Genomic DNA, 72,089 nt, shown 5'->3' on the forward strand with positions numbered 1-72,089 from the left:
CAATTTGTTCGATCAACTTCAGGGCGTTAGCTATTTCTCAAAAATTGATTTAAGATCTGGCTATCATCAGTTGAAAGTTCACGAGCAAGATGTACCGAAGACTGCTTTTCGTACTCGATATGGGCATTATGAATTCCTTGTTATGTCGTTTGGTTTAACAAACGCTCCAACTGTATTCATGGATATGATGAATCGGGTATGCCGCCCAATGCTCGATAAATCAGTCATCGTATTCATTGATGATATTTTAATGTATTCCAAGTCTGAAGCTGATCATGCCATTCATATTCGTGCGGTATTAGAACTTCTTCGAAAGGAGAAAGTATATGCTAAATTCTCGAAATGTGAATTTTGGCTTCGCCAAGTTCAATTTCTCGGCCATGTTATTTCTAGTGATGGTGTATCCGTAGATCATATCAAAATCAAAGCCATTCAAAATTGGGAAGTGCCCTGTAATGCTTCCGAAATTCGTAGTTTCTTAGGTCTCGCGGGATATTACCGAAGATTCATTAAAGACTTTTCTCGTATAGCCGTACCTCTCACGAGTCTTACACAGAAAGAAGTGAAGTTCGAATGGGGTGAAACCCAAGAAAGAGCTTTCTCAACTCTAAAAGATCTTTTGACTCATGCTCCAATCTTATCACTCCCAGAAGGTGATGATGACTTCTCCGTATATAGCGATGCTTCAAGATTGGGACTCGGTTGTGTGTTGATGCAACGTGGCAAAGTGATAGACTATGCCTCAATACAACTGAAAGATTATGAAAAGAATTATCCCACTCATGATCTCGAACTCGCTGCAGTGGTATTTGCCCTAAAACTTTGGAGGCATTATCTTTTTGGTACAAAGTGCCCATTATTTACCGACCATAAAAGTCTCAAGTACATATTCAGTCAGCAAACTTTGAATATGAGACAACAACGAGCCATGGAGCTGATCAAAGATTATGATTGTGAAATCTTATATCATCCTGGAAAAGCTAACGTGGTTGCTGATGCACTTAGCAGAAAAGTTTATCGCAATAGTATGTGTTATACCATTACTCATACTACAGTAAAATTCACTATTTTAGATGAATTAGAGAAATGGAAAGAAGAGGCCCTAAAGCCAGAAAATGTGAAGAAAGAAGGGATGATACATTATAATGATGCTCTACTTGATGATCCGCGAAGATTAAAAGTATTCAATAATCGGCTGTGGATTCCAAAGATCGGTGGATTGAGACAGAAGATTTTAGATGAAGCCCATAAATCTAAACTGTCAATCCATCATGGTACAAGTAAAATGTACTATGATGTAAGAGCTGATTATTGGTGGCCTGGATTAAAGAGAGACATTGGAAGATATGTACAGGAATGCTTAGTATGCTTACAAGTCAAAGTACAGCACCAAAAGCCTTATGGAACCCCAGAAAGTCTTAGTGTTCCTGTATGGAAATGGGAGGAATTGTCCATGGATTACATTACCAAATTGCTAAAGACTGCTAGACAGCATGATAGCATTTAGGTAATTGTCGACCGCCTGACTAAAAGCGCTCATTTTCTTGCCATGCGTGAAACGGCCCCAATGGAGAAATACGCACAAGTATACTTGGATGAAATTGTGGCAAGACATGGTGTGCCACTAAAGATCATTTCCGATCGTGATACTCGATTCACTTCTCACTTTTGGGCGAGTATGCAACGTGAATTAGGATCTCGAGTTGCTCTCAGCGCAGCTTATCATCCCCAGACAGATGGTCAAACGGAGAGAACAATCCAAACAGTAGAAGATATGCTTCGTGCATGTGTTTTGGAGTTCGGTGGTAACTGGGATAAATACTTACCTCTTGTCGAATTCTCGTATAATAATAGTTACCACGCTTCAATCAAAATGCCACCATATGAAGCATTATATGGTCGCAAGTGTCGTACTCCATTATGTTGGCGAGACATAGGACAGAAGATCCTTGGAGGCCCTGAAATGATTCAAGACACCACCGACAAAATTCAAATCGTACGAGAAAGAATGAAAGCGGCCCATGATCGACAGAAGTCCTATACAGAAAAGAGAAGACGAACCATAGAATTCCAAGTGGGTGATTTCGTGATGCCGAAGGTATCTCCATGGAAAGGCCTTATGAGTTTTGGGAAGAAAGGAAAGTTATGTCCTAGATTTGTTGGTCCTTTCAAAATCATCCAGAGAATTGGAAAGCAAGCATACCGCTTAGAATTACCTGAAGATTTGGCAGGTATTCATGATGTGTTTCATGTGAGCTATCTGCGCAAATGCTTGAGCATCAATGATGAGACAGTTCCATTATCCGAAGTGAAATTGGATGATAAGTTAAGATATGTAGAAGATCCGGAAGAGATCGTGAATGAAAGAACAACTAATCTATGTAATAAAGAAGTGGAGTTTGTGCTTGTCAAGTGGAAACACCATCGAGGCCCAAATTATACTTGGGAAAATAAGAATGAGATAAGAACCAAATATCCCCATTTATTTTAATCGATGTAATTTCGGGGACGAAATCCTCAAAAGGATGAGGTATTTGTAACATACACGTTTTGAAATCGTGTTTTAAGTAAATAATATTCTAAAATATTATGTGAATTTGAATGTTGAGTTCTAACAGATAACTTTACTAGAAATGAAGTAAAACTATGTTTAGAATCACTAATAAAATATTGGAAGTCTTATGAGATTCCAATTAAAAACCAAATAATGAAATATAACGAAAATATAAAATTTGGAATAAGTAAAATTTTATTATTGAAAGTTGTAGATAATCTCGTTAGAAACATTTAGGCGAAAACTTCATCGAAATCCGAGTTATAACGAAGAAGTTATGACCAAACGAAGATCCGTGATAAATCCGGAAAATACTTTGTCGCGTAAAAATTTAGTTTTCGATAAACTAATTTTTAGCCTTAGTGATGTAAATGAAAGTTGTAGAACTCGTGAAAATAATCAACTTTCATATAAAGACCGTTTGAATCTGACTTCGTATGAGGAAGTTATGATTTTTTGAAGTTTCAGCTTAGCAGTAGACAGCTAAAAACTCGAATTTTAGATCGAGTTATTTTTAGCCGACACAACCTAACCGAGAATTGAAGGTCTCGTCATTAGTAGTGCAACGGTGAAAAGTCTGACGAAAACGGACGTCGGATGAAGAAGTTATGAATTTTTAATGGATTTTCCTGTCCCGGTCTGTTAAAAATAATAATATTAAAATTAAAGTTAAAATTAGCCGACGAAGTCTAAACGAAAGTTGTAGAGCATAATTTTAGCTTCGCGTGCATATAAAGAACGTCAAAAACGGAGCTCGTATGTGAAAGTTATGGATTTTACAAGATTTGGCACATTTTTCGAGAAAATTCGCATGAATAGTAATGCCACGTCAGCCCTCGCATGCAGCCTCCACGTGTCACCTTCTGATAGGACCGAGGTTGCTATGTCACCTTCTGATTGGACCAAGTCCGAAGTCCGCTAAGCGAGGAACACCTTCGCAGGAGACACCCCCGGATCACCCTCGCACCCTCGTGCCCTCCTCCCATTGGACCGAAGTTAGGTCCAATCCGAGGCTGCCGTCAGCGAGCCTGCTGATCCGAGCCGAAGACCGAGCCGATGACGCGCCTGAAGCTTATGACTCCTCGCACCCGAAGCCTCGCGAAGCTGCCACCTGGTCCGAACCTCGCAGACGCGTGCCTTCTTCCCTTCGCTTCGGATCCGAAGCTCGGCCCTATATAAGGGGTGCGAGCCCTCTCGACTAATTTTAGAAAATTTCCACTTTCACCCCCCTTTTTCAATATTTTTACTATCCCGACATTCCCCGAAGCCCCGGTACTGATTCCCAAGCCCGAAACACGCCCTGAGACTCCCGAGAAGCCCGAAAAATTTATCTTTTCGGTTTCGAAGCTCTACCTTCGCAGAGCCCGGTTTTCAAGAAAACTCCCGGTTTTCAACGACGAAAGTCATATTTAGAGCCGAAATACTGCCCAAATTAATATTTTAGCCCCCGGTTATTTCACGGTGAGTTTAATATATAGAAATAATTCTATGTTATGTGTTATATGTGCTACGTGCTTTTCAGTGTTATTATTCCGGGTTATTTTTAATTGCTATTTTTAATAGCAAAGAAATACCTTTGACCATGTGATCAGTGAAAGGACTTAGATTCACGTTGGTACTGGTATGTAGCCTCTGGCCATGTGGAACATGTCTCCGTAAGAGAATGAATTCTATTCTATGGTAGTGGCAGAAGGTTAGACAAGGCTATAAGCCTGAAATCTACCGAAATGTTAATCCGAAGTTGTATATCTTCTGTGCCGTTTGGGCCAAAGCTTTATTGATGTATATCAAGCATGGAAATTGTTATGTCTCATTGATTGTATATCTTTAAATCAAATCAATGATTGATATGGAATGTTTGTCACATGATTCACATATGCCCTTGTTGTTTCTTGTTCCTCTTTGCTTCTGCCCTATTAAAGTATATATATTACATAACGTTATATTGTATCTATTATTGAACTCACTAAGCGTCACCGCTTACCCTCTCGATGTTTAACAAATTGCAGGAGATAAACATCCAGTATGGTTATATACTGGTAGAAGATTTTTGAATAGTTTGAAACTATTGTATCGATAGAAGCTTATGAATAGTTTGAAACTATTGTATTTTGCACTCCCATATGTATAAAACTATACAATCCTGGGAAGTTATGTAATATATAACACTTTAAAATAGTCGGTTTGTATCCAGTAGTTTGTAATCTCTTTATCAATGTAAAATATTGTTTTTATGAATATGCAAGTAGCATGTTTTGGAGTAACTATATTGTCGAGTATGAAAGTTTGGGTCTTTCATAAATACGAAAGTTAGGGTCTTTCAATCATGGTATCAAAGTAGTAGTTTGAGTGAACTAAATTCCACGGATTGGTATTTAGACTTAAACTATTGGAAGTTCAATATATGAACTAAATCATTATAAGTATAGGGATACAAACCATAGGAAATATATAAGTAAAAGTATTAGGTAATAATAAACCCTAATATTCTAAAATACAATGTTACTCCGTATTGTAGAACAATGGCTGAACAGGTTAGTAGCCATACCCCTGAGGTTGGTGGAGGTCCTCAACCCGAGGAAGTGAATACTCCAGTATCTCCTCGTGAGGAGCGACTCTTGGGTAAACTTACCGGTGTTATTTGACAGACTCTCTAAGAACACAAAAAGAATGGTGATAAGGGAAAAGAGAAAGCCACTGGAGAATCTTCAAAAGGAGAGGTGAAGCGTCCCTCGTTCAAAGATTTCAAGAGTAGTGGTGCTATAGAGTTTTCCGGTGTTCTCAATCCCATTATTGTTCTTACTTGGATCCAGAACACAGAGAAAGTGTTTCGTATTTCTCATGTGGATAATGAAGACAAGGCTAATTATGCTTCCGCAATGCTCATCGGAGAAGCCTTGGTCTGGTGGGAAGCAACATATGAAGCTCTCAACGGGTTTGACCAGGAGAATTTAGCCTGGGAAATGTTTCAAACTCGTTTGCTAGAGAAGTATTGTCCTCTAGACATGAGGAGGAGATTGGAGAAGGAATTCCTCGAGCTTAAACAAGGAGGAATGACTGTGAATGAGTATGAAACTCAGTTTAATCAAAGAGCAAGGTTTGATACAAAGTATATTCCAACTGAAGACGAGAAAATTCAGTTATTCATGGAGGGACTACGACATGAGATCCACGATTTCGTTGCCAATCGAGAAATTATGTCATTCGATAAAGCCGTTGAATATGCTCGAAAACGTGAGCATGACTTAGAAATACGTGGTGCCACTGTTACTGCTCCGAAGCATCCACATACTGAAAGAACTGTTCCTTCTTTTCTACCAGCTCAATCCGTTCGGACTGAGCCTGGTAATCAAGTTCAAACTCAAAGTGTCTCTCGTGGACGCGGTAGATCACAATCTTTTTCTATGCAATCGCCTTCATGTTGTATTTGTGGAAGTAATCACCCGGGCCAATGCAAAATAGACAAGGAATCCATTGTCTGTTATGGATGCGGAGAAAAGGGTCATATAAAGCCAGCTTGCCCAAGAAAGGATGTTACTTGCTATGCATGTGGTATTACTGGCCACAAGAAGCGTTTTTGCCCTACTCTTACTAGTCAGATGACGGGAAGTCAAGCTTCTGTTCAACAACCGGCGAGAAGCCAAGTCCCTGTTCAACAATCAAAGAGTACTCCAGCTAAAAAGGAGGAGGTGCCAAAAGCTAGGGGTCGTGCATTCCAGATTACCTCAGAGGAGGCACGCGAGGACCCGAATGTTGTGACAGGTACATTTCTTGTCAACTCTAGACCTGCTCACATCTTATTTGATTCTGGTGCCTCAGATTCTTTTGTGTCTTACGAATTTGCGCATGCCTTTCAAATTGCTTGCTTTGTACTCGCGCAACCATTTCACGTAGATACTGCGGGAAGTATATCATTACTTGCTGATAAAGTCTATAGGGATTGTGTTATAGAAATTGAAGGCTATACTTTTCTCGCTAACCTGATCCCTATCTCCTTGCCCAACTTTGATATTATTCTCGGCATGGATTGGTTATCAAAGAACCACGCAGAACTCTTGTGCTATGAAAAGATAGTACGTATTCCTATTGAAGGGGAGAATCCTATCTATGTCTACGGTGAACAAAGACTCTTAAAAATAATCTCTTTCCTTAAAGCTCGTAAATTCATATCGAAAGGGTGTTCTATCTATCTGGCCTACACAATTGATGTCTCAAAAGAGGAGAAGAAAACTGTAAATGATGTTCTCGTTGTTAACGAATATCCTGACGTTTTCCCCGACGACTTGCCTGGCCTTCCTCCTGATAGGCAAGTAGAATTCCGAATTGACCTTGTGCCTGGTGCTGCTCCAATTGCAAAGACTCCTTATCGTCTTGCGCCAGCTGAGATGAAAGAAATGATGATCCAACTGCAAGAACTACTTGACAAGGGTTTCATTCGACCGAGTACCTCTCCCTGTGGTGCTCCGGTACTATTTGTCAAGAAGAAAGATGGATCGATGCGGATGTGCATTGATTATCGTGAGTTAAATAAGGTGACTATCAAGAACAAGTACCCACTACCTCGCATCGACAATTTGTTCGATCAACTTCAGGGCGTTAGCTATTTCTCAAAAATTGATTTAAGATCTGGCTATCATCAGTTGAAAGTTCACGAGCAAGATGTACCGAAGACTGCTTTTCGTACTCGATATGGGCATTATGAATTCCTTGTTATGCCGTTTGGTTTAACAAACGCTCCGACTGTATTCATGGATATGATGAATTGGGTATGCCGCCCAATGCTCGATAAATCAGTCATCGTATTCATTGATGCTATTCTAATGTATTCCAAGTCTGAAGGTGATCATGCCATTCATATTCGTGCGGTATTAGAACTTCTTCGAAAGGAGAAACTATATGCTAAATTCTCGAAATGTGAATTTTGGCTTCGCCAAGTTCAATTTCTCGGCCATGTTATTTCTAGTGATGGTGTATCTGTAGATCATATCAAAATCAAAGCCATTCAAAATTGGGAGTTTACGATAAATTGCTTTTTAGCCTTGGGATCTAAACGAAATTCGTAGTGTTCGCTAAACTGAGAGTGTGCATAAAAAGAACTCTTAAATCTGACTTCGTATGAGGAAGTTATGATTTTTCCAGGTTTCAGATTTACAATACATAGCCCGGAGTTCGAGTAGTAGATCAGACAGTTTTTGGCCGACACAACCTAAACGAGAATCGAAGTTCTCGTTAATAGTAGACTTTTCGTGTCTCGGCCTGTTAAAAATATAACTTTAAAAATAGAGTCAAAATTAGTCGACGGAGTCTAAATGAAAGTTGTAGAGTACGGTCCCACCTACACGTGGACATAAAGAACGTCGAAAACGGAACTCATATGCAAAAGTTATGAATTTTTGAAATCGGGATGACAATTTGGGAGACTGTCCGAGGGGGTACGCCCAACGTATCCTCGGACGCCAAGCGTTCCGGAGTACGCCCTATGTACGAGAAGCGAACGCCCTGCAGTCTAACTTTTTCTACAGTTCCGAGACAACCATGTAGCTCCATCTGAATTGCGACGTGTGTCTCTACGCCCCGCGTACCCGCAAGGCCTCGCGCCTATATAAGGGTGCGAGGTGCAACCCTATTTTTCACACTTTTACACCTTTCTTTCTCTCTCTACTCTCTCTCTAGCCACCTTAAACCACCCCGAAGCCTAGGAAACCTCCATAGCACTAGAAGAAATCCTCGGAGTGCCCGAAGGCTCCGAGAAAAAGAGTTTTTCGGTTCGGAAACTCTGCCCCCGCATAGACTAGTTTTCAAGCAAACCTCCCGGTTACATCAAAGAAGATTATTTTAAGAAGCGAAGTGTTGTCCGAATCACCACCTTATCAAGTGAGTGCATAGTTACTTTCATCTTACACATAAATATGAAGTATTTTATATAATTTACGTGTTATGTGTGCATATTATCTGTTTACTTGAGATCTGTGCTAGATGGAAGATCCAAACTTTTTCTTTTCCGATATGAACATTTTCTTTTCAGATCTAAGCTTTCTTTTTTAGATCTAAACAATATATATATTTTATACTTGAGATCTATGTTGGATGAAAGATTTAAACTTTGTTTTTCAGATCTAGACCTTTTTCTGCATATCTGAACCGTATGTGTATTTTCTTTCCAGATCTGAACCGCATGTGTATTTTCTTTCCAGATCTACACTTTTTCTTCAGATCTGAACCGTATGTGTATTTTCTTTTCAGATCTAAACTTTTTCTTCAAATTTGAACTATATATGTATTTTATATCTACAAATATGTTGGGTAGAACACGGGTAGATGAAATAGTTGGTGCGTGGTGAAAAAAAATCAGTTTGAGGATGAGATGAAAAAGTAATTTAGATCATGAGATGAGGATGAGGAGTGAAAATGAGAGAAACCTTTACCCAAGTGTTGGCCTAGTCATCTAGCAGAGTATGGATGACAACCATGGACTAGTTTAGACGGTCCGTGGAGCACTAGCAGGCTCGCAACCTGTAGGTGTTTTGAACGATATGTTCACCCGGTGTACTATAAAATCCATTGACATGTATTACAGGTGGACTCCCACAAATAATATTGTTGATAAATGAGAGCTATGGACTTAGCACCCGTTGGATGAACCCTGACAACTATGGATTTAGTGTCTGTTGTATATACTCTGGTGACGATGGAATTCGTACCTATTCCTTAGGAATGAGTGATAGATGATTCTTAGAGTGATTCTTAAGAAATAAAGAAGATAACGGGGATGCGTAATTGGGTTAATTGTTTGATGATAAAACATAATAACTTTATTATTGTGGGTTGAAAACCCTATCTACTCACCAGGTTTCCCATCCTGACCCGCTCAGTTTATTTGTATCACAGATGTCGATATAAAGTTACACAACACCGAGAGATTAAAGAGATGTAGATCATTAGTGAAAATGAATGTAAGTTCTGTTTATGTTTATGTTTCTGTATTGACTATGACATCCCAAAGTTTTAAAATGAATAAAATACATTTCTTCAGAAATGCTTTGATAACATATTTATCATGTTTTCTGAAAACAAATTCCGCAACACTTTTCTTTAAAAAGTTACTCTAATTTGAAAATAAAGCATAAACAAATCGGTCTTTTCTGACCGAGAAAATGGGGATGTCACATTAATGCCCAAGGAAACCCTAGATAGCATTCTAGAATTCGTTCCCCACCTAGGGAGGTTCTAGAATTACTCAATGTTCAACTATTGAACATTGTCACCTTTAGTCCTTCTACAGGGATATGAGACTGAGTTACTGGTGGCTCTACATGAAGCAGGATATCGCCTGGTTTCTGGAGCGGTGCTTGACCTACAGGAAGGTCAAGGCCGAACATCAGCGGCCTCATGTCAAGGTTCAGCCGCTACCCATTCATATGTGGAAGTGGGGAGAGATCACCATGGATTTCATCACAAAGTTACCAAGAATAGGGAGGGGTGTGGATGCCATATGGGTCATCGTGGACAAATTGACAAAGAGTGCCCATTTTATTCCGATCTCCGAGAGTATTTATGCTAAGAAATTAGCAGATATCTATGTGCGGGAGGTGGTGGACAGGCACAGAGTGCCAGTATTAGTGGTCTCGGACCGCGATGTTCGATTTACATCCAAGTTTTGGCGGAAATTCCACGAAGAGTTGGGAACGCAGTTACACTTTAGCACTGTATACTACCCCCAGACAGACGGACAGAATGAGCGGACGATCCCACGACATTTGGTATAAGTCCTTGGAGGGTTTCCAAGGCATCCTAGTATGTTTACATGTTTAGCTCGTATGATATTTATTTGGTTAGTGAAGACCATGTGGGGGTTCCCATGGCTGGTAGTCAAGACCACATGGGGGTTCCAGTGGCAGTTAGTAAAGACCATGTGGGGGTTCCCATGGCATGTAGTCAAGACCACATGGGGGTTCCAATGACAGTTAGTAAAGACCATGTGGGGGTTCCCGTGACAGGTAGTTAAGGCCATGTGGGAGTTCCAGTGACACTAGGTATAAGACCTTGGAGGGTTTCCAAATTTAATTTTATTCATGAGTAACCAACAGGTAGAGACTATTGAGACAATTGAGATTATTGAATTTTAAAAGATGTCTACATTATCATATAATTCAAAACAAGCAATGTTTATACCAACTTATTATAAGATTTATTATATAAGAGCTAAAACAAACGTCATTGATATATTTAAAAAAAACATATATTTGTAATGATTTCAAATATATTGTTGTATTCTGTGCAACGCGTGGATATTCGCCTAGTAATATAATAATGATATCATCTGCTCTTCAACCCATTAAACCATTGAAATTTTTTTTGCCTAGTCTACTTTACAAAATACCAAATGATACGATTAATAAAAAATGATATTTTTTTAATAAAACAAAAAGATTGTTATTCTCATTAATAAAAAAACATCCTGGTATCTCCAACCCGGTAACACCCGGAATCCAGGAGGCCAAGTTAGGGAAGAAAAAAAACTAAGTCAATGAATCAACTCGTCGAGTCCAAGGAAGAACTTGACGAGTCGGAGCAAGTTCCGTGTCATGGATTAAGTGGCCGACTCGGCGAGTCGGGGGACTGACTCGGCGAGTCTGTTCTGGGTTGGGAAACCCTAATTTCGGGACTTGGTGCCCTATTTAAGCATCATATTCTCATTCCCTCAGCCTCATCTTTAGCCCCCAGACCCCAAGCCGTCACCTACGAAACCCTAGTGCATCTTGTGAGTGTTTGAGCCACCTTGGTGTGTATTGTGTGCTCTTGAAGAGGAAGAAGAAGAAGAAGGAAGTTGGAGGTTCAAGAAGGAGGAAGTAGATCCAGATGATACACTCCATTTGTTGCATTTCCTGGTAATCAAGTCTTCATCTTGGCTTTTGGTTTATTAGATCTCCTTATAGCCCCCTTTTGGAAGGTTTTTGGTCCAAGAATGGTTGTCTTTGGGTTTTGGATGTCCCCCAAGCATGATCCTTTCAGATCTGGAAGTATTTGGGGGGTGGTTAAGGCATAAAGGTGCAAGCTTTATGCCATTAGGAAGTCTCATGCAAGCTTAAAGAGATTATTATGGCCTCTTGGAGCCCTAAAGGCCATGCAAGGAAGTAAAGTCCAAGACTTTACGTGGTTATTGGATGTCTGGAGTCTAGATCTTGACTTCCCTGTCTTGGTTTGGTGTAATAAGGGTTTTTGGACCATGGGGTTATGTCTTAATGAGCTAGGGTTTTGTCTAAACCCATTAAGAAGGACTTAGGATAGGTAAAGCTGGAAACTTTACCCTTAATAAGTCATTTCCAGAGTGTTTATGAAGTTTGGAGTTCAGATTAGAAGTATAGGGGCTTAATCCTTTAAGATAGTCCAACAGAACGAGGAACTCGGCGAGTCCAAGGAGGGACTCGACGAGTTTAAGTGAGTTGTCCTGTTTTCCGGTTATGGGTGAACTCGGCGAGTCATGGGAATGACTCGGCGAGTTGAATCGGTTTGTCACGAGTCTGGTTAGCTAGGGAACTCGGCGAGTCAGGGGCTGACTCGATGAGTTGGTTCGCGATTGCAGGATTCTAAGCTTTTGAACTCGGCGAGTTGATGAAGCAACTCCGCGAGTCAAGTCAACCTGGAAGTGTTGACTTTGACCATAGATTATTGAATTTGACTTTGACCAAAGTTAACTTAGTTTGACTTCTTGAGGGCATTTTGGGACTAAGTGTTATGTTGGGATTGGTAGCTCGGGGAGCTAGGGGAGCAGCAGTTCGGGGAATTTTTGGATAGCAACCGAAGGTTTCAACCAGTCTCCAGTTGTGCGATGTAAGTCTCCTCACTATCTGAATGGGTCTAAGGCCACCATGCCGACCCATGTAGTTTATGAGTAGGAAGAACCGGGGGTTAGCCCTAGGCAATGTATGTTAGTATGTGATTCCGGACTAAGGTCCGATGCCGAGCGGGTGCCCAAGGAATGTCTGTATGTTAGTTATACTTGTTGTCTTTGTGAAACTTGTATGTACCTGGTAGAGAGGTGAGTGTGGGTGAGCTCCCGTATCTCATCACTAGCTGAGTATGGATGGGGTTCCATATCAATATTAGCAGAGTAGGGCGAGGCCCATGATAGGAGAGAAGTGAGTGTGGGCGGGGGCCCGTATCTCACTAACAACAGAAGTGTGGACGGGGTTCCATAACTCATCAGTAACAGACCAGGGGTGGGGCCCAAGATAGGCGAGGCCTTAGTACAGGAGTACAATAGAGAATGTTTTCTTTATGCGCTAGTATGTCATTTGATTGCATGTATGTGTATAGCGGGCAAGGCCCAGAGATAGGTGGTGCCTAAGAGAGACAAATATGTATACCGAACGGGGCTCGATGCCAGGAGGGGCCTGATGCCGGGTAAGGCCTAATGCAGCGGGCAGGGGCCCAGTACGTGGTTATGTGTATATGATTATGCGTCTGTGGCATGCGGTAGGTTGAGGAACTCACTAAGCTTAGTGTTGGTTTTCACTCTTGGTTTCGGGTACTTCCGGTAGCGGAGGGAAGAGTTCGGGATGATCGCATGGCACACACCAAGAAGTTTTAGCTTGAGATGTTTTTACTCTGATAATTAGAACATGTTTTGAAATGATACTCTAATTTGATATATCTGTCTTTATACTTATAGTTTATTTAATTTTTTTTTTTTTTTAAATTTGGTCTTAATTTTTGGGATGTTGCAAACCCACTCTCATTCTTCATTTTTTCCTCCATTTTTTCCACATTCCTCTCCAACCCTACTCCATTTATTCCCCCATTTTGGGGGAAATGAATAGTATAACACCAAATATGGTGTTATACTATTCATTTCCCCCAAAATAAGGATGAACTTTAAGTTGTCGGTTTTACTCCCTCGTTTTATAAATTTATACATTTTTGGTTTTTTTATATACTAATTATTATTTAAATGTAATATTTAATACTTATAATAATGTGTTATATATTAAATATAAAAGTTTGTTTTTTGTTTAACAAATTCATATTAAAATTTAAATACATATTTGAAATTTTAAAACACAATAACATATTTTACAAAAGCTTATAATTACATATTATAAATATAATCTTACTTATTTAATATTATTGTAATGAAAAAAATATAAATTATATATTTGTTAAAACCAAATTAATAGAAGGGGTGTGTTTGACAATTTCTATAAGTTAAAAGAATGAAATATATTTTTTAGGGTTAAAAATAGGATAAAAAATAAATAGGATTGGAGATGAATCCTCTTATAAATTCCCGAATCCCGATAACTTCTTGTCAATCCGTTAGTTCTTCCCCGTTCCCCCTTGGCCCCTTTGTGCGTGCGTGCATTTGAAGAAAAGGAAGGGGTAAAAATGGTAAACAAAAAGATTAGGGGCTTATAAAGGAACAAAATAGTGAAACACCACTGGTTGCAACCTCCATATCAGCAACCGCAGATAAGATCGATCATATCCACACACACATGAACCTAGAATGGTGGGTGTAACACCAATCATAAGTGCTTAATTAGCTAGAAACTATATCAATCAATCATCTGAAATTAGCTTCAAAATGGGCACAATTCAGCCCATGAATGCATATGGCATCTCTTCATTCTCACACTCTCTCTGCTCCAATTTCAAGAACACCATTAACACCAGTTTCGCCATTCAAAGACCCTCCACCAAGTGCCAAAGTCACTCAAAGTCAAAAATCCGAGCCATGGCAACCTCTGAAGCTCCATCATCACAAGAACCCCCTTGTGTCAATTTCGCTTTCGTTAGTGTAAGTCATCAACATTAACCACATTGCAGATTACTAGTTCATCATCGAATGAATATCTTTGTGTTTACTTCAAAAATGGCAGTCGGTGTTGCTACCAGATGGAACCCCCGACGTACATTTTAGAAGCGCGACTGGTGGACAGAAACTTAGGGACATAATGCTAGATTCACATATCGAGTTGTATGGACCATATGTAACTATCTCTACTCTTCAATCCATTATCCTTTTCTTGAATCTTTAACTGTTTTTGAACATATAAGCTGCTTTCTGTTTTTGGTGATTCAGTCTAGACCTTTGCTAAACTGTGCTGGAGGAGGAACATGTGGTACTTGCATGGTGGAGGTAAGTTGATCACCATCTGCATGAAATGAGTTTAAACGTGTTTAATGTGTCGATTTGTGGGTGGATTCTCAGGTTATTGAAGGGAAGGAGTTGCTTACACCACGAACAGACAAAGAGAAGGAGAAGCTTAATCGGGTATGTTAAATTAACCCCATTATCGATCAAGATTAGTTCATGATGGATTTCGTAATCTTAATGCATGATGAATTGATGAATTGTAGAATCCGAAGAACTGGAGGCTCGCTTGTCAAACAACTGTGGGGAAACCGGATTCAACAGGCCTGGTTAGTAATTGTTGATGTATTTGGAAATTTATGATCTTAATGGCTGAGGGAAACTTGGTTGATGCAAATGCAGGTTGTGATACAGCAATTACCAGAATGGAAAGGACATGAATGGACACTCGGAAAGGAGCCTCCTCCAGAATCTTGAATTTTGATCCTAATTTTCTTTACGATGTTGTAAATGATGAGCACGATGATGGTAATAGTGTTATAATGTTGACACATTCTTGAAAAATATATTTATAGAATCAGTTCATTTAGTTCATAGAATTTTGTTGGTTTTTTTCTTTGTTTTTACATGTGAGGGATGCGTATCAAATATTCCCAATACAAGGTTTTCTTCTTTAGGGTTTTGACCGGTAAAGTGCTAAGTAATATAAAGCACACACACTGATTTATCTCGTTCACAAGATTAAGGTATTTATTCTATATCCACAAATGAAATAAAAAAGCTTCTTAATTTTGTAATAATGTTTACAATTACATCGAGATTTATAGTCAACTATTTGATTTTGACAATAAAACTATTAGGTATACAATTTGGACTCTAAAATTGCACGAGTTAGGTCCAAAAGAAATTACTTCTTTGGCATTGACTCCTGCTCCAGGACAAGGGATAGAGTTAAAATTTAAGAATAACAGGATGGAGTCACGATTTAAGAATAAGAAGTGGTGAGAGCCTCACATCCTAATAGTATATTAAGACATAATATTATACCCAAATAAAGTAATAGAGGCTAAAAATTTAAAAGAGAAGTTAACAAAGAAAAATTCATTTAAATAAAAGTTAGAGTAAATTACACGATTCGTCCCTAACGTAAGTGTCAAATTGCACATCGAGTCCCTATTCTCAAAAATTAACTCGGAAAGTCTCTCATTTGTTTAAATTTTGCACGCTTCATCCCTAATTTCGTTAGCTAACATAAAAAGACGATTTTGCCCTTATTTTTATCTTTTTGATTTATTTTTATTTGTTAGTTATATTTAATTAATTAAATATTAATTTGTTTATTTAAAGTAATGGACCCGACCACGTATACCCTCTTTATCTCTTTATCTCTTCATTCAAACACGAATCAATTAGAAGTCTGTGTTCTCCTCTTTGTCGCCGGTGACTGTGAATCTCATTTTTCCGACTTAATGAGAAAAAGGAGATTGATGAGAATGAGGAAGGAGCACCATGAATCGCATTTTTCTTGCTTAGGTGTTGCAATACATACAGTGGAGGAGGAGATGCATCTAGTGACCTCCACTCTCCATCCAGCCATTGACCTCCATCTCCGACTACCTACCATCACCTCCAACCACCTACCAGCGCTCACGTCTACTAAACATCAAAGAAGATGAAAGGTTCCGACCAGTTTTAGCTTCCACAACCCTTTGCCTCCAGCAACCACCACCATTTGCCTTCAACAGCCACCTGTAAAGAGCCCCAAACCAAACCAAAATAAAAAAAGAAACTTGAAATTGGTTCTAGAAAATAAAATCGAAACTGGTTTTAGAAACTAAAATCGAAATCAACATCCTACGTATGGTGGTTGTCTTCTTCTCCGGAAATCACTTCCATAAAAAACAAAGGAGCTTTCAAAGAAATCAACGAGAACAGGAGACTCAGTGCAAAAAAAACTCCACCCGAACCTATCTTGTTCCACTCTTCCTTCGTCTTCTCCGACCACTCTACGAGTTGCAGGTATGGTGGTGGCATCGTTTTAGCTATGTCGTTGGAGGCGTTCAGATCTGATACATGGAGGTGAAGATTTGAAGAGATGATGAAGACCTCAGATCTGATACAGGGTTGTGGATGCAAGTGATAAAAGAAAGGGGGAGGAGAAAGATAAAGGGAAATGGAATAATATCAGTTTCGTGATGGTTGTTTCCGGCAGGAGAAGCGATGTGCAGGTGGAGTGAAGCGCTGGCGGTGGTGGCTCCAACAACCCATTTCTCTCTAGCTCCGACGACCCATGTGAAGAAGATGAACCGACTGGGATTGAATGGTGTGGGTAGGATTAGGGTAGATGGTAAGTGTTTGGGGGGTGGTGGGCCCATTTTTTGTTTTCTGGATTTTTTATTTTTCTTTTAAATATTAATAACAAACAAATCATAAAATATATCACAAAAAATAAAAAGGGTAAAATAGACATTTTATGTCCGTCAGGGACGATCCGAGTTAAAAAAAATACATTGCAGGGACAGTCCGCGTTAATTTTTGAAAATAGGGACTCAACATGCAATTTAACACTTGGACAAGGGATGCATCGTGTAATTTACTCTAAAAGATACATCAATCATTATAAAAATCAATATTCAAAAGTTTTCAACCTTCCATAAACACATGTTTTAATAACAAAAAAGAAATCAATGTTGTGATAAAAAAGAAATAAAAATAAGATGTTATAATACACAAATAAAACTAGAATTGAGCAACAGAATCGGGTACCTACTTTCGAAACTGTGGGTTCCAAAACTGGAACCCACAAAACCAGTTTCATTTCGGTTCTCAAAGTTTGGAATCGATTTTCTGGTCCCGATTATTATGTTTTGGTGCTGCTACCCATTGGGTAGTCGATTCCGATTCCTGTATAGGATACTTGGAACCAGTGGGTAACCGCTGTTTTTTTTAGTAAAAGTATGTTTTTAATTATACATATTGATAGTAGTTATAAATAAGGAAAATGACTTACGAAGGTAACTATCTTTTCGTCTTGTTCACGTTTCGGTAACTTTATTTTTTTTGTACACATTTGACAATTTAACTTGTTAAGTGTGTTCACATATTATCATTGTCACCTGCTGTACAAGGTGACAATGGTAATATATGAACACATTTAACAAGTTAAATGGTCAAATATGTACAAAAAATAAAATGGTCTAAATGTGAACAATTTTTTTTCTTACAAATTTCTTAAGATTTTTTTTTTTTTTTTTAATTTCTTACAATATTTTTATGATATTTTTTCCTATAGAGTTTTCTAATACAATGTTTTAAACTTTACTTACATTTTTAAAATTTTTTTTTAAACTTTCATATAATTTTAATACAAGTACTTTTAAACCAAATATTTTATAAATGTTTTAATTTTTTCTTACAAGTATTTAACTTTTTATTTTTTTATTTTTTTTACATTTCCATACAATTTTTTTTATAACTTCATACATTTATTTATAAACTTTCTTTTACAATATTTTTAAAGTGTTTCACAGGTTTTGTATGACAATTTAATATTTTTATAACATTTTAAAATATTTCCGTTAAATACTAGTTTAAAACGTTGTATTAAAAAAAATTAAAACTTTATAAACTTCTAATTAAAAAATATTAAAAACTTGGAATAATTTTAAAACATTTACATTATATAGATTTTTTGTTTTTTTATTTGCTAAGTAATATTTTATTTTTATTTAAAAAAATGACACTTCATACTTATTGTTACATAGTTAATTTATTTAATTTTATTGTTAGATACTATTTACTTAAAAATTTTATATATGCTAAAATACAAAAGAAAAAAAAATTATAAGAGGCTATATAAATTATTTCACAAAACAAAAATATACTTATTACTTAAAAAGTAAAATTTAAAATTGATCAATATTTAATTAATATTTAGGAAATTATGGATATTTTAAAAATAATGTTTGAAAAAAATAATAACAAACAAATATGAAAAATAAAATCGTTATTAAAAGTGGCGAAAATAACTTATCTGGGTAATTAACTTTTCATTTTGTTCACATTTAGTCAAAATTTTTTTTTTTTTGTACACATTTGTGACAACCCGAATATTTTATGTAATTCTACAGTCAAACCCTTCATTTGAAAGTCAAATTCATTTCCGCCACCTTTTAGCAAATTTAAAAATCCGCCTTATCATTTCGAGCTTTTCACACTTAACGATCAAGTCTTAGAAAGTAACCACTAAAGCCCTTAGCACCAAAAATCATGTCATAAACCTCATAAGATAGAGTTCTCGGGCGATAAACTCGGGCGGTCAACTCCGGGGCAGTAAACTCACCCTATATAAGGGTGAGTGAACCTCATTCAAACTCTTTCCACTCTCTCTACAAAGCCGATTTTGATCCAAAAACGCCCCTTTCAAGTTCCAAACTAGTAAGTGATCTATCCTAACTTGTTGTTTAGCTTGTTTAACATGCAAATTCGCGTTTAAAACATCCAAAAGCCTCAAAATCATGTGTTTACAGCCCAAGAACACTCTTGGACCGCAAACACCCATAAATGGGGTTTTGAAGCCCCCAAACCCTTCCAAATCACTCCTAGTGCTTAACTATGACTTAAGGGCTTGCATGTACGAGTTTAGAACACCAAATCTTGTCATTTGAGGAGTAAACATGAGTTTACGGCCCAAGAACATTCTGGGACCGTAAACCCCTCTTCATAGGCCGTGAACACCATTTAAGGTGTTAAATTGCCCTAAAACACCTTCTATGGCTTGAGGTAATGTCTAGAACCAACCACCATCGAAGTAGGACCCTTAAACACCAAGGAAACCATGAACTTAGGAGATTACGGCCGTAAACCCCCAAGGATTAGTCCATGGGCCGTAAACTCCCTTAAGGAGGTCAAATGATGCCCTAACTTCCCCATATGACTTGGAATAATGCATAGAACCTTGTATTCTTTCATTTAAGACCTTAAATCATGAAGTAAGGGGACAAGTAAGAGTTCACGACCGTAAACTCTATGTTTACAGCCGTAAACTCCCATAAATGGTCTATTTGGGGACTTAGTCACTTCCTATGCCCTAGAATTAAACGTAGCCTAATTCCACAAGTGTTGTAAGACCTTTAAACATCCAAGAACACACCACCCATTAGTTTACGACCGTAAACTCATGGGGATATGGTCATTGGGCCGAAATCTCCTCTAAGAGTTTACTCTTGAAGAGTAAACTCCCTAACTAGGCCATACACCCCCTTGTTGCAACCCAATAGCCTCCTAGCACTTGACCGAAGTGTTTTTCTGCCATTAGGATGCTTATACGTGTTTAATTAGTGTTATAATCACTAATTATATGTCTTCATATGTTATTAGGTCATTAAGTGTGTTCAAGTCTTTACTTGACACCCAACACTCAACCGACACCTCCATCCGATCCACTCGCAGCAGGTGAGTTCATACCCCTGAAATAACCTTTTAATTGATTTTAACTGCTTTTATAGGGGGGGGGGATACAAGTTGAACTATACAGTTATTAGATGAATCACATGTGATTAATAACTGTATAGCAAAATAGATTTTGCATGTTAAACTGTTTTATCCAGATTAAGATTTTTCAAATCATGTTTTCGAGTCTTGTTAAAGTATGAATATCCCTTTTTAGATCATTAAAGGTTATCTAAAGTTTTTCAAAGTTTGTTTACTAAAGAGACATCCAGTCGTAATTTCTTTTTATAGGTTTTCCAAAGGTTTTCTTCACTTAAACTGTTTTATAAAACTCATTCTCAAAGCTGTTTATGAAAAGTTTTTCAAAGGATTTCCAATGGTTTTCAAAACTTGTTTTACAAAATGACACTAAGTCATAAATTTCTTAAGTGTAAAGGTTTTTCCAAAGTTTTCTTCTATGCTTTTATTTCGTTAAATGCATGCCTATATTTGTATAGTTATATAAATAATGTTTAAAGGACTTAGGAAGGCTAGTTCGACCTCCTTTTCCTCGTTGGGATGTGGTCTGGTGGGTATCAGTTATCTGTCCGAAGGTCATTTAAACATTAATTATATATCATGTATACATGTATAGACATAAAAGCCCTCTCTTTCTCTCTCTCTCAGCCAATTCATCGCCTTGAGTAGTATAGGCATCCTTCTATTATTCATGTTTCTGGAACCCTAGTAATCATTATAGAAATAGTTAGGAGACTCTCTCTCTCTCTCTCTTTATATATATATATATATATATATATATATATATATATATATATATATATATATATATATATATATATATATATATATATCTTTTACTTTAGAATGTGACACACTATTTCCCTCTACGACGCCTCATTGCGCCAACGCCGTGTAACCAGAGTCTCCAGGAAGGAGAGCGAACATTATGTGTATAGATCTATACGAGACTGACACTCCCACACCCAAACTACTAGCTACAGTCCGCGCCGGTAAGGCCCATGGGTGACATAATGCCACTACCTCTACGCGTGACCTGGAGGGTCATCGGATACTCTATCGTCGATCAGCATGGTTACATACGAGTTCACATTCACCCTTTGTTTTATACTTTGCTAGCTGTATCGTTCATTCGATGCTGTCTGGAGTCTGTATTTCCTTGTTTTAGACTTTGCTAGCTGTATCGTTCATTTGATGCTGTTTGGAGTCTGTATTTCCTTGTTTTAGACTTTGCTAGCTGTATCGTTCATTCGATACTATCTGGAGTCTGTATTTCCTTGCTTTAGACTTTGCTAGCTGTATCGTTCATTCGATACTGTCTGGAGTATGTGCTTCCTTCTTTTAGACTGAGCTAGACGTATCATTCATTCGATACTTTCTTGGAGTCTATGATTTCTTTTGCTTTAGTCAGTAGTATTACTGCTGAGGTATATGTTATTTTTCCCCTAGTATTTTTACTTGTGATTTTTCTCATAATTTCTTTAAAGTCAATATTGTATTTTGGTAATGATAGTATTTTGGGGAAAATTACTACTTAAAACATAAATCTGTCGGGTCTTGGTAGAAGACTGCTTTTATTTAGAAAATATAAGATTTTCTGGAAGGAACGCTAATACACTATAGATTCTAGATTACCGTCTTTCATAAAGTTGCTTTGAACAAAAATGTGTATTTTTACAAATGACACTAAATACTTATGGACTCACCAGCATTGTAAAATGCTGATACTCGCTTTCAAAATAACTTGTATTCTCAGGTCATCGATAGACAGGTACATCCCGAGAGCTTTTGTGAAGACAGCCTAGTACCGAGCTGCATCTATGTTATGTTCTGTAATTACTTTGATATTACTATGACATGTAACCTATGTGAAATTATTACTATTAATGTAATGGTTGTTGTACTTTGATTACTATACTGCATATGTTGTGATACTTGACATGACGTCATCCACCCCATAACGTTTCCGCCGTTCCGGTTTTGGGGTGTGACAACATTTAACTATTTAACTTGTTAATTTGTTCACATATTACCATTGTCACCTGCTATAGCCGGTGACAATAGCAATATATGAACACATATAACAAGTTAAATAGTCAAATGTGTACAAAAATAAAGAAATTATCTACATGTGAACAAAGCGATAGAGATGATTACCTTGGTAAGTTATTTTCCTTTAAAAATAATATAACTTTTAAGTAATTAAAAAATTAGTTATATATTTTTTTCTAAATAACTTTGATATGCTCTAAAGGAAATTAACTAGAAATTGGTATTATATTACAAGAAATGGATTTGGTTATAATGTATATGTTGAGTTGTTAAATTTTGTTTAGAGACTATTCATAACTTAGGTTTAAAAAAAAAGGAAAACGAAATATATAAACAAATGTTTGAATGGAAAATCAAGCAGAGAGAATTAGTGGTTAAAGCCTCAAAGGTAAAGGTGTTCATTTGGATTTGATAGATAGGTTCGATTCAATCTGATCAAGTGGATCCAAATTGATTTCGGTTTTCAAACATGGATCCAAATTGATTTCGGTTTTCAAACATGGATCCAAATTGATTTCGGTTTTCAAACATGGATCCAAATAGTCTTAGACTAAATTCAAATTCGATCTGATCCAATGAAATTACTATTCGGTTGGATCGGTTTTGCAATTCGGTTTTCAAGAGTCAAAACATTTAAAAAAAACGTATAACTTGAATGTTAACAAACTCTATAAAAAAACTAACACAAATTATTTATTTTAAGATTATAATTCATAAACAATTACTAAGAAAAATATATTATAACTTAAGATTCCACAGGCAAAAAAACCTTTTGAGTAGAAATATAATACATAATAAAGTATTACTATATTGGATGAAACGTTATAATTAAAAAAAATATTTAGTAAATTTATAAATGATTAAAGATATATATTAAAAATAAATTATATAAATAAATAAAGAACAAATTATTATTCGATTATTGTTTTATAAATCAAAATCAACCCGAAATCCAAAATAATAATTCGGTTTTGCTCAAAACCAATCTAAAAATCTGAACCAAACAACCTGATTCAAATTATCCAATTAAACAATTTGGTTTTATCCAAATAATAAACAAACCTACTCAAAATCAAAAGATATACAAACCCGAAACACATGGTTAATAACAATTTTGCATATCTGTTGCCATCCACTTCCACTTCATCGTATCTCCATATATCTCCGTCCGACCAAAAATTCACGTCATTGCCTTTCTTACTAAATTTATAAATAACCATTGGTAAAATATAAAAAAACCGGGTATCCAGAACCGGAACCAGTTCCAAGCTGTTCCGAGTTCCAGGACTGGTTACAAAGTCCAAATAACCGGTGTGAGCGGTTCCAGTTCCGATTAAGAATTGCCGGTTTCAATTTCTAACAAATTAATTGGATACCTACCTATGCTTACCTCTAATTACAACTAAGGTCAAGTTTTGCCATCTCAAGTTTCGTTGGGACAATTATTTGACTATATGCATGATAACTCGCATTAACATTCAAAACTTTCGTCCGATTGGAACCGCCCCACATTTGAAAATAACTCCACCAAACCCAAGCATTAATAGTATCCACAAAAAATTGTGCATTCATTTAAAATGAAAATAGGTAGGATCGCGACATTACGTGCATATTAAAAAGTCTAATAATACCTTAATATGAGGAATATGACATATACAAAAAATCTGTATTCCAACCATATAAAGTAATAAGATTTGGAGACGGAAAATACATCCTATTATAGACACAATCCAACGTCGATGAAATAATGGCAGCGCCCAAGCTTTCCGTTATCGACTTCTCTTTGAAAAGCTTAAACTCTACACCAAGTTCTTGGATCACAACATGCAGTCATGTTATGCGTGCTCTTGAAGAGCACGGTGTTTTCATTGCCATGTACGACGGTGTACCGCAGGAGCTTGACGACATGATTTTCCATGCATCACGAGATCTATTTGATCTTCCTACCGAAGTCAAAGTCCTAAACACTTCAGATGCACCATATCATGCTTACATTGGGCAAATTCCCGCTATGCCTATGTACGAAAGCTTAGGTATTGAGAATGCAACAACCAAAGAAGCAGTTGAAATATTCACAAAACTCATGTGGCCTTCTGGAAATAAAAGTTTCTGGTAATTAAGGTTTCTTATCTTACGTCTTAAAGCTAATGAATAGAAGATCACTACGTGTCTTTATATCTTTGTTTGATACTTTGATTCACGGTTTTTTCAGTACAAGTGCATCGATGTTCTCCAAGGCTGTAGCAGAACTGGATCAGATAGTTTTGCGGATGTTAGCAAAAAGCTATGGAATAGAAGAACACTACGAGTCGCTCCTTGAGTCAACAAATCATGTTCTGCGATTCATGAAGTACTTATGCCCTAAAGAGAACGAGGAAAATCCTCTAGTCCTTCGTCCTCACACTGATAAGAGTCTCATGACAATTCTTCATCAAGAACAAGTAAAGGGTCTACAGATACAAACTAAGGACGGACATTGGATCGACGTTGATCCTGCACCCTCATCGTTCATAGTCATGGCAGGTGATGCTTGCATGGTAGGTAGCGATCGATATACTAACCAGTCTCACTGTTATTATGCATATGTATGGAATTTAAGGTGTTTTCATTCTCTTAGGCATGGACAAATGGAAGAATCGAAGCACCATGTCACAGGGTGATTTTGCAGGGAAACCAAGAGCGATTTTCATTGGGGCTATTTTCGTTTATTAGGGATATGAAGATAGAGATACCTCAGAAACTCATTGATGAAGACCACCCTCAACGGTTTAAGGACTTTGATCACTACAAGTACCTTCATTACTATCACTACACCGATGAAGGGAAGAGGTCCACGTGCCCCATCAAATCCTACTGCGGAATTTGATCAGCTGTATATTGTTCAAAATAAATTAAGGTGCCAACATATATAGCACCACATGTATGTTTGATCATATGTACGTCTTGTTCAAATTGTTTCTTGTTTCTTTGTTCAAGTACTAATTACTAAATAAATACATATAAGTTGTATGGTAGTTTTAAGAACGCTTTCCCAAATCGAAGACATTGGAATCTCGCGTGCATGCAGGAACTTGAGGGGGTTTGCGTCATGCAAATACTATGTTCCCCGTTTTACATAATTAGTGTTTAGGTACGTACCTTCAGTAGTCTTGATTTACTTTCTAGGTGTGTGAATCCTTTATCCTCCTATACGAACATATGTATCAATATATATACCTCAGATGTCACAACTCAAAACTCCAATCCTATAAAGTTTGTAATTAAGAGCTTCCGTAATACAACATAAGCCTATTTAATTTTAACTACATGACAAATTATTTATTTATCTATTCTTAAAAAGATGTCTGGATATATATGTTTATATACTACAAGTGATTATGCGACCTTTTACATGGATTCCTAGTCCCTTATGGGGTTTGTAGTCGAGTTTGAGATTACTTTGTAAAACATGTCCTACAATTCAACCAATTTAATACTGTAAATTCAATAAATTTAACTCTTTAATTAATTTCATTCCTCTTTTTTATATCTATCTATTATAATAAAAAAGAGTAGTTATTATGGACACAAGTTATTAATTATTCCGAAGCTCCTTACTTTTGTTTTTTTCCACCAATTGCATTTACATCAAAATTTACAATTATACCATTTTCGGTTTATCTCGATTACGGTCCACCTGCTCCAATTTCGCCTTCTCGCTTTTGGAAACAAAATTACCAATTCAAATTTTAAAATACCCAAATTCTTAGCTTCATTCCTCCTTTAGAATCGATTAAACCCTAAAATGAAACTACCAACCCTCTTCTTCTCCTCTCGTCTTCTTTTCCTCTTTATTTGTAGAAAACCATAAACTTTACGTATTTTCATTTCCTTTAAATGCTTTTAAAATCTTTGTTTTCTTGAACTATCATGCATTCTAAGATGTCTATGAAGAAATTCATTCAAGGTTAATACAATCGCAAACAAGTACAAGCAGGTTTAAAGAGATCTATAGGATATGATACATAGGCTATCATATATATATATATATATATATATATATATATATATATATATATATAAAAGCACATGGAAAGTTTCAACATGAAACTTTCCATGTTTATACTTTTAACATTATATTTTTATTTTTTCATAATTTTGTCACTAAAGTTTCAACAAATTTTTCATTTTTATAATTTTGTCACTTTATTTTTACTTCTTCATATTTTTGCCACTAAACTTTCACTTTTACTTTTTTAAAACCCTTTTTCTTTATTTTTTTATAATTTTACCACTTTATTTTTACTTTTTTATAATTTTGCCACTAAAGTTTCAACAAACTTTTTCTCTTTATAGTTTTTGTACTTTACTTTTACTAATTTTGCCACTTAAATTTCAACAAACTTTTCCTCTTTATAATTTCGACACTTTATTTTTTACTTATTTATATTTTTACCACTAAACTTTCACCCGTGCAACGCACGGACCTTTTCCTAGTTGACATTAATTATTGAGCTCGACATACAAATTAGTGATAAAAATGTTTTATTTTTTATTGGAGAGAGGGGGGGGGGGGGTCATACATCAAAAAAAAATTCAACAAAAAAATAAGGGTTTTTATTTCAATCGATCTTTTAAAAAAGATAACAAACACACACTTTTCCATCTTGATCAATTCATTTTCTATGAACTAGTTTATTATAGATACTAGTTTATAACCCGTGGGAACCACAGTTATAAAATTAATTAAACTTTTATAGTAAAAACTCAAAACTATTAATCAATTATTTTAAATAAATTATTAATTAAGAGATGTTTTTATTGGTTATATGAAATTATAATTGTTGATTCAAATAAATATATAAAATTAATATTTAATATATATTAGACATTTTTTATTTGTGAATTAATAAAAACAATAATATAAAATTTAAATTTAAAATTTAAAATAGAGACTAAATACATTGACAAATATCATCACATTAATGATGATGTCTAATAAATTTAAAATAGAGAACTAATAGATTGACAAGTGTCAACACATTAATTGTGACAACCCGATATTTCGAGACAATATGATGGATCACAAGTTAAATTTAGGTCAAAATTTAACTTTCCTAAAATCTTATTTGGGTTAAATAAAGTAGTAGGAATCGTATCAAGGTTTTCGTACATATAAAGAACCCTAAAATCCGAGTTATAACGAAGAAGTTATGACCAACCGAATATTCTCGGCAAAACCGGCAACACCGATTAAACGAAAAACGCGAAGTTTCAATACAATAGTTTTTAGCCTTAAGTATCTAAATGAAAGTTTTAGATTACATTAAACCGTAAATGTACATAAAAAGAACGTCCAAATCTGACTTCGTATGAGGAAGTTATGATTTTTCTAAGTTATGGATATAGCAGTAGACAACTAAAAACTCGAAATAGAGATCGAGAGACATTTTGCCGACACAAACTAAATGAGAATAGAAGGTCTCAACAATCGTAGCGCAACGGTAAAAAGTCTGACGAAAACGGACGTCGGATGAAGAAGTTATGGATTTATGACGGAGTTTTCGTGTCCCGACCTACTAAAAATAATATAAAGATAATATATCAGTAATATACTAAAAATAAAGTCAAAATTAGCCAACGGAGTCTAAACGAGAGTTGTAGAACATAATCTCACCTACGCGTGCATATAAAGAACGTCGAAAACGGAGCTCGGATGCGAAAGTTATGAATTTCTGAAGTCCGGACATGAATCCCGACTCTGTGTCAGAACTCACGACGTGAGCCCCTTGAATGACCCTTCCAGAGCCACTTGACGTGTGACACATGCCATGACGATTTGGGACGAAAATCACGACGTGAATTATGAAAACTCACGACGTGAGACCCAAAATTCACCCTATAAATAGGAATCGAGGGCAGCCGGCTTTGGTTGTTCATTTCTATCATTTATCCTACTTCTACACCCTATTAAGCCCCTCTAAACTACCCCGAAGCCCCGATAACACCTCCAACACACGACGCAAGTCCCGAAGTCCCGAGTTTTCCAAGAAATCGACTTCTTTCCAATCGAAGTTCTGCTCGACTTTCGTCTCACCTTCTTCAATCTATCAAGTGAGTTCATACCCTTATAATCCACACTTTTAAATGTTTTATAAATTCTTTTATATGATTTTAGGGGGGAAATACAAGTAAAACACACGATTATTATCGTGTGTTATATAAAGTTTCATTATACGCTTTTTATCAACGGAATCATATGTGATTTATAACTATTATAGAGAAACTTTCGTATGCAAAATATATCACGATAACATCATATCTTTTGAAATGAAAAATGTTGTTATATATGTAAAAATCAAACACTCTGCTTATACTGTATGTATATGTGTCCATCTTAGGCACTACAAAAATTATACTTTTCATAACAAGTGAGCATTTCACTAGGGATTACTATACAAACGAGACACACTTTTAGAAAACTATAATAGGTATAGTTTTATGAGAACATCACTAACTTTTACATACTAGAAATACTATTTCAAGGAGATACATTCATATACAAAAACAAACGAACATTTTCATATGTACTTCAAATAGTTTTCACAAATGTTTTTACATGTTAAAACATTTTTAGAAACTGTCTTACAAACTGTAGGTTTCCTTTTTGAATCTGTTATAGTTGTGCTTCAAACAAAGGTTTTCTCACACTTAAACTGTCTTGTCAAACGGTTTTCGAATCGTTTTATAAACTAACATCAAGTCATAAATTCTTATTTATTAAACTTTTCAAAGGTTTTACAAAACTTCTTTTATGCTTTTATATTATAAACTGCATGCCTCTATATGTATAGTTATATAAGAAATGTTTAAAAGATTTAGGAAGACTATCCACCTTGTTTCCTTTTCCTCGATTTGGATGTGGTCTGGTGGGATATCGGGTACCCGTCCGAAGGTCGTTTAAATATTAGTTATATATCTTGTGTACATATATAGTCATAAATGTTCCATCAGTTAATTCAGTTCCGACGCTCTTGGGTAGCAAGGGTGTATAAACCTACTTGGACACTCATCAATTACATTCTAGTAAACTATTATAGGAATAGTTTAGGGGATACAAAACATTATCCCTATTACAAGAAATTACACCAGAGTCAGTTCATTCATGAGTCTAGACTACATGCTATATGAAAGGGATACTCTTACAGAGATTCCTCTTACATGGACACACTTATATGGATACTCTTACAGAGATTCCGCTTACATGAATATGTTTACATAGATACACTTAGATGAGTACGTTTACATAGATAATATATGATGAGTTACTATTACATATTATATGTGTAGATACTGTTATATAGTTCTCCTTCTTATCTTTACCTTGTGATACAATCACATCATCGATGAGATAGATTGGACTTTATATCCTAGTACCAAAGGATACTTTGTGGGACTAACCATTCCTATCACCACTGTTAGCTACAGAGGTAAATGAACATCTACGGATGTTTTTGGTTGATACCATTACAGGTATACTTAAGGGACTAACTATTTCTAAACCCGACTGTTAGCAACAGAGGTAAATACACATCTACGAATGTCTACGGTTGAACCATTTACGGCGAGTTTCCACGCCGTGTGTATCTTAGTACCAAAGGATACAACATAAGTTATTATATTATTGTTATTTTTTTGTTTTATAATAATAGTTAAACAGGGAAAAACCGTCACATTTTCAAGTGATGCGTACTTTCAAAACAGTCAGGTCTTGGTTAAAGACTACTTTCAAAACATTCGGGTCTTGGTAGAAGACTACTTTTTATACTAGTAGGAAATATGGGATTTTCTAGGGTTTTCATACTTATACTAAATGTTTCATCAAACATTCACCAGTCTTTCATAACAACTTTTCAAAGCAATAACATTAAAATACTTATGAATTCACCAGCTTTATTGTTGATACTCGCTTTCAAAATAACTTGTATTCTCAGGTTACAAATAGACAGGTACCGATGCAAGGTTTAGAGAAGACGGAGCAGTCAAGACTCGTCTTTTAATTTAAGTATTCGTTATGTTGTTTTATACTATGAAAGAACACATTTGTAAGCTGAATTATTCTATTAATGCAATGGATGATGTTGTTGCTTGTTTACTACTTTACATTGTTGTGATACATACATGACGTCCTCCGCCCCATAACGTTTCCGCCGTTCTCGGTTTTGGGGTGTGACAGATTGGTATCAGAGCATTGTTTATAGTGAATTGAGTATATTAACCCATAAAAGATATACTAACTATAAATACAATGGGATTAAAAATACTCTGACTTAGAGTTTATACTTCTAAATAATAAAATATTTAAGTAAGTATACGTGCCTGCATTCATACTAAAATTGGTGTCACAGCGACAAGAACAAAAGTATTACGATTGTTGAATATCACAACTAAGCTTGGGGATGTATAGTCAGTCTTGGGAGTGGCATAGCCTGATCAACTATGCTGGTCCGAGGAATGATTAGCATATGCCCAAGAATGGTTGTGATGTAGCAACAATTCTATAAACTTACCAACATTACCAAAATGAGAACATTATAACAGAACCTAAGTCTAAAATACCATAGGGGTGTTTTGTGTTACCATAATTACTTACTTGAGAACTAAAAAGGATCTTCATTACTAAGTTGATAGTTGCTAAGTGGATACACTAAGGCTATTTGTAACTAGGATGTTATAGACTTAGAATCGGTGAAGTTTTTGCTTTACCCTTATTCCTTGTAAATTTGGAGTTAAGGTCACTTATTCGAAAGCCTATTCTGTGTTGATTACATATGACTGGTATGCACTTTACAAATAGCGATGTAACTAATGAAGATTTTCTAATAATTATCTAGATAGTTCATCTAATAATTATTTCCTTACCCCAATTCTCGCGTAGATAACATAACTGGACTCCATCCCCATGGCAACCCGTACCTTCCGAACAAAGGAAATGTTGGATGGTTTGAAGAAGAACTAGAGAGTGATCATCTAATCCCTCTGAATGATCACCATGTTGAAGACCTTTTGGATGTTGATAACTCCGAACCCGAGGTTGAGAACCTACCCCAGGCAACTCCCGTTCCAATTCCTAACCCTCGTCCGACTTTTCATGGCCCGACGCCCCCTTGGGTAGAATGTTTGGAGATAGGGAGCGAAGATCAAGATCAACCTATGTCATTTGATGGGGACCGAAGCTTCTACAACACAAGTAAAGGAAGCTCAGCAGACAAAATTCTTCCAATTTTGGCCCCCAGAGTTGCCCGAAACGAAATTCAGGGCAGGACGGCTCTCCAACGTATCTAAGAGGTTAATGCCAATGCCAGAATGCATACCATTCGCACCAATCGCCTTGATCACAAGTGAGAGATCCGAGAGAAACCATGAGACCCTGCTGCAAGCACTAGCTGAAACCCGAGCCGAAGTCATAAAGCTCCAAGTACGCCAGAAGGTGTACAAAAGATACCTGCTTGATATAGAACATCAACTAGCCGAACTAAGGGTTCACCATAAGGGTGATCGTCGCCAATAGTAAATGCTTTACTTTATTTTCCTTGTAAAAAGGGATCATTTTCTGTCTATGCCCGATGTGGCATTTTCTATGAAACTATCTTGTACTGTAAGTACATTTGGTTAGGTCTTTATGATGTCAAGAACTATCTCCTATGGATATGATGTAAGACCTTTTATAAGGTCATTTTCCCGAACTTTTACGTCATGAATATCAAAGATATTGACAGCCGGCTAACTTTTGTGTCATTCTTTATTCAAGTACTCTTATCATACTGTCATTGGAGTCTATTTGAAACATGCTTTAGTCAAGTCATTGGACCATAGTAATTTAGCTTCAGAAACATTTCCAAGTCTCTTTTAGTGGTTGGATCATGTTATTCACCAACCAGCGATACCTCGGCTTGAACGACAAGCGTCTTGAGACCATTCTACGAACTTACTTCCACTCATTACTAGGACTGCATCATAGGGATGTAGGTCAACCCTTCATAAACACACTTCCACTCAGTGCTAGGACTGCATCATAGGGATGTAGGTCAAACTTTCGAGAACATAGTCATACTCTTTACTTGAACAATCGAAGTACATCTAGAGTCAACCAGAATCGCTCACAAAATATTTATCTTTCGTGTTACAGAATCATGTCGTCATCTGGAAACAATCAGCCGAGCAACGAAACCCCTATCCTCCATATCGACGCCGCTACATTACAAGCTGCAGTAGCAGCTGGTGTGACAACTTTCCTTACACACATCAACTCAGGCAACACAAGCAAGACCGACAAAGGAGTCGAGAGTTCCGATGGTAGTACCAAACCGGGAAACCAACAAATGGCAACAGTCATAGACTTGCGAAGCCATAAGACCGAAAGGAAGAGACAATATCGTCAAGCCCTAAAGGAGCGCAAGAGATCCCAAAGACTTGCCATGCCACATAAACAAGTGGCAACTCCTACAAAACGCTTAAGGAAGCAATTTCCAAGGTGGTGTAATGAGGAAGGCACTCGTGTCCACATAACACTGGCTAAACATCTCACTCCCGCCACCAAGGCTAGCACTAGCTAGTCATGCCACCAATGTGGGGAGATAGGGCACCTCAAGAAGGATTGCCCTATAACAAAGAAATCTGGCATAGACGGTAGGATTCTCAGGATCACAGTTGCAGGAGAACCTACTCCGAACCCACGTTCATGTAATTTAGGCGTTTCATTGTAGTAGACTTATAAACCATCCAAAACTAGTGCAACCAGAGTCTTATCTTTTGCAGGATCCCGTCGGTATAGGGATGCTCGTGCTGCGTATACTTGCCTTTTGTAGTATACCTTATTCGCAGCAATAGTCTTGTAGTAGTCTAAAGTACTGTAACTCTGTTGATGGTTACACGGTTGTGTTTTGTCTGTAAACATCTTATGTTCAAATCTAATGTCTTTAAGTTTCCTTATGATTCCGACATTATCATACGACTTGATTCAATTTGATTCTCACAAAAACAGCTTCATACATACATCTCTTTCTTCGAAATCGCCTTTCCAGCGAAGTCGTCATATCAGAACACCAAGTACTCATGAATGGAGTACCTCATAGTTCTTTTCCTTTCCGAAGAAATCCCTGAAGTGCCACTCGTACAGTACGTCAAGTTCAAATCCAAAGATCCATACGGTTGATCTGTCGCTGATGAATGTATACATAGGGGTGATATATAATCAAGGTTCTACAGGTTTAAAATTGACGATTCCACTTTAACTTCTTTTTCCTCGATGGGATGTGAGCTTAAAGAAGAATCAGTTATTCGACTACCTTTTCAATCTTAATTATATATGACTCGTATACACGAGATTGTGATCGTTGAACCATGTATGAATTCTAATATGAACTTCAGGACGGAGACTGCCCAAGACTACGAGTGATCGTGCTGCCATGCGAATAAACTTAGAAGCCAAACACATGCCCTTCCTGTCGATTGGGACAAGAGAGAGACAGATAGAACAAAAGTACCTATCCTTTTTCCTTAATTCATGAGTAATCATACTTTCTTTTAGATCTTCACGACATCTAATCAACCACAAGGTTCTGACGTCATAATCAGTATGAATTGGCTGTGTTCTTATGCAAGAGGAAAGGTCACTGCCTATACCTTAAGACAGCTTAAGACGCAGGAAGTTAACTATACAACACATGATCTTGAGTCAGGAGCAGCAGTAATTGCTTTGAAGATCTGGAGACACTACTTGTAGGGTACAAGATGTACTATTCTCACAGTCCACAAAAAACATTCAACATACGTTCGACCAAGAAGAGTTATCATGCCAGTGAAGTCAAACGAAAGAAGCAAAGTCGTATCCCGATAGTGAAAGGTTCGCTGGAATGCCAAGCGAGCAACCGAGTTCACTTAAGAACACTAGAAGCAAATAAAACTTCTAACAGTAGCATGATTATCAATTCTGTTTAAACTCAAATTTCAGGACGAAATTCCCTCTAACGGGGGGATGATGTGACAACCCGATATTTCGAGACAATATGATGGATCACAAGTCAAATTTAGATCAAAATTTAAATTTACTAAAATCTTATTTGGGTTAAATAAAGTAGTAGGAATCGTATCAAGGTTTTCGTACATATAAAGAACCCTAAAATCCGAGTTATAACGAAGAAGTTATGACCAACCGAAGATTCTCGGCAAAACCGACAACACCGATTAAACGAAAAACGCGAAGTTTCAATACAATAGTTTTTAGCCTTAAGTATCTAAATGAAAGTTGTAGATAACATTAAATCGTAAATGTACATAAAAAGAACGTCCAAATCTGACTTCGTATGAGGAACTTATGATTTTTCTAAGTTACGGATATAACAGTAGACAGCTAAAAACTCGAAATAGAGATCGAGAGACCTTTTGCCGACACAAAATAAATGAGAATAGAAGGTCTCAACAATAGTAGCGCAATGGTAAAAAGTCTGACGAAAACGGACGTCGGATGAAGAAGTTATGGATTTATGACGGAGTTTTCGTGTCCCGACCTACTAAAAATAATATAAAGATAATATATCAATAATATACTAAAAATAAAGTCAAAATTAGCCAAAGGAGTCTAAACGAGAGTTGTAGAACATAATCTCACCTACGCGTGCATATAAAGAACGTTGAAAACGGAGCTCGGATGCGAAAGTTATGAATTTCTGAAGTCCGGACACGAATCCCGACTCTATGTCATAACTCATGACGTGAGTTTTGTAAAACTCACGACGTGAGCCCCTTGAATGACCCTTCCAGAGCCACTTGACGTGTGATGCATGCCATGACGATTTGGGACAAAACTCACGACGTGAATTATGAAAAACTCACGACGTGAATTATGAAAAACTCACGACGTGAGACCCAAAATTCACCCTATAAATAGGAATCGAGGGCAGCCGGCTTTGGTTGTTCATTTCTATCATTTCTCCTACTTCTACACCCTATTAAGCCCCTCTAAACTACCCCGAAGCCCCGGTAACACCTCCAACACACGACGCAAGTCCCGAAGTCCCGAGTTTTCCAAGAAATCGACTTCTTTCCAATCGAAGTTCTGCTCGACTTTCGTCTCACCTTCTTCAATCTATCAAGTGAGTTCATACCCTTATAATCCACACTTTTAAATGTTTTATAAATTCTTTTATATGCTTTTAAGGGGAGAAATACAAGTAAAACACACGATTATTATCGTGTGTGATAGAAAGTTTCATTATACGCTTTTTATCAACGGAATCATATGTGATTTATAACTATTATAGAGAAACTTTCGTATGCAAAATATATCACGATAACATCATATCTTTTGAAATGAAAAATGTTGTTATATATGTAAAAATCAAACACTCTGCTTATACTGTATGTATATGTGTCCATCTTAGGCACTACAAAAATTATACTTTTCATAACAAGTGAGCATTTCACTAGGGATTACTATACAAACGAGAAACACTTTTAGAAAACTATAATAGGTATAGTTTTATGAGAACATCACGAACTTTTACATACTAGAAATACTATTTCAAGGAGATACATTCATATACAAGAGCAAACGAACATTTTCATATGTACTTCAAATAGTTTTCACAAACGTTTTTACATGTTAAAACACTTTTAGAAACTGTCTTACAAACTATAGGTTTCCTTTTTGAATCTGTTATAGTTGTGCTTCAAACAAAGGTTTTCTCACACTTAAACTGTCTTGTCAAACGGTTTTCGAATTGTTTTATAAACTAACATCAAGTCATAAATTCTTATTTATTAAACTTTTCAAAGGTTTTACAAAACTTCTTTTATGCTTTTATATTATAAACTGCATGCCTCTATATGTATAGTTATATAAGAAATGTTTAAAAGACTTAGGAAGGCTATCCACCTTGTTTCCTTTTCCTCGATTTGGATGTGGTCTGGTGGGATATCGGGTACCCGTCCGAAGGTCGTTTAAATATTAGTTATATATCATGTGTACATATATAGTCATAAATGTACCATCAGTTAATTCAGTTCCGACGCTCTTGGGTAGCAAGGGTGTATAAACCTACTTGGACACTCATCAATTACATTCTAGTAAACTATTATAGGAATAGTTTAGGGGATACAAAACATTATCCCTATTACAAGAAATTACACCAGAGTCAGTTCATTCATGAGTCTAGACTACATGCTATATGAAGGGATACTCTTACAGAGATTCCTCTTACATGGACACACTTACATGGATACTCTTACAGAGATTCCGCTTACATGAATACGTTTACATAGATACACTTAGATGAGTACGTTTACGTAGATAATATATGATGAGTTACTATTACATATTATATGTGTAGATACTGTTATATAGTTCTCCTTCTTATCTTTACCTTGTGATACAATCACATCATCGATGAGATAGATTGGACTTTATATCCTAGTACCAAAGGATACTTTGTGAGACTAACCATTCCTATCACCACCTGTTAGCTATAGAGGTAAATGAACATCTACGGATGTTTTTGGTTGATACCATTACAGGTATACTTAAGGGACTAACTATTCCTAAACCCGACTGTTAGCAACATAGTCAAAAAGTCAAAATCCGGCTCTATGCGGCGCATAGATGTGGTAACACAACGTGGAAATGAAGTGAGTCACAAGGACATGTGTCAGTTGGAGAGTGAAACGTGGCAAGTGGCGGGACACGAGACAGGTGTAGAGAAAGATATGCGACCGCGGTACACTCACATGCATGTCGTGGCAAGATATAGGTTTAGGTTATAATGTGGATTGTAAGTATTGTGTGGATGTAAGGCTACTTTGTGGTCCAAGTATTTTTCCTAATTTAAAAAATTCTTTATCAATTAAAATTAATAAAAAATAATAATTTAAAACAATTTATTAAATAGGCACGGAAACCATTCCATCAAATTAGGTAATATTTAGTTTTTTTTGTAACAGATTATCAAATCCCAAAATTAACGGAGACCTTCAAAGTGATCATCATCTTTATCATAGCTCATTTTTTGTTACGAGTGTTTAGAATCAACAAAGAACAAGCAAGATTCTGAAAAGGTATTGCATTTAAGAAACAATTTTCTTTGTGACATTGAATATTGAGAATGATCATTAGGGTTTGTTTGTGACACATATTCTTGAAGAATGTAAAGTACCATGTCGAGTGCGTTCAAGTCTAAGTTCATAAACACGACAAATACGACATTGAACCTTGACGATGATGACAATTTCATTTCTGCAACTCAAGGTATGAAGGGTAATTTCAACAAAACCGAGTGTTCTTAAGTGTATGTTGTAACAACCCGATATTTTTCAAACCAATGTAACATTCAAAAAGTCAAATGTAATGAACTATTTAGAATCAAAGAAATCAGCGTCAAAAATGAAGGGTTCAAAAATCTAAATTGGGATGCATAAAGTGTTAGATATCGTTCCAAGGTTTCCAAAAATATAAAGAACACTCAAATCCGAGCTATAACGAAAAAGTTATGACCAATCGAAAACCCACGACACACCTAGTAAAACACTGACAAACGTAAAAAGTGAAACTTCAATAAAATACTTTTTAGCCCTAGACACCTAAACGAAATTCATAGATTACGTTAAACCGTGAGCGTGCATAAAAAGAATGTCTAAATCTGACTTCGTATGAAGAAGTTACGATTTTTCTAAGTTTCAGAACAGCGGTAGACAGCTAAAAACTCGGAATAAAAATCGAACGATTTTTAGCTGCCGCAACTTAAACGAGAGTTGAAGGTCTCTACAATAGTAGTACAATGGTAAAAAGACAGATGAAAACGGACATTAAATAAAGAAGTTATGGATTTTTTAATGAAATTATCCTGTCCCGACCTATTTAAAATAAAATATTAAAAATTAAAATCAAAATTAGCCGACGAAGTCTAAAGGAAAGTTGTAGAGTATATTCTTACCTACGCATGGATATAAAGAACGTCAAAAACGGAGCTCGTATGCGAAAGTTACACATTTTTGAAGTTTTTGGCACACACTTCGAGGCTTATCCGAAGGAGTACGCCCAGCGTACGTAGTGCACGGACTCGGATCGGCCACGTCGCCCCTACACCCTCTACGACATCCCATCCGAAGACAGGGTCCGGAGACGTCATCGCTGACGTACGCCCCGTGTACGAAGAGTACGTCGAGCGTACTTCGGAGTATGCCCAGCGTACGAGGCCTGGCAGCCCACCTATAAATACCTTGCGAGACCTCCGACTTTCCTTGCTCATTTCTCTCTTCTCTCTCACATTTACTCCCCGTTTAGCCTCTCTAGACGACCCTGACATCCCGGTTTCATATCCCAGCCCCGACGAAGGTCCGAAGCCCCGAGATTCCCAAGAATCTCGTCACTTTCCAGTCGAAGTGCCACCCGAGAAAAAGTTCGTTTTCTTCGAATCTTCACACTTTCCAAGTGGGTTCATACCCCTACTTTCTTTTCATGTCTTTTCATATTTCAAGGGGGGGGGGGGGGGATACAAGTGTAATACGAGAAAAACTCATCGTTTTATACAGATTCAAATACACCTGTAAAGCCGTAAATTTCAAAACAATTTTTCGCATTTTATAAAAACATAATTCATTCATTATTTATAAAAACATAAGTGTTTAAAACTCAATTCATGACATATATCAATCCCAAGATCTCATAACATAAAAATCCCGTGTGTGTACTGATCAAGTCGGCGCCTTCCCGCGATCCTCACTAGTACCTGAAACACATAACACGAAACACTGTAAGCACAAAGCTTAGTGAGTTCCCCAAAATACCATATATAACACATATTAGCCACTCGAGGCTATAACTCTGTGGGTCCGTGCACCCAAACTCTGTGAACCCTCAGGTTCTATCTCTGTGAACCTTCAGGTTCTAACTCTGTAAACATGCACAGCATAAATCACATAGAATGATGCAGTGCAACACATAACACATATATAGCATACAAACACTGTATCACATTACTCTGATTACCTACTCAAGGTAAAGTATAGTGAGAAGACTCACCTCGGATATCTCAGTAAATCTCTGACTCGGTAAACTCTGGTCTAGCCCCTGCCTAATCACATGAAATAAATACTCTAATTAATACAACCCTTAGGGCTAGGCTAATCTCTCTCTCTCTCTCTATATACATCCTCTAGGAAGGGTAAAAGACTATCCTACCCTTCCGATGACTCTAAGGTCCAAACATTGACTAACCCTAAAAGTCAACGAAGTCAACGGTCAACCTTGACCAAACTCGCCGAGTGCACAACAGTGACTCGGTGAGTCCACACGTTTTCTTCACTCTCATAGTCATCATTCGACTTACTGGGTCAATCCTCAACTCTGCAAATCATCACTGATCACAATCTGTGAAATGTCCTGACCCAACTCGCCGAGTCCGGCTCCTGACTCGGCGAGTACCATTGTGCACTCTGTCATCTAGATTCCCTCTGACTCACCGAGTCACTTCCCCAACTCAGTGAGTCACCAACTGTGTGATTATCGGGAAAACCCGTGTTCTACTCGTCGAGTCGGCTATTGGACTCGGCGAGTTCATGCGATGCTCCAGCTGATCTGACCTCCTGAGGTCAGAGCCGCTCCTCTAAACCGTAGATCCAGCTTCCCAAAGCATTATAATCACGTAAAGCTAACATCTTGGTGCTCATGCAAAGGCTCAAAGGCCTTATTTGTAGATATGACCTCTAAAATGACATCCTAAGCTCATAACCCCCATTAACACTCATAAAGCTCAAGGGAAAAGGGTCTCTGGACCTCTTTGGGTCCAGATCTACAGCACCAACATGAGAGGGGACCAATTACTCCATATAACCATCCTCTAAAGGGGCTAAAAAGCCCTAACTCTAAGAATTACACCATAAACTGAAGAAGGGTCGAATGAATACCTCAAAATGAAGTCTCTGAGCCCTGGAATCACTGGATTAGCACCCTTTTCAGCCTCCTCTTGTCTTGGTCCTCTTCTATTTGCAAAAACACTAACAACGATCAAGAAATGACTCCTTTCCTCTCACAAACGCTCTAGCTTACTTAGGGTTTCTCTCTGGGTTCTGGTAGCCGCAAATGACGGCCATAAGGCCCCTTAAATAGGACCCAAACCCGAGGAATTATGGTTTCATTAAACAGCGTGGACGCGCCGAGTCCTTGGGGTGACTCGCCGAGTCCATCCATCCACCCGGATAATGATTCACGTCTCTACTCGGCGAGTCTACGCATTAACTCGCCGAGTTCTTCCACAAAACTTGAAATTCAACGAATAAATATAATGCCTGAAATTCCGGATGTTACAATTCTCCCCCACTTGAAACAGTCTTTGCCCTCGAAGACTCATCCCTGAAATAGCTTCGGATGCTGCTCACGCATCTCCCGCTCTGGCTCCCAAGTCAACTCGGATCCTCTCCGATGTTGCCACTGAACCTTCACCAGAGGCACCTCCTTGTTCCTCAGAACCTTGATCTTCCGATCCACAATCGCAACTGGTCTCTCCACGTAGTTCAGGCTCGCATCCACCTGAATGTCCTCTAACGGAACTACCGCCGACTCGTCGGCTATACACCTCCTCAACTGAGACACGTGGAAGGTATTATGAATCCGCTCCAACTCCGCAGGTAGCTCCAAGCGATACACTACCCTGCCCACCCTCGCGATCACTCTGAATGGCCCAATATGTTGGGGCCCTAGCTTGCTCGTCTTCCTAAATCGAATCACTCCTTTCCAAGGAGATACCTTCAGGAGAACATAATCATCGACCTGGAACTCAAGATCGGATCGTCGCCTATCCGCATAACTCTTCTGGCGACTCTGAGCGGTCAACAATCTCTGTCTGACCTGCTGTATCTGCTCTGCCGTCTGAAGCACAATCTCCGTGCTACCCATCACTCGTTGCCCCACCTCCCCCTAACAAATGGGAGTCCGACACCTCCTCCCATACAACAGCTCAAAGGGCGGCATTCCAATGTTGTTGTAGGAAAACTCCGCTAAGGGAAAATACGTGTCCCAACTTCCACCAAAATCCAACACACATGCTCGGAGCATGTCCTTAAGCGTCTGAATCGTCCACTCGCTCTGACCGTCAGTCTTCGGGTGGTATGCGGTAATAAAATGCAGCCTCGTACCCAACTCCTCATGGAATTTCTTCCAAAATCTGGAAGTGAAACACAGATCTCGATCTGACACAATCGAGATCAGCACCCCATGCCGCGATACCACCTCTCTCACATATATCTCTGCTAACTTCTCTGCAGAAGAACTCTCACTAATGGTGAGAAACTGAGCGCTCTTTGTCAAGCGGTCTACTATCACCCAAATCGCATCGACACCCCTCGCCGTTCTTGGCATTTTGGTGATAAAATCCATGGATATCTGCTCCCATTTCCACTCTGGGACTTCCAGTGGCTGCAACTTACCATGCGGTCTCTGATGTTCGGCTTTAACCCTACGACAGGTTAGGCACCTCTCAACAAACCACGCTACATCTCTCTTCATACAGGTCCACCAATACTCCCTTTTAAGATCCAGAAACATCTTAGTGGCCCCGGGATGGATTGAGAATCTCGATCTATGCGCCTCCTCCATCAAGATGGTACGCGTTCCTCCAACAAATGGTACCCAAATCCGGCCCTGGAAGGTCATAAGCCCTCTGCTATCGGTCACGAACTCTGACACCTGTCCGATAACTCGCTCTCTCTTACGGTTCTCCGGTCTCACTGCCTCAGCCTGAGCCCCTCTGATGGTGTCCAACACCGGAGTCATCACCGTCAATCTCATACAAATATCCCGAATCGGGGCGCTCTCTGCCCTACGACTCAGGGCGTCGGCTACCACATTAGCCTTGCCCGGGTGGTACAGGATCTCGCAATCATAATCCTTTACTACATCCAACCATCTCCTTTAACGCATGTTCAAGTTTGGCTGATCCATCAAATACTTCAGACTCTTGTGGTCCGTGTATATCGTACACCGAACCCCATACAGATAATGGCACCAAATCTTGAGGGCGAACACCACAGCCCCTAACTCTAGATCGTGGGTGGGATACCTTGCCTCATGGGGCTTCAGCTGCCTCGATGCATACGCGATCACATGCCCCCTCTGCATCAACACCGCGCCCAAACCAGATATCGATGCGTCACAATACACCACGAAGTCCTCCATTCCCTCTGGAAGAGCCAACACCGGGGCTTCGCACAATCTCTAGCGAAGAGTCTCAAATGAGGCCTGCTGCTCTGGGCCCCAGCTGAACACCACACCCTTCCGGGTCAACCTGGTGAGAGGAACAACAATTTTGGAGAAATCCCTGATGAACCTCCGATAATAGCCGGCCAACCCTAGAAAACTCCTGATCCCAGAAGGAGATTTCAGCACCTCCCAACTCATCACCGCCTCGATCTTGGCCGGATCGACCAAAATCCCCTTTTGGTTAACGAGGTGACCAAGGAACTGCACCTCTCGTGACCAAAAATCGCACTTGGAGAATTTGGCGTAAAGCCTCTCCGATCTCAGCATACTGAGGATTTCTCGCAAATGCTCCTCATGTTGCTCCCTGGATCTCGAATACACCAAAATGTCGTCAATGAACACAATCACTGATCGATCTAGCATTGGTCTACATACCCTATTCATGAGATCCATGAACGCTGCAGGCGCATTGGTGAGCCCGAATGGCATCACCACGAACTCGTAATGCCCATAACGAGTCCTGAATGCGGTCTTCTGGATATCCTCCTCGCGCACCCTCATATGATGATATCCAGATCTCAGATCAATCTTGGAAAACCAAGACGCTCCCTGCAGCTGGTCGAACAAATCGTCGATCCTCGGCAAAGGATAACGGTTCTTGACCGTTAACTTGTTCAGCTCTCGATAATCTATGCACATTCAGTGCGAACCATCCTTTTTCTTCACAAAAAGGATCGGTGCTCCCCACGGCGAGCTGCTCAGCCGTATAAACCCCTTCCCCAGCAGCTCCTGAAGCTGCAAGGATAACTCCTGCATCTCTGGAGGTGCAAGGCGATAGGGCGCCTTGGCAATAGGTGCTGCCCCTGGAATCAAATCAATGCGAAACTCAACCTGCCTCTCGGGAGGCACACCCGGTAACTCCTCGGGAAAGACATCCGGGAATTCACGCACTATCGGAACCTCCTCAACCGTACTCGGTCTCTCTGCACCAACTCTCGTATCCATCACATACGCTACAAAACCATTACAACCCCGCTTTAGACTCTGCCTTGCTCTAGCAGCCGAACAAAACGCTGAATCGGGACGAGTACCCTCGCCGTACACTGTAAGAACTCCCCCACTTGGGTCTCGTATAGTCACCAGATGCCGCTCGCAATCGATAATTGCTCCAAATCTGCTCAACCAATCCATGCCTACGATGACACAGACGTCCCCCATCGCAATCGGGACCAAATCAATAGGAAACTCTACACCGAAAATCTCGAGTACACATCCTCGAATCACCTCCGTGGCATACACTGCTCTCTTGTCGGCGATGGAGACTCTCAGAGGTCGACTCAACGCCTCTCGACTAATACTGATGTGCCGACTAAAAGCCAACGATATAAAAGATCGAATCGCACCCGAGTCAAATAACACCAAAGCAGGTACATAACTCACAAGAAAAGTACCTACGTATATCATAATATAAGCACAAAATCTCAAACATTAAAATAAATACATGAAAGAATACATACCAGCCATGACATCGGGCGCTGCGCGGACCTCTTCCGCAGTCAACTGGAAAGCTCTCCCCAGAGCCTTCGGCGTCTCGGTCTTCACCGGCCAACTATCAGAAGCTCTAACAACAGCAGGGGCAGACCCCTGAGAAGCTCCCTGTGCTGACCATCGCAGTAGCGGACACTCGGCCTTCCGGTGTCCGGTCTGGTTGTAGTGAAAACACACTGCAAACCCCTTGGGCAGTCCTTGGCCATATGCCCCTCCTTGCCACACTTGTAGCAAGATCCAGCTCTACAAACTCCATCATGACCCTTGCCTCACTTTCCACAAGTGCGACCCTTCTGGCTCCCTGCTCTGGAATCAGCTAGCTTGGCCCGCTTGGCTGCCGGCTGGGACTGTGCCGGTCGTCGATCCCTCCCCTGAGACTCCACCTCCTCCCTAGCCTGAGTCTCTAGCTCGATCTCCCTCTTCCGGGCATTTTCCTGAAGCTCGGCAAATGTCCAGTACGAGGAGTTCGCCACGAACTCCCGAATATCTCTCCTCAAAATACTCAAATAACGGCTCATACGTGCCTGCTCAGTAGACACGTGTTCTGGGCAGAACATCGCCCTCTCATGAAACATGGCGGTGAACCGATCCCGTTCCACCGAGGGAACGTACTCATCACGAAACATGGCGGTGAACCTCTCCCAGGTCACCGCAACAAGCTCTGCTGGAGAATAGTGTGCTGTCGCAAACTTCCACCAGTCCTTCGCCCCCAGGCGAAGCTGGTTCAGTGCAAACCGAACCGTCAAGTGCTCCGGGCACGAGCATGTATAGAAACACCCCTCAATGTCAGATACCCATCTTATCGCTGCAATTGGATCCTGCGTCCCATCAAATTCTGGTGGCTTCGTGTTGCTGAACTCCCTGAACAACAACGAGTCACCCCCCTGCGGCCTAGTAGCAGTGACGGCTGCGGTGGCCGCTGCAACAGCAGCCTCAGAAAGAGCAGCCTAATGCTCGTCAAAATTCTCAATCAGCGTGGTCTTAATAGACCCGAACATCTCTGGTATTTCTGCCCTGATGGACGCAGCCACCTCCTCATGGATGATCCGGTGGATCTCGTCATCACTAGTCTCGCTGCTCTCTGGCGCATGACGTGTCCTCACCATGATCTACCTCTGAAATACAACATACGATATATTAGAAACTCACTCGAGCATACTCGCACTCGATAACTCATCCCTCCTTGATCCCTGGCATCCCGAAGGTTCTTACTTGAACTGTACACCGCCCCGGTGTTTTTAGTAGTACGGGCCCAATACTACCGTCCACACCGCATCAGTATACACCCCAAGTCCTCCTCCTAGGATCCCAAGTACCAAGTACTCTATTATGCATAATCCACTCTCTAACAGATCTCTCATAAGCTCCTCACTGCTACCTACTCACTCTTAAGCATCTCATAGTAGCTCACCTCCCCCTAGGCTAAGGCATCACAAATCAGGCCACTCTAGTCCTAATACGAATACCTAGCCCACTCTAGCACGAGAATACATCATATCAATCTCATAAGCATATAATTTAAGGGTATTTTGGGAAATCACCATTCGAGCGCTGACTGATCGTACACACGACTCTGCTCTGCGTTTTCCAAAAATCTTTTACTCTTTTTAGAAAACTTGGTTCTCTTTTGAAAATATTTCTCAAATCCTCAATTTGAGTTCAAATACGCCCGAAGGTGTACTCGAATCCCTCAAACCAAGGCTCTGATACCAACTTGTAACGCCATAAATTTCAAAACAATTTTTCGCATTTTATAAAAACATAATTCATTCATTATTTATAAAAACATCATTGTTTAAAACTCAATTCATGACATATATCAATCCCAAGATCTCATAACATAAAAATCCCGTGTGTGTACTGATCAAGTCGGCGCCTTCCCGCGATCCTCACTAGTACCTGAAACACATAACACGAAATACTGTAGGCACAAAGCTTAGTGAGTTCCCCAAAATACCATATATAACATGATGGAACCTTGCTCTTGATGAGATCTCGCTTCTGACTCTGGGATGGGACCTTCTTGGTTGCTTGGCTGTAACTGCAAGATCACAAAGAACAAGGGCCGTCAGCCGCTTCCCGGGAGGAGTTCCCGGGAGAACGCTCCGACGGTCAAGTTAGGATGGCTTTAGGGTTTGTGTTTGTTCTTTCTAGATCGGTTGGGGAGCTTACCTCGCTAGTATGAGAATGCGTCCTTTTGTACCTAGCGCCCCTGTCTGGTCCGTACCAGACATGATCGCTTTTTTGGGGAGACAGGATCAGAGGAGCTGATTGGAGGGTCATGCGCCTTCAACTGTCAGAGCGCTCTCATTGGCTTTGACGGTAATGCTATGATCCCACTGTTTGTCTCCTGGCCATACTTTTGTCTTGGAGCGAAGAGCGTCACCTGGCGGGCGCGAGCCTTTCGCTTGGGCGTTCCGCTCCCGGGGACGCCAGCAGGCGTTGATCCTGCTGGGCTGGATCTGGCTGGTGTGCCCGGTTTTAGGGCTTGGATGCAACTCTGCTGTGCTGCCCTAGGCACGCCATCAAGTCCCCCAGTCTAGTAGCCGTAGCGTTGCAGCTCTAGTTACGACGTTCTGGACTTAACTGAATGACGCGTGCTCGTTTTTCTTTATCCGCCGCTCCGTTTTTAATGGTGATGTGACTGTTGGCAGTTACATCATCACATTAGTCATTTAAATGTCCCACCTCTTCTTCTTCTTTAAGAGGGTCTTTGTACAGTTTCTTTTGCTTCCTCTGTTCTTCTTTTCTCTTCGTGTTCATTCTTCTTTCCCTCTCATGGCTAATCTTCCTGGGATCGTCCCTTCTTCTGCCGAGTATCGAAAATTGGAGGTCATGTATGGCTTATCCTCCTTAGAAGGTGTGGAATTTCCCTCTGCTGGCTCTAGTATCTCTTCTCCCCCTGGAAAAATTGGGGTTTTCCTAAAAACCCTAGATGCTGGCATACGATTGCCTCTGACAGATTTCCAAGAGGAGGTTCTTCAGAAGGATGGTTGTAGTCTTCAGATGTTGACCCCTAACGCTGTCAACAAAGTGGTTGCCTTCGAGATGGTCTGTAGAGCCAATGGGTATGTTCCCGACTATTTTGTTTTCAAGTTCTTTTTCTGGTTCTGCCTTACCGTTGATAAGTGTACTTTTTCGGCCCGACGAGGGGGGCATGCCCTAGTTCTTGATGGGCGTACCCCCAAGAATTGGCAAGACAAGTGGTTGTGGGTGAATCAGGAACTGGTTGGGAGTGGTCGTTAGCGTGCCAATACTTTTGCCGATACTGTCCCCAAGCTCTTTCCTCACAATCAAGAAGTCGCCGATTACCTGAAAAGTGTGCAAGTAACCGCTGAAGATTACTCCGAAGCGATCCTGTCCGGGGTAGGGATGAGCCCCTCTTGGAGGCGGCGTGGCAAGATGGCGGTGTTCTACTCCGTCGTTGATGGTGAGTGTCGCATTCGCCCTGTTTCTCTCTTTATTTTACTTTTGGTGTTTCTTTTAACCGCCTCCATGTGACTTGCATTTCATTCTAATTTTCTTTAGGTGTTGAGTCTTCCTTATCCATGGATGAGGTATTGCATAAACGCTATCGAGGCAAACTGGAGTTTCGTGAGGTGGATCTGTTCGAGCGTCTTCCCCCTCCTCGTCGGGCAGATCGTCTCAACACCCCTACTCCTCCTGTCCCTCCAGCGGGCTCGTCGGTTCCTGGGGGAGATCCGTTGTTTGCCCGCCCAATTTCCTCTGTTATGCCAACGGGCGGTGTTCCTTCCTCTTCCCCGGAGGACTGTGAGGACAACAAAGAGGGTATTATTGCTGACGTTCGGCGGATGCAGGCGAAATGGAAGGCTATGCAGGCGATGGGTGAGCCGGTGACTGGCGCTCCTCCCGCCCCCAAGAGGGTGCATACTAGGCGCAACTTTTCTCGCCTACTGAGCTCGATGAGTTCCACGCCAGTGAACTCCACCTCTGCTGGCGTGGTTGTGATTCCCGATGATGACGTGCAACGGTCTAAGGGAGTCAATAGGGCGACTGAACAGCCCGATCTTTCAGATTTTTCTTCAATCCCTTCTCCAAGTGCTCCGTTTGTCCCCTCCAAGCTTTCTTCCCCAAAAGGCTTCTGCCCCCCGGGCCAGTTACAGTTTCCACAGATGGTGGCCCCGGTGATGGTGCTTCTGGGTCGGCGGTTTTTGTGCCATCTTGGGATCTTCGCAACGATTCTCGTCTTTTTGTTCATGCCAATGGCTTGGAGTTCTCGCGCCATGCCTTCCCTCCGGCTGCAATGGGGGATATGGATGCGATGGGTAGCCCTTCCCTTTCTCACAACATGGCTTATGCTGCGACGCAGGCGATGTTCTATCTTGTTGCAGGTTCCCAGCACATCCGTAGCGTTAGTGAGATGGAGGCCGTTCATGCCACCTACGGGTCGCGTGTGGCAAGCCTGGAGCACCATCTGGGTGAGCTTGGCGACAATCTTTGCTCAGCTGAAAAGAAATGTGAATTGCTGGCGTCTGAGAAGAATGTTCTTGATGAGGCTAGGGATGCATTAGAGGCCAAGGTTGATTCTCTCACTCAAATGGATGAAGGCTTAATGATCCAGGTTGAAAGTCTCGAGCGTGACGTCGTTGACCGTGACAAGCTTGTGTCATCGCTGCAAGCAGTTGTGTGCGCTGTTCGTCGAGATTTGGATTGGCTGCTGCAAATTGGTGTTGTGCGTATCGTTGATTAGCTGATAGAGCATCCTGACTTTACCAATGCTATCAGTCTTATCCGCCATGCTGCATATGTGGCCGGGGTTGAATCTGTCCAGAAAACTTTAAGTGGTGGTGAAAGTGGGGAGGCGGGTGCTAGTTCGCTATCTGTCGGGCCTGTGGTTAGCGTAAGTGATGCTCTCTTATCCTTTTCTAGTATGGATCACGCAGGTCTGTTGGGTCTGGGAGAGATGGGTATTGATGGTTTGCGATAGTTGTGTTCTTTTGGTTCAGAGGGCACTCCTGAGGATGATGCGGGTCGTGAAATGGTGCTTGTGAATGACATTGGTGTGGGAGGGAATGGTAAAGACTGTGGTGCTAGTGGTGATGATCGAGTAGGTGTTGGAGATGGTGATGGTCAAGTAGGTGTTGGAGGTGGTGATGGCCGAGCAGGTGTTGGAGGTGGCGATGTTGATGAGGTGGCTGATGATAGGGAGATTTATGATGGGTTGGCTGGGAAAGTGAGTGCAGATGATGTTGTGGAGGGGGCTGTGGTTGGTTATAAGTCTGTTGGTGATGGTTCGAAGCCATAATATTTCCTTGTTTTGTTTAGTCTATGTGTTTTGCTTTGCAATGGTTGAATTGCCCAAAACAATGTTTTTTCTTTTATATGTATGTGTTTGATATGCACTAAGCATTATCTATCATCTCCTTTTGTTTTTTGTGCTTGGCTTATTCGTTAATTGCCTATTGCTCAAGATGTGCCAAATATTTTGCCTTGTTTGTTATTATTGAAACGCTAAGTGTTCACATTGAGTGCGCTTAGCACTCATCATTCAATCGTTGGAGATTATTACACTAAGTATGAGAAATCAGCAATTGCAGTACTATTTAACCGCGGGTTTTTTAAATACACTGAGTATTAAGCTCATGTCACTTATGCATTAAATTTTATATATGTCGAGTACTAAACTCATGCCTTTAAACATAGGAATACACTGAGTATCAATTCTCATGTCACTTAGCATGGATAAATGTACTCTAAATACTTCTAAGGTGCAATATACTCAATGGGATATCAACCAACTAGAGTTACATCTTTCCTCTTCCTTAGAAAAAATATTTCTTTAGGTTCCTAGCATTCCATGTTTTTGGAATGGGTCTTCCTTCCATCGTCTCTAACACATATGCCCCGTTCCTGTTTGCCTCTGTGACCCTGTATGGGCCTTCCCACGTTGGGCCCGGCTTTCCCTGGGGCTGTGCCCGACTGGCCTCATTTTTCCTCAAAACATACTCACCCACTTTGAAGGCCTTCTCCTTTACCCTTTGGTTGTAATACCTTTCTGTTGCATGTTTATACGCAGCTTGGCGTACTCCCGACTCTTCGCATTTCTCCTCTAGGATATCTAAGTTTATCCTCAGGCCTTGTACGTTGCTTTCCTCATCTTGGTTGGCCACCCTTAGCGTATTCACTGCCACTTCCATGGGGAGCATGGCTTCAGTCCCATATGTCAAGCTGAAAGGGGTTTCCCTTGTGCTTTTCCGTGGTGTAGTCCTGTATGACCATAGCACCATTGGTATCTCCTCTGCCCAATTCCCTTTTGCTTTGCCCAACCTCTTTTTGATCCCATTGACAATGGTTCGGTTGGACACCTCCGTTTGACCGTTCGCTTGAGGGTGTGCCACCGATGTGAAGCGTTGGCTTATCCCTTTGGCAGTGCACCATTCTCTGAACGGGTTCTCAGCAAATTGCAAACCATTGTCACTGATGAGAACCTTAGGTGTTCCAAATCTTGTCATGATGTTTTTCCACACAAATTTTATCATGTGCCTCCTAGATATGCATGCCAATGGTTCAGCTTCAATCCACTTTGTGAAGTAATCCACGACTACCACCATATACTTCAGCTTCCCTGGTGCTTCTGGGAATGGACCCACTATATCTATGCCCCACTGATAGAAAGGCCACGGGCTGGATATGTTGCTTAGCAGCGCCGGGGGTTCCGCCTGGACTGGGGCGTAAGATTGACACTCCCCACATTTCTTGGTTACTTCTACTGCGTCTTGATGTATCGTTGGCCAGTATACCCCAATTCGTAGCACCTTTCATGTCAAAGCCCTCGCTCCTTCGTGTGCGCCTACCTACCCTGAGTGTGCTTCCTGCAATATCTCTCTCCCCTTGGCTTGATCTAAACATTTTAGCCATGGAGACGTGAACCCCTTCTTGTACAACTCCCCGTTCACCATTGCGTATGAGGGCGCCTTTATACGTATTTTTCTGGCTTCGTCATGGTTGTCCGGCAACACCCCTCTCTGGAGGTATTCCCGGAACGACGTCATCCATGTGGGTCTGGCGGGGGTCAGGATGTTCACTTGCTGTTCATCAATACTTCTCTCCCGGAGCACCTCCACTAAAACTTTCTTTGACAGGTGGTCGAAACAAGTGGACGCTAGCTTGCTCAAAGCGTCTGCCCTCTTATTCTCACTTCTGGGTATTTACTTGATTGTAAATTGGCCGAATGATCCTACTAGTTGCTTTACCATCTTTACATACCTTCCCATTCTTTGGTATCTTACCTCAAAACTCCCATTGACTTGGTTCGCTACTAACCTTGAGTCGGTTAGCGCTGTTACAGCTTTCGCACCCATCTGTTTGGCGAGTCGTAATCCTGCGAGCAGTGCCTCATACTCCGCCTTGTTGTTCGATGTATGGAAGTCGAAACAGAGGGCATAGGTTACCTCTTCTCCTTCTGGACTAGTCAGGATCAGCCTCGCCCCTGAGCCTTCCCTGCTGGACGCTCCGTCCGTGTACAGGGTCCATGAACCGTCGCCGGTAGGGGCCTCTTCAACTACCCACACCTTTTCTTTCGCCGGATTCCCTCCGTCAGGAATTTCTAGTAAGAAATCAGCCAACTCATGCCCTTTGATACTTGTTTTTGGGCGGTAGTTTATGTCGTGCTCTCCCAGTTCAATTGCCCACTTGGCCAGCCGACCCGACGTCTCTGGCTTAAGCAAGATCTGTTTAATGGGGTAGCTTGTGAGTACCTCGATTTAATGTGCATGGAAGTATCGCCTTAATCGTCTCGCAGCGTAGATGAGTGCCAACACCAATTTTTCCAGCGTGGGATAGTTGAGTTCTGGTCCTTGCAGCGCTCTGCTAACAAAGTATATCGGTCTCTGCTCTCCTTCCCTTTCCACAGCCAATACCGATGATATCGCTTCACTTGACGTCGATAGATACACTTGTAATGTTTCTCCCGGGATGGGGGTTGCCAGGGTCGGCAGCTTGTGCAGTGCCTCCTTGATTCTCTGGAGCGCCTTCTCAGCTTCATTCGTCCATTGGAAATTGTTTTTCTCGATGCATCCCTTTAAGGTGTGGAACAGTGGCATAGCCTTGTTGACATATTTTGAGATGAACCTACTTAGAGCTGTGAGCTTCCTGTTCAGACCTTGTGCATCTCTAAGAGAGTTTGGGGTTTCCGTCTCAATGAACTCGTCGACCTTGGTCGGGCTGGGCTGGACGCCTTGTCTAGTAACATAGTAGCCCAAGAATTGCCCCTCTTCCACTCCAAACGTGCATTTGGCTGGGTTTAGTTTCATCTTGGTTACCTCTAATGTTTTGAAAGTCTCTTCGATGTCTTGCAATATCTTTTCTTCATTTGGGCTCTTGATCACCATATCATCTACACATACCTCAATATTCCTTCCAATTTGCTTGGCTAATATCGAGTCAACTAGCCGTTGGTATGTCGCCCCTGCGTTCTTTAACCCGAAAGGTATCTTGGTGTAGCAGAACGTGCCATGGTCTGTATAGAAGGCTGTTTTCTCTTCGTCTTCTTTGCTCATCAATATCTGGTGATACCCTTTGTATGCGTCCAAGAAGCATTTTAACTTTTATCCCTGTAGCGACTCTACCTTCTGATCGATTTCCGGGAGTGGGTAGCAATCTTTAGGGCATGCCTTGTTTAGATCAGAAAAGTCGATGAACATGCGCCACGACCCATCCTGATTACGGACCATAACTGGGTTTGCAATCCATGTTGGGAACGTCGCCTCCCTTACTATTTCGGCCTCCGTCAGCTAAGACACTTCTGCATTGATCGCCCTGTTATGGTCTCCTCCTTGTACCCTTTTCTTCTGCTTAACCTCTTTTACCCCCGGTTTGATCATCAGCTTATGTTTGATGACCTTCCTTTCTACCCCCACCATATCCATGGGGGTCCAAGCAAATACATGTTTGTAGCGTTTTAGCAGGTCGACCAGTGCTCTTCTTGTGTGGCTTGGGAGGTCGCTTCCAACATTGATCGGCTGATCGGGATATCCCTCATTGATTACCTCCTTCCCTTTTGCCGGATTGCCCCTGGGCCTCTTGGGCCCTTTGGTTATTTCTGCTGGCTTCATAACCGTATAGCACCGCAATTCTCTGGGCGGAGTGGCCAAAATCGTGGCTTCGCCCTTTGGTGTGTCGAATTTCATGATCCCATGCATGGTTGAAGGTACGGCCCCTAGCTTCAAGAGGGCGGTCCTTCCCAAGATGATGTTGTGTTCCGCCGAGTGTCGAATGACCACAAAGTCTATCAGGGCGGTCTTCTTCCGCTGCTTGTCGTGGCTAGTGATTGTTAAGGGGAGGTGGATCGTGCCCAACGACCACATGCTGTGGCCGGTGAATCCCACCAACCTACCCGTCGTAGGTCGCAAATTGTCTTTCCAGCGATCCGGGAGAAGCCAGAAGCAATGCTCATAGATGATGTCTGCTGAGCTCCCGATGTTGACATAGACCCTATGGATAGTCACGTCTTTAATGGATGCCTGTATTATCAGAGGGTTATCGCCCTTCCAACCGTCTGGCCGAGGATCCTGTATGGAGAACGTGAGCGCGCGTGCTGACGGTTTAACAATGGTTTGCTCTCCTCGCTGTTCCTCCCTACTTCTTTTGCTGCGTATCATGAATATCTCCTTGGGCTGAACTCCTTCGCGGGATGGACCCTTGGCGTTCTCAGCATCGAATTTGGCGCGTAGGCTTCGCGCCACCTCCACCAGGTCTCCCTTAAGTTGTTTCTCCTCCATCTCCTTCTTTAGCACCGAACAACTAGCTGTACCATGCATTTTGCTTTTGTGGTACTCACAGTACCGACTCTTAGACGAATTGGCTGACTGCTGTTTCTCAGACACTGCATATATTTCTGGGCGGCGACCCCGTCTGTCGTCTTTAATAAATGGTCGGAAATGTGGTGATGGTCTTCTTGCTTGGCCATAGTGTCTTCCTCCCCCCGGAAGTCCGCGTGGGTTGAGTGGTGATGTCTAGTCGCCATAGCCTTCAAGTAGGCCTGCTTGGCTGCCTCACCCTCTTCCTGCCGTAGGTACCGCTCCACTCTTTCTTTCAACTCAGCTCGTGTTAGAGGCTTCTTTCCCATGAGTTTTTGCGAGAGGAGCCCAGGCAGGAGTCCCCATGTGAAAGCACCAACGATGAGCCGTTCGTCATGCCCCGGTACATCCAGCATAGTGTTTATGAACCTTGTAAAGTATTCTCGAACAGTCTCCCCCTCCCTTTGTTTGCAACCTATAATTGAATTAGAATTGCCTTTGTATTTACGTAGCTGCATGAATTTGGTGAGGAAGAGGTATTTGAGCTGAGCGAAGTTTGAAATGCTGCCCGGTTGTAGCGTGTTTTGAACCATGTGCCGGCGTTGCCATCGAGCGTCGTCGGGAAGTATGTGCACCAAAACTTCTCGTTAAGTTTTAATGACGTCGTCGTCCATTTATACGTATCAATGTGGCTATCTGGGTCGGTGGTTGCATTGTACGTTTTAAGCGTCGGGAGCTTCGCAGTGTTTGGTATTTCGTAATCCAACAACTCTTTAACGAACGGAGATGTTACACTCCGGGAAAAACCATCCTGGTTTGGAGCAGTTGACGTCCCTTGCTGGTATTGCGAACTCATTCCATGCTGTAAGGGCGTAAGGTAGCTTGGACTTGGTCCATAAAAGGGGTATGGTTGGAATGGTAACTGAAGGGGATGGCTAGTGGAGAAAGGGTGCATGGATGTAACAGGGTTGATCATTATCGACTGTTGTAAGTTGTTGTTCGGGGGAATAGTCGGTCCAGTCCATGCTCCGACCGTTGGGTATACGGGTGGTGAGTTGTTCATCATGATTTGCGCCAATGGTGGTAATAGCGTTGCGGAATTTTGTCCACCAGTCATCTGGAACGATGTAGGTGTTACAAACGACGGTGAAAGGTTGAAAATATGGCTCGATGGAGGTGCAGTTGAGTGGACTGTCCGCGTCTGTTGCAGCGGCGGCGCAAAGAACGGTGGCGTCTGAAGCTGTGTGGGCGAAAGTAGCTCCACCGGAGTTGCTCTTTGATGAGAAGACAACGGTTGCGAAATATTTCCGGCGGCTACTGTAGAACTTCCTTCGCCCAAAACTGGCCTATTGGTCGTTGTAGGCGGTGGCGTTTCATCCAACGTCGCCATGGGACGTATGGGACTAACTGGTCGTCCCTCGCTACCGTTGGACGCCATTGATGCTTGATTTCGTGCTTTTGTTTGTGTTCTTCGTCTCACAAACGGATGGCGCCAAATGATGGAACCTTTCTCTTGATGAGACCTCGCTTCTGACTCTGGGATGGGACCTTCTTGGTTGCTTGGTTGTAACTGCAAGATCACAAAGAACAAGGGCCGTCAGCCGCTTCCCGGGAGGAGTTCCCGGGAGAACGCTCCGACGGTCAAGTTAGGATGGCTTTAGGGTTTGTGTTTGTTCTTTCTAGATCGGTTGGGGAGCTTACCTCGCTAGTATGAGAATGCGTCCTTTTATACCTAGCGCCCCTGTCTGGTCCGTACCAGACAGGATCACTTTTTTGGGGAGACAGGATCAGAGGAGCTGATTGGAGGGTCATGCGCCTTCAACTGTCAGAGCGCTCTCATTGGCTTTGACGGTAATGCTCTGATCCCACTATTTGTCTCCTGGCCGTACTTTTGTCTTGGAGAGAACAGCGTCACTTGGCGGGCGCGAGCCTTTCGCTTGGGCGTTCCGCTCCCGGGGGCGCCAGCGGGCGCTGAGCCTGCTGGGCTGGATCTGGATGGTGTGCCCGGTTCTAGGGCTTGGGTGCAACTCAGCTGTGCTGCCCTAGACACGCCATCATAACACATATTAGCCACTCGAGGCTACAAATATGTGGGTCCGTGCACCCAAACTCTGTGAACCCTCAGGTTCTATCTCTGTGAACCTTCAGGTTCTAACTCTGTAAACATGCACATCATAAATCACATAGAATAGTGCAGTGCAACACATAACACATATATAGCATACAAACACTGTATCACATAACTCTGATTACCTACTCAAGGTAAAGTATAGTGAGAAGACTCACCTCAGATATCTCAGTAAATCTCTGACTCGGTAAACTCTGGTCTAGCCCCTGTCTAATCGCATGAAATAAATACTCTAATTAATACAACCCTCAGGGCTAGGCTAATCTCTCTCTTTCTCTCTCTATACATCCTCTAGGAAGGGTAAAAGACTATCCTACCCTTCCGATGACTCTAAGGTCCAAACATTGACTAACCCTAAAAGTCAACAAAGTCAACATTCAACCTTGACCAAACTCGCCGAGTGCACAACTATGACTCGGCGAGTCCACACGTTTTCTTCACTATCCTAGTCCTCATTTAACTTACCGAGTCAATCCTCAACTCTGAAAATCATCACTGATCACAATCTGTGAAATGTCCCGACCCAACTCGCCGAGTCTGGCTCCTGACTCAGCGAGTACTATCGTGCACTCTGTCCTCTAGATTCCCTCTGACTCACCGAGTCACTTCCCCAACTCAGTGAGTCACCAACTGTGTGATTATCGGGAAAACCCTCGTCCTACTCGTCGACTCGGCTATTGGACTCGGCGAGTTCATGCCATGCTCAAGCTAAACTGACCTCCTGAGGTCAGATCCGCTCCTCTAAACCGTAGATCCAGCTTCCCAAAGCATTATAATCACGTAAAGCTAACATCTTGGTGCTCATGCAAAGGCTCAAAGGCCTTATTTGAAGATATGACCTCTAAAATGACATCCTAAGCTCATAACCCCCATTAACACTCATAAAGCTCAAGGGAAAAGGGTCTCTGGACCTCTTTGGGTCCAGATCTACAACACCAACACGATAGGGGACCAATTACTCCATATAACCATCCTCTAAAGGGGCTAAAAAGCCCTAACTCTAAGAATTACACCATAAACTGAAGAAGGGTCGAATGAATACCTCAAAATGAAGTCTCTGAGCCCTGGAATCACTGGAGTAGCACCCTGGAACAACGTGGACTCGCCGTGTCCAGCCATCCACCCGGATAATGATTCGCGTCTCTACTCGGCGAGTCTACGCATCAACTCGCCGAGTTCTTCCACAAAACTTGAAATTCAACGAATAAATATAATACCTGAAATTCCAGATGTTACAACACCACCTACACTTTACAAATGTTAAACAACTTCGATATCAACGTATAAACTATATACAAAGTTAGTATTTCATCGAGTTTTTATCACCAAATGGTACACACTTTCGGAAAATTATAATGGGTATAGTTTACAAGCTATTCATTACATCTTTACGTAAACATTGTGAAAATGAAATACTTTCATCTACATGAAATATAGACTTTTCTTTCATAAATCTATTAATACTAAGTGTTGTGAGACACTCAACTTCAACGTACAATCAAGTACGCATTTCAAGCCATGTATTATAAACCATAATCTCTTGGAGGGAGAGCGTGATACTTGTGTATAGATCTATACGGGACTGAACATCCCGCACCTAAACTGTTAGCTACAGTTAGACCGGCCGGTCTGGGGTGAAAAACGTCATAAGACTACAACGCCTGAAGGATGTTGTTATAGGCAGTCTGGGTCAATAGCATGGTTATAAAACTCAGATGGAAGTATTAAATAAGTTTGATTTATGAGACTCTTGAATGCATTCAGTAAATAGATTACTTTGAGTATAATTTCACTTTCATAAATTGAGCATGAAAGATACTATTGCACTCCAGCCTTTGGAACTTTTTCAAACTATGAGAAGAAAATATTGGATTTTCTGGAAAACACGTTCAGTTATTTTTACTAAAATACATACAAATTTCAGTACAAAAACGCTTATGAACTCACCAACTTAATTATTGACACTTTTTCAAAACTACTTGTATTTCTTAGGGAATCAGTAATACAAATAACCATCAGCTATTGGAGAAGGAACGCTAAGGTGTCTTTTGTCAAAACATTTTAAATCATCATATTTGTAATATTCTTTTGAAACATGTATTACGCAACAATGTAAGTTTTTGTCATATATATGATGGTTGTGTTTACTATCTTTACAATATTCAACTGTTATGATACTACGTGAAGTCACCCACCACCGAATGTTTCCGCCATTCTGGATTGGGGATGTGACAGATTGGTATCAGAGCATTGTTTATAGTGAACTAACTATATCGAACCACATAAAATATACAAACTATAAATGCAAAGGGACCAAAAACCCTCTGACAAAACATTTTCATAAACGATACTTTTAATAAATTAAAGTGATATACATTTTTCTATTTAAAAGTATAAGTACACGCATGCATCAGTCTCGTATCATAGGAAAATTTTATAAAAGTATTAAGGCAAGTTGGGACACTACAACTAAGCCTCAGGATATGTAATCAAATCGAGAATAAATATAGCATGATCAACTATATTTATCCTGGACTTGACCAACGTATGTTGAGGAATGGTCGTAGTGAGTAACAAGTCAAAAACTTACCAAAGAAATTACTAGAATCAAACTTACAAATTTGAAATACTATAGGAGTATTTTATAGAACCATAAGAGCTACAAAAATTGTGCAAACCTCAATACTTAGTTAAAATTAGAAAATCATCAAATAAATATTTTCTTATCAAAAATTACTTTTTTTCTCCCAAGTTTTCTTACCTCTACTTCTCGACCAGACAAAATGGCAGGATTTCACATTCCCAAGGACCCCTACTATCCTAACCAAGGAAATGGAGGCTGGATTGAGGACGACCCAGAAGAGGATTTCGAAGAGGAAATTCCCGAGGAAGAACCAGAAGAGGAACCCGAAGAGGATCCTGAGGAAGACCCAGACGAAGAATCAGAAGAGTAAGGAGATGGTGGGAGCACAAACTCATAGCCTGAGGTCTACAACCCTCCCTGAGGAGCAGCAATTCCCCGATGAGACTTTCAGGGCCCGACGCCCCGTTGGGCTATGGATCTGAAGCAATGGAGCAGGGAACAAGGGCAACGCCCACCCTATGGCATGGCGCAAAGCTTTTATAACCTCCGCAACAGGGGTTCGGCTGACAGGGCGCTCCCTGTCATGGTACGTCGCATTACCAACCAAGGCGAGCAAGCAAGAGAAAATTCCAGCCAACTCTTGGACATTGGGGCCACCGCTGTTGTCACTGCGGTACGTCTTCGTCGTCTGGATGAAGAACACGATCGGACAATAGAGCACACCTTTTCCCTTCAGAAAGACATTATTGCTGCTAGAGCCGAAGTAAGGGAGTTCCGTGAGCAACAAGCCGCAATGGAGAGGTGTATCATCGAGGCTGAACGTCAGGTAGCCCGAGCTAAGACTTCCACAACTACCTACCATGTTCCGCAGCGCCCTACCCACTCGGAGTAGAACGCGTACTTCTGACGCTATAATTATATCTATCGGCTAAGTGTCGATTTACCTATTCTTGTATAAATGTAAACCCGACAGATTGTGAGTACACAATTCGGAGGCCGAAATGCGATCAAATTTTCCCATTTTCATTGATGTACTCTAGACCTATAAATAGGTCTGGCAATGGAGCGGGTTTTGACCCTGATCCGATCCAAACCCTTAAGAATTATATGGGTTCGGAGCATAGTTTTTGATTCTTTTACCCGTTAACGACCCATACCCGCTAACCCTTTTATTAAAATGGTCGGGTATGGATCATCACTGATCCGCTCCGTTTATAACCCGCCCCATATAAATTTTGAATTATTGGTTTATATTTTATATTGCTTAAAGTTTAATTTTAATTCCAATCAAAAGTTTAACGGGAAAATGCCAAAGTCCAAACTGTTTATACATAAGAATCAAGGAGTCGACTTCTAGACTTTCAGTCTTCTACTAAGAACTATGATGTCATTTCATTTATATTTCATCAAGCAATCATCATATTTCATTCATAAATCAATAAATTCATTCATCAACTGAAAGAAAGTTTGTCATTGCTATTTTCTATCACTACAATTGACAGTAAAAAATAAATCAGAAGTTACTACAATAGTGATTTTTAATTCCAATCGGAAGTCCTCAAGTACATAATGTGTTTTCTAAATCAACATTTGTTTTATTTAAGAAATATTATTTTATGAATTAATTAAAATGTGTTTGATAATTAAAAAAGCCTATGGGTTATGGGGCAGGTTTGGATATCCGTTGATTCGGTGGATAAGGATATGGATTTGATTACTCAAAACCCTGCGGGTTACGGAGCGGGTTTGGATCGGATTTTGAAATTTGTTAAAAGGGTTTGGATCAAGGTCGATTCGCTCCAAACCCGCCCCATTGCCAGGTCTATCTATAAAATGTCAAATTTTCCTGATCGTTGTATCATATACTAATATCAATGAAATTGACACGCATTTATTACTTCCTTGAGTATCCCATTAATCATACGCTTGTTTTCTTTTGGAAGTTTCTGTTAACATACAAAAACCAGAAATGTTCAGAACTAAAATTTATAAACCTTCCTTAATCATTTCAAATGACTTATCAAGTATGCGTCTCTTAACTTGTGGCAGAATCATGCCACCAAGAAGGAATCCTCGATGTTTCAATACAAACGAAGCACCAACACCACCTCCACCACCCCCTCCATCGATGGATACTGCCACTTTTCAGGCTGCTGTAACAGTCGCCGTAACCGCAACAATGGCACAAATGAGTAGCAACGGATCAGGAGGAGGGATAAACAGCTCTACAAATGGCCAAAACCAAGGCTGTTCTGGGCAATGTACCTATAAAGACTTCTCCAACAGCAAACCCATCCCCTTTAATGGAACTGGGGGAGTGATGGATCTATCCCAATGGATAGAGAAAACGGAAGCCGTGTTTGAGATATGCTCATGCCCCGAAGAAAGCAAAGTAAAATTTGCTTCCGAGCGAGCCCTAACGTGGTGGAATGGCCACGTCAAGTCACTAACTCTAGTGGTGGCAAACTCCATGGGTTGGGAGAACCTGAAACGGCTGCTACTACGAGAGTACTGCCCAAGGGGCGAGATGCAGAAGCTCGAACAAGAGCTTTGGGGCCTTACGATGGTAGGCTCAGACATCACAAGCTATACAAATAGATTAAGTGACTTGACGATACTTTGTCCAGGAATGATGGTTCTGGAAAGCCAGAAGGTAGAAAGGTATATCTGGGGGCTGTCACCCCAGCTTAGAGGAAGTGTGCTAGCTTCCAAACCCACAACGTTCGACAGCGCCAAGGAACTGGCACAATCTCTCGTTGATCATGGAGTCTACCAAAGTGTCACAACCGTCATTCCGGAACCAACCAAAGGGAACAACAACAATGACAGCAATGCCATCAACAACAACAAGAAGAAATTTTGGAACAAGAGGAAAGGTCAAACTTCGCAGGAACCTTCAAAGAAACAACTAGTGGAGGTCCATGCCGCTACTGCCCCCACTGCTGTTCCCGCTACCCCCGCGCCGGCAAAACAATATGCTGGGAACATGCCAAAGTGTAACAAATGCAATTACCATCACCACGGTAATTGTCGGGAGATGCACTGTAAAAACTGCGACAGGAAAGGGCACACTGCCCGTTTCTGTAAGGCACCGGCTCGACCAATCACCCAAGTTCTTGGTAATGGAGTGAGCCAGACATGTTATGGGTGTGGGGAAGCTGGGCACTATAAGAGGGATTGCCCTAAAGCAAAGAATGATGGCGGTGTAAGAAGAGTGCTGGCAATAGGGCAGAACGAGGCAATAGCCGATCCTATAGTGGTTACGGGTACGTTTCTCCTCAACAACATTTATGCATGCATACTTTTTGACTATGGTGCGGAGAGAAGCTTCGTGAGTCATAAATTCAAACACTTACTTAATAAAAAACCCCAAGCACTCAGTAAAATATTCACAGTAGAAATGGCAAACGGTAAAACGGAAAGCGCAAACGACATGTACATAGGCTGTACGTTAAATTTAAATGAGCACTTGTTCGAAATCGATCTTATGCCAATTACTATAAGAAGTTTTTATGTCATCATTGGTATGGACTGGTTAAGCCTTCACCATGCCGATATAGTTTGTCACGAAAGGGCCGTTCGCCTAAATCTGCCAAGCGGCAAAACTCTTGTCATTTATGGTGACAAACCCAGTACAAATTTACAAATCATCTCCTGCGTCAAAGCCCAAAAATACCTTCGCAAGGAATATCATGCCTTTATAACCCACGTGGTAGACAAGAAACGAGAATCAAAAGACATTAAAGACATTCCAGAAGTCTGCAATTTCCCCGACATCTTCCCAGAAGATCTTCCAGGAGTTCCACTGGAGCGCCATGTCACACCCCAAAACCGGAACGGCGGAAACGTTCTGGGGTGGATGACGTCATGTCAAGTATCACAACTCATGCATTATAGTAATCAAAGTACAACAAAACATTGCATTAATAGTAATAGTTTTACATGGTTTACATACAATACATCAAAGTAATACAAGTATAATAAGTACAGCTTGGTACTAAGCTATCTTCATCAACAGCTCCGGGAATGTACCTGTCTAATGCTGACCTGAGAATACAAGTTATTTGAAAAGCAAGTATCAACATTTTTACAAATGCTGGTGAGTTCATGAGTATTCAGTGGCATTTTATCCAAATAACTTTAATAAAAGTGGTAATTTCAGTGTATCTATTACATTAGTGTCTTTTCCAGAAAATCCTATATTTTCTTTAATAAAAGCAGCCTTCTACCAAGACTGGACGAAGTAATGTGGTAAAAAGTAGTTTTCCCTTAATCGCTATCATTATCAAAATACGGAAATTGATTATTAAAGAAGGCAAGAGGAATCAGGGAAAATAACATATGCCTCAGCAGTGAGGACTGCTGACTAAGGCGAAAGGAATCATAGACTCCAGGAGAGTATCGAACAAACGACACGCCTGGCATAGTCTAACAAAGAGAGACACAGACCCAGACGGTACCAAATGAAAGGTACGGCTAGCAAGGTCTAAAAACAGAGGATACAGACCCCAGACAGTACCAAATGAAAGATACAACTTGCAAGGTCAAAAACAGAGAATACAGACCGCATATAGTATCAAATGAAAGATACAACTTGCAAGGTCTAAAAACAGTGTGACTTTGAGAATGGGTTTCCAGCATACAGTGTAAATTGCCGGTGAATTACCGTTACCTTAAGGCCATGAATTATAAGGAAACCTGGGATACTCGTAACCATACTAACCGACACTAGAGTACCTGACGCCCTACAAGCGTCTATAAAATATGACATTTGTCACCCCTTGGCTTGGTGGGCCGTGGACTGTAGCTAGCAGTCAGGGTGCGGGGGTGTCAATCCCGTATAGATCTATACACACAATGCCCGCTCTCCCTACAGGAGACTCTGGTTACCAACTAGACGACGGAGAAGGCCGAGTCCCGAAGATGCATCCCAAAGAGTGGGTAGTGGGTTTCATATGTAAGTGCTGAACTAGAGGTAGAGACTCATAAATAAACTGACTAGAGCAAACCTATATGTCTATGCTCGTATACATAACATATAACTAATGAATCAAACGACCTTCGGATTTGTTGTATGTCCCTTTATGCCTTTTAAAAGATTTAAATACAAGAAAACAAAAAACAAAGTTATTGCCAAAGTAATTGTGATTTATGCCTACATCAAGAGGTTACAACATGATTGATTCAAATGGTTTCAATTGTTGTAACATTATTTTCACACTATAAACCGACTTAAAATAGTACAAAACTGGTTTTCATATATTTAAAATTATGCAATTAAAGTATAGTATGAATTTGTAAAAGTTTTCCATGATTAACCTTGTTTTGTCCCTACTTTTGTATTTAACAACTATAATATAAGCTAGTAATTGAAAATAGGAAAGTTTAAACTACCCTTATTAGAATTCTATGTCGTTTTTTTACATCAATACTAAACACCAACTTTTTTTATACTATGCTTGCTATCTATGGGTAACAACTATAGGGATGCATGCTAAGTCATTTTGTATCTTGAATTCTAGAGTGTTAGATGAATCTCTATGAAAATTGTACTTGTAACATCTGTTTGAGAGCTCTGAAATAATAAATACTCCACTCCTACCCATGAATGTAGGTCACCTTGACCGAACCACGTAAATACTATGTCATGTGTGCAGTTGGTTTTGCTATTTTTCCGCTTTACTTCCTAACAGATACTAATAATAGGATTTGAATGCAAAAACATGAGGACTTAAATGACGCTTAGTTGAATTTATGGAATATTTGTCCATAAGGGCATTTTGGGAAATCTATGCTTAACTACATGGTGATTGACATTCAAGAATATGAAGTGACACTCTAAAGATGATATTGGAATACAGACATGAAGGTATGCTAGTAAGGTTCTATCTCTAGTGATTGTTTTGGCCCAAAGGGCAAATTAGGACTATGTAATGGAATTAAGGATTTCGTAGTTATATTAGGTGTATAAAATGAGATTAGTTATGGTTTCATGAACTTGACAACATCATGTGAGTGTTCAACAAGTTGGGAACATGTTTTGTGTACTATGGAATGTTCAATTGCAAAATGGACTAGTTTACCCTTCTCTTAAACACTTGATGATCATTATGTTCTTAATGTGTTCATTGAGCACTTAATAGATTAAGTGGAGTGTTTTAAGATGATAAAACACCTCCTAACCATGTGTGAGAACTCATACAAGTGATTTAGATTGATGTTGGATGAGAATATTGGTCATTAAGAGCTTAATATCTAACTAGGATGTTTATATGTCATTTTATGCTTTCTTATAGCTTTGGTGACATCTAAAGGTCTTAATGATTAAGTCATCATGAGGATAGGGATTGATTGGCTATTGAGAAGTTAGTAACCTTTATTTAGTCCTTAATAACCACTTGGTAAAGTTTGGTGGCAATTGTAGGTGTAGGGAACAAGTTACAAAGCTTTTAGCAAAATTCTGCACAAAATGATGACCTGTACTTTTGACACGAGGCATGTCAATTGGTCTGTTAAGTGTATTTTTTTTGTGGAACACCTAATAAATGACATCCGATTGGCCTTAAACTGTATATATATAAGCTAATATGAAGTAAATAAGCTTATGAGGAATATCTAAATGTTAAAAATATATGAGGTGTATTTTGCTTATATTTTTACTACCACCTACATATTATGTAAGTGGTGTTAGAGAGTGTTGCTCTAAGGAAAGGAACTAGGAGGAGACTAGCTAATCTTCTTGTGATTGAGGTGAGTAAGTGTTGGCATTTTCCCATTTTAGGGTACATGACAAAATGATTTTATGATAATGAAATACTAATGGTTTGATATACAAAACATGTTGAAATGAAAGTTTTGTTGGATTAATGTCTAAGTCCATAACTATAATTGGTAAGACTTGACCCGACCCGGCATGGTCCATTTGGGTTGCATACCATCATGCACTTGGATAGACTAAATGAGCGAAATAAGACACTTATGGTTATTAATATATTATAAGTTCTAGTATATTAATAATAAGAATAATAGGATTATTTAATTAGTATTGATCAAGAATTAATCTAGGATTAATTAAGTGATCAAAAGAAGACTAATTAAATATATGGGTTGATTGTGTAAATCATCCATACTTGTATAGTGGGCTAATGCTCCATGGATAATCAAGTTGGGCTAAAACCCATAGGATGATCCATGGATGCTCCATGGTGTATTTGAACCCATGGATCCAAGGAAATGGAAAGTCATGACAATTAGGGTTTGCCCTAATTGTAACACTATATAAAGATATTATTCTTGGCAAAATCGGCACTAGTATTATTCTAGAGAGGGCTATCCGATTTCATGAGTTGTAAGAATTCTCTCAAGTTATTCCTAGTGTTTTGATGATTGTGATTCCATTTGAGGTGTCACACTTGGGGCACTAGGCACTCAAGCTTCATGAAGACTTTCTACATCAAAGAGGTATGTATTCTATCTTGCTATAGTTATTGTTTTGTATGCTAGATTAGGATAATACCTTGGAAGTTCTTATTTGCATGTATAATAGAGAAAACATAGATCCAAGGTATTTAGGGTTGCATGTACACTTAGGAGTGTTAGAATGCTCAAAACCCAACAGTGGTATCAGAGCCTAGGCTTGTTTTCTTGTTATACTTGCAATAGAAGCTGAAAAAAACGAATTTGTTGCTGTCTGATCATCAGACTCGGCGAGTCCATCAGGAGACTCGGCGAGTCCATGCCTAAAAAGTGATCAAATCGATCCAACTTGCCGAGTTGGTTCATGCACTCGACGAGTTGGACCCCCAGACAGCATCTTTTCGAGTTTTTTGGCTAGAAATGGACTAGGAACATTACCCTAAGTTGTTTTGAACTTATAAACTTGTTTTTTTTATGTGGTAATGTTCATGCTAATCCATTTTCAAAGATAATTGTCAATAGATTCATGTTTTGTATTAGTTTAAGGTTTAGACTAATTACATGAAAAAGTTTGATTTGAATTATCTTGTTCTTATGAGTTGCTTAGATTAATAGAAAAGTTAATTGAAATAGTTGTTTTCAATCCATTTTAATCTAAGAGTTGAGTATAAAATGTGTTTGTGTAACTTGTCCTCAAGTTACATGAAGAGTCACATTAAAGACTCATCAAACTCATAAAAGTTGGCAATGGTTACAAAATGAAGAGTCTTGTGTCATTGAATAATTTTTTATGACTCCATAACTTGTCCTCAAGTTATGGAAGTTCAAGAGTCACTTCATTAAAGAAAAATATGTAACCATAATTAAATCCATAAGTTATAAAATAAAGAAAAAGTTAGTTCTTTTATTAGTTTAAAGTCTTCCATAACTTGTCCTCAAGTTATGGAACTTGAAGAGTTTTTGGATTAAAACTACTTTAAACACATAAGTTATGGAATTAATTAGTTTTGAATAGTTTCAAAACTTGCCCTCAAGTTTTGTAATTTGAAAAGTTTTCACTTATGAATACTTTAATTCCAAGTTAGCCCTTAGTTTTAAAAGTTAAAATTCAACCCTTATACTTTATAATATTATAAGTTAATAATATATATATATATATATATATATATATATATATATATATATATATATATATATATATATATATATATATGTATAAGAGTAAAGTCAGTCTTACCGCTAGTACGCCTCATTCACGAAGCCGGTCTATAAGGTGGGTATAAGGTTGTTGCCTATAAAATGGCAACTTAATGGGTGTCCACTCTCACCCACTGCTTGCTTGACTGGTGGAGGGTCGTTAGCTGAACGGGTTTGACAGGACTAGAATTCTCCCTTCATTAAAAGTATTAATGATAATACTAAGTAACTAAACTCTTAATAATACCCAATCTTAGTTACTTAGGAAAAATGTGAATAAGGTGCTAACCCATGAAATTACACTTTACACTTTGTCTAAGTCGTTAGTGGAGCGTGTGTGGTTAACCGGCACACTAACTTGGACTTAACAAGGTAGGTAAAAGGTGACTTAATATTTATCATAGTATCGATGGAGCGTGTGTGGTTAACTGGCACATCGATTGAGGGGTAATTTATTAAGGTTACCAAGTGATTTGCATGGTTACTTCACACCTCGTTTTGTGATCCTCGGCATCCCAGTCACAAAACTTGGAGGGCACACTCGAGATTGAAACATGCCTTTGAAAAGTTCAATGAATCTCAAAGATCTAGGAGTTTCAAAACCAATTAAAACCAAATAATACATTTCGTTTATCTTGGTGGAAATTGGTGAATCGTCATTCACCTACCTTCAAATATTTTATAGCTTGGATTACGGCATACCTCTTCTAAGTTATAAAATAGTTTGTTGGGTCCTAGCCTTAATATTTCATGTTGGGTGTCATATTAAGGACTTTAAATCAACTATCTTGAATATCTCCCAAAAGATGTCTGTAATAGACACCTATGATCTTCCCAAATCTCTTGAAACAAGGTTTCCTAATGAAGATGATGTCCCATGGATATCATACTTCATTCACCTCCTCCAATTATTCCCCCTAACCCACAAGTTCTTGAAAAAGTTTAAGGTCACTCAGGCCCTATTGGCAAGGCAAGGTCTAGGTGTGAACACATCTTGGAGATGTAGTCACATATTGACAAGCCGGGAGAGTTGGGTGTCAAAGTCTTGAGAAAGTTGGTGGTTCAATCACTTTCTAAGTCACATAGTGAGTTCCTTTGGGACACCTATGAAACAGACTATGACAAGACCCTTAATGATCTTATCTATTTGCTAAGATCAACTTCCTAAAACTTTATGGACATTGACAATGATGACATTGGATATCCAGTAAAGCATTCTCTTCCCAATGGAAAGGGATCGGCCATAGTCAAATCGGTTGACCAAATGGTAAAGAGAAAGCTAAGTCTGTGATAGTCCCGTGTACCTTTATCAAAGGATCCATATGTTTATATTGCCAAAGGAAGGGGCATTGGTTGCGAAGCTGCCAAATTTACCTAAGGATGTTAAAGTCAATAAGTTTGACTCTACTTTAGGTAAATTCCACTATCTAACTCTGTTAAGTTTCTATTCTGAGATTCGTGATACATGATGTGACTGGGTCACATGGTGATGTTTTAAGAATCAAAGAAAAGTGAAGAAACTTAAAGAAAGAATATGCTGAATCTGATCGCGTAGATGGATTTCTATCGCGTAGCTTGAAAAATTGGATTCTTGAGCTACTTCTTAGGAGTTATGAGATATTGCTTAAGGAATAGATAACAACAAGTTTTCATATGGATTGTAAGGATAAGTTTTTCCGCAAAGTTTTAAAATAAAAGAAAAATTTTTGATTTTATTTATTTTAAAATATCCTTACAATGGCATTTGAGGAAAAATTGTTGCTTATATGATTCCATTAAGAGCAAGAGTGGAAACATGAAATTGATTCTTTCATTTGTGGTATTGTCTAAATTTACCAAATAAGGAAAGATTCTCATCACCCAAGTTTCAATTGGACCGAAACTTGGAATCAAGCAAGTTGTATAGCATGATGAATGAGAACTTTCAAGTATTGGAAAAATTAAGACTAATTACTTGTTCACATGGATGTGTGAGTCAAGTAATGGACTAAGGGATCGAGTACATAGTCTTGTGCACTGATTAAGTCCACCACAAAAAGTTTGATAAGACTATTCGTCATAATTTACTAAAGCTTAGTAAATATGATTATACTTACATGCTTAAGTGTAACTCTGAGACATTGGAAAAGGTTCCAATGTATGGCAGAGCGAATGAGAAGAATCAAACTAGGCAGAAGGATAAAAGTTTCTCAAATCTGAAAAGATGGGAGAGTACTTTAGTATCAATTTTGTGATCATCTTAATGATTAAGAAACCATAGCACAATTAGTTCTCTAAGGAAGTCTTAGTGCATTCTTATGACTAAGAAGAGGGATCTTGAATTGTTGAAATGGTTAAATCAAGAAGATGAGTCATAATACAAGTCTTAGAGTCATACTCCAAGATTGTAACTTGAGTGACATGTCTTAAAGAAGGTTTAAAACACTTGTCAAATGTAAGAGTAAAAGTTTTCTACTCTTGTACATTTGAAATTGGTAAGTTGTGATGTTTTGGATAAAACAAAGATCAACTTAGGCCAAATGTGTGAAGTGTTTGTCTTGATTAGAATCCACACTATCTCTTGGATATTTGACAAGGGAGTCTTATAGGTCTAGAGGACAGTGGGAGTCTTAAAGGTCTTGAAAGTCTCAAGAACTAATCAAGAATAAAACCTGAAGTTCTTCACTAGCACACGACTTGAGGTTTATAACCTATCGTGTTGACATATTCTGTGCCCATTCCAGTTAAAGTTGGCTTTGCATATGAGTTCTTAGAGTTCTCAATTGGTTGCACAACAACTTGGAAGCAATGGTAGGCCCTTGAGCTGCCAGGTGGCAAGAAATTAAGATTGAGTTCAATCCATATGGTTTTGGATTTGTCATTATCTGTGTCTTGTGATTATGGTTTTGACAAATTCATATGGGTAGGAACTCATACACCATAAAAATCTAAGTGTCATAAGGTTTCTCTCTGATTCATGAAAATGATAGTGAGGAAACACTTTCACTAAGTAGATTTTAGCTAGATAGCAATTGTGATATTTGCATTCTCAAAGTCGTTAGTGGAGCGCGTGTGGTTAACCGACACACTAACATGGACTTGTGAGAAGTGGCAAAAAGGTCTAAACATTATGATTACGACATCCCTCTTCATAATTGTTTAGATACACAAGTGTGCTATCTAAAGGGAAGGTGTATGATTTTGATAAAGTGTTATCAAAACAATCTAGTATCAGAAATCTGAACTTTGGTAAGAAAGTCAGCTGATTTCTGGGTACATGTCAAAGCTAGTGGGAGCATAAGTGTTATGCTAATAATCATCATGTTAGTGGGAGCATGATAATTATGATAAGTATTGCAAGTTAGCAATTTTAATTATAGAAAACAAAAGTTTCAATTTGGAAAAAGTTGTTTGATATAATTAAGGGAGAGGAAATTATACTTCATCTCAAATCTATAAGCTTAGATCTTGAGGTTTTAATCATTTAGTCAAGGAAATATATGAATTTCATGTTGGAATGGCTCAACATAAGGAAATTCTGTATATGAGTCCATTATTTGCGTTCTAAAATTCGATTATGATTACGGCATCCCTTTTCATAATTTGAATTATGAGAACTTGGCAAATTGAAATGGAAATGTTATAGCAAAAGACTAGTTTAGTCTTTATGTGAGACATCATGAATCGTGTCCCATATGCTTCGGATATAGGATCGATTACATGTGCTATATTCATCCTTTCTAAAATTTTCCAAATGCCTAGGGCATTAAGAAGGGAAAAAGGTTTAGAACTGGATATGACTAAAAGGATTAAACAATTGTCGAGAACAATCTAAGGTTTACCAAAGATTGGTTGCTCAAGGACAGTTGGAAGTATAGTGATAATTCTGGAAGGACCATATTGACATAATCTGGAAGGAGGCAACTCTTGTTCAGAAGTGATAGTCAAAATGGATTCTGGAAATGTTTCAAAGTTAGAATTTTCAATCTGTGTAAGATTAAGGAAACTTAATGCAAGAAGGATGTTTCCAAAGGAGTTGATCTCCTTTTGAATGCTCTGTAATGTTTGTTGTCAAGTCTTTCTGACTTTGTGCATAATCATTACAAGAGGATCAATGCATATAAGTTTAGAATCTAACAGATTTCAGTAAATGGCATGAATTTGGAATTCTTGCATTTGCAGTAAGGATTTGGGAGTGTGAAAAGAGAATCATTGAAGTTATGTTCAATTGATCCAGTTCACAAAGTAAAGATCATAGACAAACATAGTATGCATACTTGGTGTATGGCATGACTAGTGTTTAGAAAACATAGTGTACATGCTTGGAGCATGGGACAACTATTGTTTTAAATTCAAGAATAAAGTTGATAGCTGAAACAGTGTACAACGAATAATGTGTAATCATATGGTGATAGGTTTTGATACCATATTGGATTCTATTATTATTGTGTTTCACTTTGCATGTTTTGACTTCCCGAATAAACTGGGTTATTCTTCTGGAATGACTAAGTTATTCAAACCATCCACAGTCGGTCATATGTTGGAAGTAGATATGAATTAAGACTGTCATGAGTTGGCTTGTATAGGTCTAAGGTGTTGGACAAAGGGCTACAACACTCATGAGTGCTCATAAGTTCTGAGTATTGGATTCAACCCGCGCTCATTGGAATCACTTCATGGATTTTATCACGAGTGATCATGAGACGATAATATCTTATATTCTTCAAACCTAGAGATATGAGTTGTTACTATGAGTTGATAGTACATTGATAGCACGAAAACGCATTTGGTAACTCGGTGCTATAAAACGTGCTTTTGTGTATGATTCAACAAGTAGTAGAACAAGCCATATGAGTCAAAGTTTATCCGTTCCTTTTACCTTCGGGATAAAAGCGATATCTGTGGGCCCCTCGATGATTTGATGATGACAAATGGAAGTGCTCGGCCGGGCCAGGACTGATTTGATTTGTTCAATTAGTCAGTCGTCATAAATCGGAAATCGGGAAACAAAAAATGGACAGAGAGAATGATTATAATCCATGTCTCAGTCCATATGATATCTAGAATGGAGGAATATATGATC

At 39.7% G+C, this 72,089-nt stretch overlaps 3 protein-coding genes and 1 long non-coding RNA gene across 4 annotated transcripts; 2 read left to right on the forward strand and 2 right to left on the reverse strand.

Moving 5' to 3' along the window:
• Positions 1-13,975: 13,975 nt before the first annotated feature.
• Positions 13,976-15,247, forward strand: PNSB3 (NDH-dependent cyclic electron flow 1). Its single transcript, XM_079040517.1, has 6 exons — positions 13,976-14,351; positions 14,434-14,544; positions 14,637-14,693; positions 14,766-14,828; positions 14,915-14,977; positions 15,051-15,247. Exons 1-6 carry the CDS (start codon positions 14,139-14,141, stop codon positions 15,123-15,125), a joined length of 582 nt encoding a protein of 193 aa, XP_078896643.1. The 5' UTR covers positions 13,976-14,138; the 3' UTR covers positions 15,126-15,247.
• Positions 15,248-15,734: 487 nt separating this feature from the next.
• On the reverse strand, positions 15,735-17,002 carry LOC145102991 (uncharacterized). Its single transcript, XR_013706333.1, has 2 exons — positions 16,507-17,002; positions 15,735-16,397 (listed from the first exon to the last, which is right to left on the reverse strand). It is a non-coding gene; the product is annotated as an uncharacterized LOC145102991 (long non-coding RNA).
• A 6,846-nt stretch (positions 17,003-23,848) lies between these two features.
• On the forward strand, positions 23,849-25,471 carry LOC145102992 (putative 2-oxoglutarate-dependent dioxygenase AOP1). Its single transcript, XM_079040518.1, has 3 exons — positions 23,849-24,281; positions 24,382-24,706; positions 24,787-25,471. The coding sequence occupies exons 1-3, from the start codon at positions 23,917-23,919 to the stop codon at positions 25,033-25,035; spliced, it is 939 nt and encodes a 312-aa protein (XP_078896644.1). The 5' UTR covers positions 23,849-23,916; the 3' UTR covers positions 25,036-25,471.
• Positions 25,472-50,759: 25,288 nt separating this feature from the next.
• LOC145099043 (uncharacterized) lies at positions 50,760-52,463 on the reverse strand. The gene is made up of 3 exons (XM_079036629.1): positions 51,780-52,463; positions 51,172-51,635; positions 50,760-51,105 (listed from the first exon to the last, which is right to left on the reverse strand). The coding sequence occupies exons 1-3, from the start codon at positions 52,461-52,463 to the stop codon at positions 50,760-50,762; spliced, it is 1,494 nt and encodes a 497-aa protein (XP_078892755.1).
• Positions 52,464-72,089: the final 19,626 nt, after the last annotated feature.

The sequence above is a fragment of the Lactuca serriola genome, chromosome 4 (assembly GCF_051521515.1).
Source record: "Lactuca serriola cultivar US96UC23 chromosome 4, Lser_US96UC23_V15, whole genome shotgun sequence".
Classification (NCBI taxonomy): Eukaryota; Viridiplantae; Streptophyta; class Magnoliopsida; order Asterales; family Asteraceae; genus Lactuca; species Lactuca serriola.

What these genes read in the sequence shown, in the direction of transcription:
- LOC145099043 (XM_079036629.1), bottom strand. Translation starts at nt 52,463, where the DNA reads ATGAGCAAAGAAGACGAAGAGAAAACAGCCTTCTATACAGACCATGGC. An exon ending in AGCAGAGACCGATATACTTT is followed by an intron (nt 51,636 to 51,779) that starts GTTAGCAGAGCG and finishes CCCATTAAACAG; the next exon opens with ATCTTGCTTAAGCCAGAGAC. An exon ending in AGATACCAAAGAATGGGAAG is followed by an intron (nt 51,106 to 51,171) that starts GTATGTAAAGAT and finishes GTAAATACCCAG; the next exon opens with AAGTGAGAATAAGAGGGCAG.
- PNSB3 (XM_079040517.1), top strand. Translation starts at nt 14,139, where the DNA reads ATGGGCACAATTCAGCCCATGAATGCATATGGCATCTCTTCATTCTCA. An exon ending in TCAATTTCGCTTTCGTTAGT is followed by an intron (nt 14,352 to 14,433) that starts GTAAGTCATCAA and finishes CAAAAATGGCAG; the next exon opens with TCGGTGTTGCTACCAGATGG. An exon ending in AACCGGATTCAACAGGCCTG is followed by an intron (nt 14,978 to 15,050) that starts GTTAGTAATTGT and finishes ATGCAAATGCAG; the next exon opens with GTTGTGATACAGCAATTACC.
- LOC145102992 (XM_079040518.1), top strand. Translation starts at nt 23,917, where the DNA reads ATGGCAGCGCCCAAGCTTTCCGTTATCGACTTCTCTTTGAAAAGCTTA. An exon ending in TCTGGAAATAAAAGTTTCTG is followed by an intron (nt 24,282 to 24,381) that starts GTAATTAAGGTT and finishes CGGTTTTTTCAG; the next exon opens with TACAAGTGCATCGATGTTCT. An exon ending in TGGCAGGTGATGCTTGCATG is followed by an intron (nt 24,707 to 24,786) that starts GTAGGTAGCGAT and finishes TCATTCTCTTAG; the next exon opens with GCATGGACAAATGGAAGAAT.